This window comes from Oenanthe melanoleuca, chromosome 3 (assembly GCF_029582105.1).
Source record: "Oenanthe melanoleuca isolate GR-GAL-2019-014 chromosome 3, OMel1.0, whole genome shotgun sequence".
Lineage (NCBI taxonomy): Eukaryota > Metazoa > Chordata > Aves > Passeriformes > Muscicapidae > Oenanthe > Oenanthe melanoleuca.
In genome coordinates, this window is record NC_079336.1 from 107,949,690 (window position 1) to 108,021,778 (window position 72,089).

The 72,089-nt window shown below is 40.8% G+C and overlaps 2 long non-coding RNA genes across 7 annotated transcripts in view; one reads left to right on the forward strand and one right to left on the reverse strand.

Annotated features, from left to right (window-relative positions):
* The first annotated feature begins 5,846 nt into the window (after positions 1 to 5,846).
* Positions 5,847 to 55,319, forward strand: LOC130251694 (uncharacterized). 6 transcript variants are annotated; one of them, XR_008840204.1, is made up of 9 exons: positions 5,847 to 6,016; positions 44,148 to 44,345; positions 44,691 to 44,743; positions 45,956 to 46,052; positions 49,773 to 49,944; positions 50,187 to 51,118; positions 52,039 to 52,517; positions 52,957 to 53,044; positions 53,866 to 54,112. It is a non-coding gene; the product is annotated as an uncharacterized LOC130251694 (long non-coding RNA). The 6 variants fall into 6 exon arrangements; XR_008840203.1 differs by adding an exon at positions 54,682 to 55,319 and having other exon boundaries at positions 5,848 to 6,016; positions 52,039 to 53,044; positions 53,866 to 54,392; XR_008840205.1 differs by having other exon boundaries at positions 5,854 to 6,016; positions 50,187 to 50,319; positions 51,016 to 51,118; positions 52,039 to 53,044.
* A 15,129-nt stretch (positions 55,320 to 70,448) lies between these two features.
* Positions 70,449 to 72,089, reverse strand: part of LOC130251760 (uncharacterized) — a 5,177-nt gene continuing 3,536 nt past the window's right edge. The window contains exon 3 of the long non-coding RNA XR_008840230.1: positions 70,449 to 70,531. This is a non-coding gene — a long non-coding RNA (uncharacterized LOC130251760). The remainder of the gene's footprint in view (positions 70,532 to 72,089) is intronic.

Consider the following 72,089-nt stretch of genomic DNA (forward strand, 5'->3'; position numbering starts at 1 on the left):
GAACACCTTGACAGAGAGCACCTTTAGCCTCACAAGTCACATGTGACCATCATTTATTTGATAATCAATATGCTGGGTGACACTGCTAATGGTTTTGTGGGCCGAATCCAGCCCCACCTCCACTGGAGCCTTGGCAGGGGCTGGAACATGCAGCCTTTATTCCTGGTGCAAACCTGAGTGGGAGTTTGATTACTACTTTGGGTCAAGTGTCCAATTGGCCCAGGAGTTGTTTTTGGAGGAAAATAGAGTGATTTTTGACGATAATGAAATATTGGTAGCCTGAGTGGTACACACAGAATGGACAGGCATGATCATGGTCCAGTTTCTGTCCTGACCCCAAATGCCAGAAGTTCTTAAAACCCAAATGTAAATTCAGGCGCCTAAATACCAAAATACAACAGTAAAGCTGTGGAACCCATAGTGTCTTTTGAAATCTTTATTGTGCCTCTGTTGGACCCTGGGAGACCAATCACATCAGCCTTTTGGAAAATCATGTGCAATGCAAATTCCAGCCAGCCCAAGCCAAAGTCAAACTGCATGCTCAGCATAGAGATGATCATGACAACAGTTAGAAGAAAAAAACTTGCATAGTATCCACCAGTGAGGTTGGGTAACATGTTCAGTAAGATTTAAAAAAACACAAACAAACCTGGGAAAAACAAGCAGGAAAAAGACCCCACAAAAAATCCAGCAGGACAGTTTACAATCAATTTAAAGTATATTTAACACCTTTATTTTCTTCTTTTGGATTTACATGCTGGAGAAGATGCCAATGCAACAACATGTGAGTATCCTTTGGCTGGCACCTTTGTTTTGAAAATGATATAGTCTGATTGATTTTAGGTGGAGATTGCAAAAATGATAAACAGGGCAGGGACATAAAATGAGATATGACTCTCCAGTGCTAGGAAAATTTGGAATTATCACAGAGATTTCAAAACAAATAAAGTTTTAGCTTATTTACATATTTGCACAGCAAAACAAAAAAACACTAAAAGTAAAAAATTAAAAAAACAAAAGAAAAAAAATCAAATTGCATATAGGTCCCAGGGAGAGATGGGAACTTCTCTCAAATTCTTATATATTAGTAGGGTATAAAAAGGTGTCAGTTTGCAAAGTAACCATAGCAACATGTTTTCATGTGTTCTCGTTGAGAAGCCAAAAACCTTTGTGAGCAATAAATCAACCCATTTATATCTCTGAACTTAAGTATTTTATTGGTTACTGATTAACTTAACTATGCTGCCTGACAAATCTTCATAATAAAAAAGCCAACCAGCAAGCCCTCAAAAAAATCCTTCTAACTATGTTTAAAGGACTATCCCTGAAACATGCTCTACATTACAACAAATTTGGCAGTCAGCATGTGGTCATGTGCATGTTTCAACATGGATCTAAAACCCAGAAATCACAAGATGTAGAGTTATAAAAAGAGATCCCTCTGCAACTACTTTAAATAAATATATGCCTTGATATTTACCAGCAGCGTTGCTATGGGCAAAATAATTAGTAACTACTAATTAATGTAGTCTTTCTGAAGGAATATAGTGGGAAAATATCTGTGGAGTGTCAGTGCTACTCTTGCCTGTGCCAAAGTTGATAACAGCACAAAGGGAAATTGTGGGGTTTTAGACATTTACTCTGTGTGCATCCAATAGATTGTGTAAATGGGAATCCAATATCCTACTCATGTATAAATGTATATATGTCCTCAGGTCAGGATGTTGCTGGGAGGCTATTCTTATTTTCTTTGATTTTTTTGTTCAGGGCTTATGTGAGATTTTGGCTTCCACAGTAAGTCTACATTTAAATTAATTAATCTGTTGACAGTTAAACTGTACTAAGTAGCTTCGATATAAAAGATGATTCCCAGATTCTTTTCCATCCAACTTAAAAAAAAAAAAAAAAAAAAAAGAAAGAAAGAATTTGAGGAACTTTGTTCTAAACATCTGTCTGGGCAGATGTCAAAATGCAGAGTGTTGCTGCATTATACTGTGTGAGTATATGACACTATGTTATTACTCTTGACTTAAATATTCTGAGTGGATTTTATGATCTATTTAGAAGCAACCTTTGATGGGAGTGTAAACTCCTATCTTTTGTCATACAATAGGCACCTTCATGGAACTAGTTCTAGAGTAAATATTGAAAAATAACACAATGTTTTCTACTTCTTATTCACAGCACATGAATATTTATGCAGAGGGAATTACAGGTATGTGTCAGTGGAAAAGATTTGGCAGATTTTCTTTGAAAATGAATTTTGGTGAATAAACTCCTTTTGAAGTAAGATTGTTTTGTTCTGAATTGCTCTGGATAGAATCATAAGCTTCGAGCTGTACTTTAGCCAGCTGATTATAATCTAGTGCAATAATCTGCATTTCTTCAAGAAATGAGAGAGAGTGTCAAGGACATTACAAATCCAATAGTAATTTAGGGAATTAAGCTAGAATGAGACAATGCTTGTAACACTAATATTCCAGAAACATGTTGTTTAATTTTTCTTTCCAGATTGCATATATTAACCCATTTTATTAACCTGTCTATAACCTTGATTCAATAAACCATTCCTATTCAGTAGAGCTCTAAAGCATATGTTTGCCTTTAAACACATGCTTAAATCCCATTGACTTTTTAATGCTTAAAGTTAAGCATGTGCTTAGATGTTTTTGCTTGCCCTTGCAAAATAAAATTTTAAAACAAAGTATCCTAGGGAAAAAGAAAGAATAAAGGATAAAATTTTAAAAAGGTTGTAATAAGAAAACAACTCCTCAAACTGCTCATTTTCCACTGTACTCTCAAGAACACTCAAACTATTTTTAACTAATACCTGAAACAAACAGAAACAGTTTTCATGCCTTACTTTGGAGTGCGTTTGGACCTAAAGCCATGGAGATTCTCTGCCAAGACATGAACAATAGCAGGAATATCTCACTGTTTGCTTAATGAGCGATGAATGGAAAGTGTGAAGGTGAAAAGACAGATTCTGGATTTGAGAGTGACAAGGTGAGACTGCTTCTTTATCACACCTTTCTTTTTTTAAATCCAAACATCATTTTCAAAGCAGTAAAAAAAAAAAAAAAAATAAAAAAACCCACTGTGGCTGGGAATTGCTCCGTAGCTCTTGCAGCCAACTGATTTGAGTTTACTCCCATTGCTTGTTTCATGGGAAATGTCAGCTTGCTACAGAAAGTTTTAATTGGTTTATGAGTGATATATTCAAGCTGCTTATTTCCTAAAACATCTGTTTTTGTTTTAGTCCCCAATGTCAAATGGTTGGTGATATCCCAAGGTAGCACGCTGTTTCCAAGCCGTATTTCCTGGGGTATCTATCAATAAAAAGTCCCTTAAATTGAGCATAATGAAATTAGTACAAGGTAGTCAAGAAGTCTCCCCAATCAAGATATCAAAATGTCCCTCTGCACATTATTTTTTTTTTTCCATATTGTTTGTGATTGACTGCTTTTGGGGCTTGGAGGAAGAAAGCCATGAGAGTTATGGCTTATTTCATCTTCGCCCCCATGCCCCTAAATTCTTTGATGGCCTTGAGCAAGTCTAATTTGTATTGTTATAGAAATTGGAATTAAGCCAGGGAAAACACAAGTCTCATGCTGCACCTGATGGCAAAATCTAGTCATTTTTCTGCTTGGTGGACAGAGAGACTACAATTTTTTTAAGATCTATATGCTACATGTGACAACAGGAGTCCTAACATAAACAGGCAATTGTGAGAGCTAAAAATGAGCAAAACATTTGTAAGAGGTTTTCATCTGCATGCACACACCAAAAAAACCCCAACAAAACTCCTCAATTTTCCGCAATTTTCCACCACCCTCTGACTTGGTCCAGAAAAAGAAGGGATTTTTATAAAGCAGTTATTGCTCCCAATACTGGAATACATGCAGGAGTCTTCTCTTTGGATTACAGAAGAGAGTAGATTTGCAATATTTATCTAGTAGGTGGCCCAAAGCCCAATTTGCTCTATTTTCTTCCATCATTTATTGTGAATTTTGTTTTTAAGCTTTTGGGGGGAAAGGAATGTTTGAGGAATTGCTTTTTCCTTTATTAAAGAAAGCCAGTTTGAGGCAGAGACAGTCCAACTGAAATAAATCAAAACAAAGCCCACCTCAAGTCTAAATCAAATAAGTATTACCTTTCAAAATAAGCTCAAAAGCAAAAGACAGGGGAAAAGTTTGCAGATCAACTTTCTTACCAAACTCATTTGCACCCAAATGAAATGAAGTTATTAGGATAAAATTCTCAGCAGATTTGCACAGCACAGTAATAGCCTTTATGCTTGGAAATTTATGGGCCATGGACAGTTTATAAGAAACGATGTAGTTCATCAGAGAAACAGACTGATGGAGCACATGGGAGCATTCCGTGCAGGAAGTTGGGTTTTGGAATAATACTTACTTTGATAGAGTTGTTTTGTTAGCTAAGTAAAACAGTAGGGAAGCCAATGGCCACTTAGGCTTCAAACATAAATATATATTTATAAGTCACCCAGCTGCTTAATTGAGCTCTCTAGTGTTTTCCCTAAGTATATCTTATCCAAAAAAACAGTAATGCAGATAGTAACAACAGCACCCAAGACCTGCTATACGCTAAGTTCACTTAATTAGTCAGTAATAGTTAGGGGGGAAATGGAGCATTATTTTAGGGGCAGATTCTTGGAGGTTCCCAGAGTCTCTTCAGCCTGAGTAGTGGCTCAGGTTTGGACCAAATTGCTCTCTAGCAATTTCTTGCTGAAGAAGCAGCAGGATAGATGCCCTTATTGTACCTCTCTGTTCTCTCGGTGGCTTTTCCTCCATTGTCAGGGTACAGTGTAACTTGTGCGTGACTCGTGTAACCAAGTACTCACAACCCAGTTTGGAAAGATAAACGCTGGGGCTCCTGCCAGATGCTGGCTGTGTTTGCTGTGGAGGGGGAGGGAAGTACACGGGGCTTCAAAATGTTCTCCAAGAGAGGTTACACAGGGGATGGTTCATTAAATTTGAGCAAAGAACTGGAAAATAAGATTTCACACTTGTAGGCTTGAACAGCCTTGGCGAATTTGGGATTCCCCAGAAAACCTTGAGGAAATTTGGCAAGTTCTAGGGAGCTTCAGGAAATGCTGGAGGCATTTGCAAAGGTGTTTTATTCTTAGAGCAGATCTCCAAGGTGTGGTAGAGGAGGGTATGGCCTCCCACTTCATGCACCCTAGCCAGCTCTCAAAGCCCTTTCCGGCTGTCGGATACAAGGAAGGTGGATGGTGGGGTCTTGGGTTTGGCTTCAACAGTCCCACTGTCATAGCTCTTCTCAGATGTCTGTTTAATTGAGAGCAACAGCCTTAATCCATATCTCCTACTTTCCAGGTGAATATCCTAACTTGGAGAATATAGAGAGATTGAGTGGCTCTCAGTCTTTTCTAATGCAATTGTTTGTCTCTACAGGCAGTTTAATATCATTTACCAATTCTTTGATCTGTCCCAGATTTGAGCTTGAGGCTTGACCAGAGCCAGTCCTGAGCACTGAGTTTTCTCTCCCTCCCCAAACAGGAGTACTCACATCCTCTGAAATAGTCTAGGAAGTTTTAGGGAAGAGGACTTTAAGGAGAGAATAAGATTTAAATATTGTTCTTAAAGTTTGGGGCATCACAATCTGTAAAAAAACAAAAAAATGCTACTGGAGCACATCGAAACAAGGGCTCCAAAGATGGTGAAGAATCCGAAGGGGAAGCCACACAAGGAGCAGCTGAGGTCGATTGGTTAGCTCAGCTTGGAAAAGACAGGACTGAGGGGACACCTGACAACAATCTCCACTTTTCTCACAGGGCAAAGAGGAGGGGAAGACACTGATCCCTTTTCTGTGGTGACCAGTGACAGAAGCTGAGGGAATGGCACGAATGAGGTTTAGGTTGGATATTTGGAAGAGATTCTTCATCTGGGGGTGTTGGACACTGGAATAAGCTCCCCAGGGAAGTGGTCACAGCAACAAATCTGACAGTTCAAGAACATTTGGACGACGCTCTCAGGTACATGGTGGGAGTCTTTGCACCATCTGTACAGGACCAGGTATTGGACCTGGATGATTCTTGTGGGTCCCTTCCAATTCAGAATATTCTATGATGCTATAAATACTTCTCACAGAGACATGTCCAGTCTGGCCAGATTTAGGGGGGATCTGCTCCTATAGCTGGTGGTCATGTCTCCATTCTGCAAATTCACTACGATGCCTGATGGCTGGAAAAATGGTTTCAGCTGATTGTCCTTATTTCCTCTTTCTCCTCCCAGCTCTCAAGTGTATTTGTGTTCAAACCAGGGTTTGCTCCTTATCATGCTCACAGCCCATTTCCTCCTCCTGTTTTATAGGCAGTGAAGTCTAAATGGTGAATTAGTGACATCTTCATTATTATGGCAGTAGAGTGCAGTGCCATGCTAATGCTGTTCCCTGTAGTAGTGAGCAGAAGGAGAAACTAGGATGGGAGACATAATGATCGTATTCCAGAATAAATATCTGAAACGACAGGCAAAAATTGCTGTGCCACATCAAGGCTTTTCCTGTAGCTTTGTTTCACCAGCTGAAAACATCTTGGAGAACATTTGCTCACTTCAAGACTGCCCTCCTTTCCCAAGGTGCAGCTGAGTTTATGCATAGCTACTGAGCTACGTGGCTGGAAATAGAAATTGGTGCTTCAAAGAGCTTGGCTTGCTGAGGGGGTGGACTCAGGGGGAGGAGCTCCAGATTTATAAAGAGCTCTTCCACCATGGTTCACACCTTCGTTAGGAGAAATGCCACGAGTAAAACTGCCCCAGAGCTCACCAGAGAGTAGGAGCCAGATGCTGCAGGGATTTGCTGCTTTTCCTCTCTCATGTGAAGCAGGGGAAATCTTTCAGTATTGGGTTGCTTATTTTTTCTGGTGGCATTTGAATCACAAAGGACAGGGTGAGTGAGATCTTAAATAATGTGGTGGTTCAGGCAGCTTGAAGGTGTTGAAGAGAGCTGCGTGAAATCAGTTTACAGCATTTTAAAATGTGGTTTTGGCAAAGCAAAACTGGCAGGCTCATTTCCCATCCCACAAAAGTTCTTTTGAGCTCTGGATTTGTCCAAAGCCTGAACCTCTCTGTGGACATTAGACAAACCTTATTTCTGGAGTGAAACTGGGGAATTCGTCTGCTGTCCTCTCACTTTGCCCCCATTCCACAGACACACTGGTGTAGCTCCTGGAATGAGTGCTGAAGCCTGCCTCTGCATGTTTGCTCAAAAGGGATGTCCTTGCCATGCTTCACCCTCCAGCAGCCTGGGCCTGCCAGTGAGGAACTACAGTAGAGCTCTCTTGCTTCTTGATGCACTACCAAGTCCAAAAAAAGTAAAAATGCTGTGCCTGAACTCAGGGGAGTTTTTCCTTTGTAAAACGTGGGTCTCAGTTAGCTCTGGGACAGATAACATGCATCCTATAAGCTGTGCATCTGAAGGAATGACAAATGAAAAAAGCACTCTGATCCCAAATGGCTTGGTAAGTTGGAGGGGTACTGGCAGCTGGTAATAAGGCAGTATGGCTGAAGCACCTCCTGGCACCAGCACCATCCAGGGACAAACTACGAGTCCCTGCATCCACAGCACAACATCTATGCAGAGCTGACCCTCGGGCATGGTGTACAGAGACATCCACACTGTGTTTCTATCCTTGGCACTACATCACTGAGCAAACTGCATCCTGCCTAATTCTATAAATTTACCCTCATGCAGTCGTTTACTCGGTTATAATTTGAAGCCTACAGTTCTGACAATATGCAAGTTTACTTTTTAATTCAGAGTTAGAAGAATGTGCTTTATTCACTTTTCATCCACTTAGAATTTTATATTTTATTTTTTTTTTCAATTAGAGGTGTGATTTTAATTAAAAAATTAATATTGTGCACCTTGAAAAAAGCTTTAGTTTGTACTCAGAAGCACAAGAATAAAAGCCAAAAAATATGATAGAGAGAATACAATTGGTCACTTATAAGTAGGGAAACCTCTGTGTGATATCATCTACCCTTTTGTTTTGCAGCCCCAGGGTTTTATTTCAGGAGTGCTGTTCATTGCTAGGTGGGACATGCAAAGGTGCTAGAGCAGCTGGCAGTCTCCCCCTGCCACCCAGCTCTGGCAGGCAGCCCTCATAATGAATTTCCCAAATATTTTTCCTGTTCCTCAGGAATCAGAGACATGACAGAGGGTCTGGCAGTAGGACAGCTGGCAGAGCTCAAAGGTGGCAGAGCTTTTGTGGTGGCCATCTGACCCAAGGACGTGTTGCCTGGCTCTCTCAGCTGCTGTCCCAGCCTCCTGCTCTTCCTTCTCCTCATGTGACATGTCCTCTTCAACATAATCATCCTGCCTTTGGTGTGTCATGGCAACTGTGTCAGATGTTTTATTAGTACTTTTTTTCTTTTACCCTGCAACTGAACCCAGTCTCCTGGGAAATATGGACTGAGCCCAAAAAGCATTCATGTTCCTGCCAAATGTCATTTTTTGAACCTGTGAAGGAAAACAAGAAAGGCAAAAAAAAGGGTCATCGTGTTCTAGGTATGACCACATTTTGTGGCTTTCATGATGCTTATAATTTGGATATTTCTCAAGTAGATAGGAGCTGCTACAGAAGCAGCATTGCAGAAGTCATGGCATATGATGCTGGAGGAGACCTTGTGAGGTCACCAGGCACTGTTCTTTACCTATGCAAAAGTAGCCATTCTTGGAATAGACCAAAAAACCCAAAAGGACTGAAGGCTGCCTAGCATGGTGCTCTTTGGACTCCACCTCTATAAACTCAATCATTCACAAACATTGGGGGAAAATAAGCACATTTTTTATGTCTTCAAATGGTATTGTAATCTTTTGTCTATCATCGCCAGGTCCAGTAAAGGAAAAATATTTATCTCTCCTTATCGTGGTCTTTTTCAGTTTCACACTTGACACAGCTGCCATGGCGTGACCCAAGGTCCACCACTGCTTCAGCACTCAAGAAGACCATATTTGCTTTTAGCCATCCTGGCTGATTTTCTTGTGGATCCTGCTGTTTCCTGTGTGAGCTACTTGACACAAACCAATGCTTTCCCATCCCTGAACTCCATTCACTGGAGTTGGCTAGAGTTTTGCAGGAGGTATGGGATACATTTTTGTTTGCTTTTTTTTAATCTTTGGGATGTGGCAGCCTTAGGGGAAGCCCAGAATTTTCTCTCACCTCAGATCCTACAATGGCCTTCTGAGTGTATCCCACAACAGGTGGGCAATATGACAGACAATAGCAGAGGAATATCAGGTAAGTCAATAAATTCATGGCAGGCAGCATAACTTCCCAATGAAATTGCTAGTAGGCACTCCTGGCCCACTGTGTGAGAGAAACTGCAGCCCTCAGGTTGATGGCAGGCAAATTCTGCTCCTCTGCCAGGAGAGACTATTAAATACTGGATTGGCATGACTCACGTTTTCGGGAAGTGGGAGAACCGCAGGAATCAAAGCTCCTGGAGGTGGTTGACCGCTCCAGCAACAGTCATGTGCTGGAGATGAGTGAGGGAGGGAGGAAAAGTCACATTTTTTCAGTGAATCTAATTGCACTGAGAGGTGGCTGAAGGGGCCCTGCAGTGCATTTTGCAGGAGTTTACATAGTTCTGGATCCTCTGCCACTTAGAATGGAAAAAAGAAAGCCAATCTGTTTGATCAGGCCTCTCCCACTCGATATGTGTATTGGATTTTACATTAAAGCTTTTAACAGCTACGTACACATCTGAGCTGGAGCTATTGTTAGCCCATGTGATGGATTAAGATCAAGAATGTTAATGTTATCCAAAGGAACGCTTTTTAATGTATATTGTGATTGTATAAACAGGGTCACCAGAGCTAAATGGGATGTCAATGACCTATGAAGATCATAAAGTAAACAAAAGATCTTAAAATAAGCATGTAACCTGAACATGTCGGGGATTGTTGTATATCAAAGGCATTTGCTTATATAAAGTAAGGGAAAATTACTTACGAGTAATGTTATTTGCCACAAGTCTACCTCTTGCCTTCTCTACAAAGGAAACCTATCCGAAGGGACTGGGGTATGTCTCCATCTACCAGGAAGCACAGAGCAGAGCCTACAAGCATAATAAACATGCTTAAACCCCAGGGTGTAGCGATAAGCTGTCATTGCTGGTGAGCAGCAAGCTCCTCCAGCCCTCAGTGGAGGGGGAGGGAGGACAACACCAACAAACTGCTGCCAGGAGAGTTTCAGAGCCCTTGTGACATAGGCAGACCATGGCAGTCCATGAGACCAGCCAGCTGAGTGGGAATTAGCAGACATCAGATGGTTGGAAACAATGAGAAGAGAGTAGGAGCTTGTTATTTTCCCCCCTATCAGTCAATTAGCATTCCTCTTCTTGCTCCATATCATCGTGATTGAGAAATAGGGGCTTTTTTTGGTTTATTTTTGCTTACTGGATAGTCCCTAAATTATTGCTGGGAGTGGGGTGTGAATCCCTTCTTCAAATTGGAGGATTTGCCTGGAGAAGGGGGATTCTGGGGGTCTCACTATCCTGTCCTTAGTGCAGTTTGTCATCCCACCAAAGTGCAGAGCCTTTCATTTTGGTCATGGATTGGATCCCAGGCCATTCACTTAAGTCTTGACTTGATGATCCTGTGTCCCTTCCAACTCAGAATATTCTGATTCTGTGATTTGCCCTCACTGATTTTCATTGTATCACCTTCAAGCTGCTTCTGCAGTTTTGAGTTCTAACCCTGTCCATAAAGTCCCTCTCAGCCTTGTCTCTTTGCAAACTTAATGTGTTCTACCCCATTAGTTTGAGCACTAATAGAAATAAATGCCAGGGCTGGGACTGCTCCTGGAGAATGCTTCTTCCATAGCAACCAGGAGTTGTAGACAGCACCCTTCTGGAAATGGCCTTAAGAAATAGTCTTACACTTAACCCAAAATAGTTCTGTATTGACCATGTTTTCTTGACTTGCTTATGAGAATGTTGTAACAGTTTACTGAAGTTATATTGATCTTTCGGTACAAGCTGTTGTGATATCATGAGAGTATTCTCTAATGGTCTGATAATATTTGTTCTTGCCAATTCACATTTTGTTGTTATCTTCTAGGTTGTTTTCAGATGGTGTAGTTGTTCCAGATTTTTTTCCAAGCAGGTTAAATTACTGGTCTAGAGCACAATATCTCTTTAAAAATGAAAGCAATATAAAATAATAAAAAAATAAATGACTGAGAAACAAACCCCCAAAAGACCTTCCCTTGCCTCCCATAAGGCTTCAGATTAGCTTTTGGGACATGGGCACAACTAGTTCCTTGGTTACCAGAGGTGATTTTCTTGAAGACCACATGAGCTGGAAGCATCTAACTTATTCAAGCTTTCTGTGAGCTTGTTCTACTATGACTTCAGGCTGGCAGTTTGCCTATTTGCTTCTGGAATTATTTTTATGGGGCCCCAAGTTATGGTTAATCCCAACATAAAATGATGGAAAGCAGACTGGAAAACACAGGGAATTAATCAATGATTTTGTCTACCTGTTACTATTTTGCTGGCTCTGCAGAAATCTTGTTGGATAGGAGGGCTGGAAGTAAGACTCTATTTAATCCTTTAATTTCTGTCGTTGTCTGCCAGACACTGTGATATTTTATTGTCATACTGGATAACAGTGTGGATGAAATGGATCTTGGTAGCTGTTATAGGGAAGGTGTAAGTCCTTCTCCCCATATAGCTGGGCACTGGGACCAAGGGAGATGACTGCTCCCAGTTGCTGTCAATGAATTATCCCTTTGCCTGCAGCTCTGAACCCTTTACTATATGTACCCTACCTTGCAGTCCTGACAGGGATTAAGCTTGCAAATGACACCATGAGACAGCACAAGGCTGCCCCTTAGGAGTAAGAGACTGTGGAGTTACTCTTCCCTGTGCCTTGCTTCTTCTCCTCACATCTAGTAGACCTTTTCTGTGCCCTTCCTGTTTCCTGCCATCAGTGCTAGGAATCTGGGGTCTTAGTGCCCTAAAATGTTCAGGAAGGCCAATATCCAAGTGTTTTCCTGCCACTTCTGGGGTTTTACTGCCATCTTACCTTCACTGAACAGACACCCATGGGGCCTATGCCTCATGTCCCACAGCTCTCCCCAATGGGTAGGAAAGTGTGTCCATGGCAAAGGACGCCTGAGAACCAGGTTCTCTGCTCTCATGTGAGCATAAATCTTCTTCCAGCTTCTGGGAGAGAGTTACTGATGTTTAAAGTGATTGTTTTGGTTGCCAGCTGCCCAGCAGTATCCCTCATTGTTCCCATATTACTTATGTGGGTTTCTTTGCTTTGGTGTTATTTGGTTTTTAGTTTGTTTCAGAAAGAGTTAATTTCCATTTACCTTTGGGAATTTTCTGTTACCTCAAGAAGAACTGGAATATCAATGTTTTAGAAAAATGACATAGAGAAACATGGGCTTATTTCCTTGTCTACTGGAAAAAGAGTAGAGTTTGCAGGATTGACAGTCCTTTGCTTTTATGTTACCTATTAGATATGGGCATCTTTTGGTTTAGGGTAAATTTGGGAGAAAACTTCATCATAAAGTCACTCCAGGACAGGGCATATAGTTTTGATTTCCTACTTATATGGATATGTACTTGTATATGTACTAATGCACCACAAAGGAGTGAAAACAGCTCATATGCAAAATGATCCTTTCTACTTGAGCAAGCTCTTCCTAACATGCAGAAATTCAGCTGTTCTCCATCTCAGATATTACAATAGTAATCAGCAATTTAAAACTCTTTCAATGATTGTTAACCCAAAAGGTTTTGTTTGTTTGTTTATTGGCACTGACTAATGGTTATTATCAGCTTTGAATGACATTCAGCATTCATTTTGCAGCTCTGTCTGTTTTCAAATATTTGAGGATGTCCTTGTTAGGATGTTTTCAATGCAATTCTATTCACAGCAATTCCAAAGCACGCTCGCTGTATGTGATCAATTAATCACCGCTTGTAATCAAAATTTTTTCTTAACATGCAGAAACACAGACAGTAAATACGACTTAAAATGTCTTTGTTTTGTCAGGAAACGACCTCCCAATGCGCTTTAAAATATGTAAATAGGTTTGTGCTCTGTGATGAAGGATTGCTGTGTGGTTTGTCAAAGGAGACTTGTATGGAAGAGATGTAGTGACTAACATTTTGCATGACTTAATATTAGGGCTGGTGGCTGTGTGCTGTAACTTTGATCCACTTGTCTTTAGGGAGTCTGATAGTGAATGTGATGGCTACTGTCTTGAGTTCTTAGGACTGGAAACAGCAGGTTCCAGGTTCAAAAGGAATTACAGGTTTACTAAAGGAGGAGCCCAAAGAAACTTCTCAGCTGAATAAATTGCTTCACTTGATGGTAGAAATTTAACACATTTTTAAAACTGGTGCAAATGACTTTAGAGCAGAGCTAGTGAAGTTAAGCATCAAGCAACTTCAGGTGTTTCTGTCCCTTCAAGGTTGTTACTGCTGTTTTTGCATGATGTCTACACAGTCATTTTTCTTGAAAAAAACACTGACCTGGAGTAAACCAGCTTTTAAAACTGGAGGTGAATTTTGTGGTGAAGGTGAAGAACTGTTTGGGAGAGATTAGATTATTTCCTGTCTTTCCATTATAGGGTTTTTCCTGTTTGTTTGTCTGCATTATCTTCCAAAACATCTGGTGTTTGCTTCTGTTGAGACAACAGGATCTGCAGGTTAGATCCTGTGTGGTCTTGTCTTTTGAGAAAAAAGGGCATTTGGATAAGTTAAGTAGCTGGGAGACACAGAAAGGACTGGTCTTGAAGGGAGCTGAAGATGGATGAGCTCTCCTGATTCATGGACCCGTTCCCCTGTTACCTGATTTCTTTGACATGCTGGCAGTTGTCTTAGCTGGACTCTCGCTGAGAGACAGTCAGCACTGCACTCACAGCACCGCAGGAAAAATAAACCTGTTCAGACCAAGCAAAACACTTGGAAAAACATGCAGATGTCTTTTTTTAACTTTTTTAAAATTTTTTTTTGTGAGTTCTGAGTTGTGCTTCCTCTTACAGCTTTGCATACAAAGACCTTTTTGTGAAGGTTGTCGCCCTTTGCACTAGATTTGGCAATTTTCTTCTGACGCCAGTATCGTAGAGCAGGACAGAAGAAAGGACTGATGACAGGAGCCCATTAATTAAAACTAGGTACTGATTTAATCTTGGTCATTGTCTTGAAACCATGGCAATAGCAAAATGCCTTGGCCTCTTACTTTCTTCTCCACCTGATTACAACTAGAGAGGTCAGGATCTTCCCTGTGCTGCACCACCATCCAAAGCATTGAAACGGGAGTCTCAAGAGATCTGTGTAGACTTTCTGGGTTGTGCAGGCAGATTGATACCATCTGGAAGTCTGGTTGGGCAGAGGATTTGAAATCTGGACCTTGATACTGGCTTTTTTAATCTTCCATTTTTCTAAAGTAGTTTTTCAGTGGGAGTAAATGACTCTAATTGTATTGAAGAGCTTGACTAATTCACACCAGCTGAGGGACAGGCCCCTGAGGTCTGGGCTGGCCTCTTCTTTCTGAGTAATTTTAAAAAACCACCAACTTCTTGGATAATAGTGTAGAAATGGAAGGCTGCTTTGCATTCAGTTTGAGATGCAGCAGCTCCTTCTGGGAAGAATGTGTATATCCATGGTGGCTCTGGTAGAGAAGATGTTTCCTCTTAGGGAAATGGGCATCATTTGCCCTATTCCACTTCCATCCAGGAAAGGGATGATGAGGTGGTGGGTTGAGGCTCTAGCAGCACGTCTGATGGTCCTTGCTGAGATGGGCCAAGTAACTACAGAGGGAACAGGAAACAAAACAATGTGGTGGCTTGTAGACTCCAGGCTGTGAGCTGGGATGGCAGGGTGCTCTTCACTGATTGCGTATAATCTGCTTGCTGGGTATAGAACCCCCAAGTTGAAGGTGCTGAGGTTGGGAAGTACCCCACCTCTCTGATGTCCCAGCATGGTATTGGTGCAGCACACATACTTCATTCCCTCTTAGAAACATCTTGGAAATGGGCTTCTCTGTTCCAGGGTGAAGTCCTGGGCTTGTGAGCCTTAGGATTTCTGTGATCCAGCTGAATAAACTGTAGAAATATTTGCATAATTTTTGCACCTGAATACCCAGCACACTGGATTTTAACACTATCAGAGGAAAGAATGCTGTGGTTCAGATGTTAATACTGAACTGCATCTTTACTTTGGTCCTTTTTTCTTTATTCTGCTTTAGCTGTAGAATCCTTTAAAGGAGGAGGAAAAAGAAATATGCTGATTGTCAGTTTCTCAGATGATACTAAATAATCTTTCTGTTGAAAGAAGGAGATGATTCTAGGTAGCAGCACTGAAGCTTTATTGTTGAAGTCAAATCCTGCTTGTTGTTTTGGCCAAAGGAATAAAATATAAATATAAACAAATAGGGAAGCAGGAGAAGAGGGAAAATAGAAATTACAAAAGACAAGAAAACTCAGTTTCTGATGCTTAGTGGTCACTAGCTGCAAAATCAGTGGATGACATTTTTGCTTGTTGTGGGCTTTAGAGGAATCAGACCAAATGCTTAGGACATGTATATCCTGCTCCATTGTACCACCCTCTACCTGGGCTGTTGTCTCAGCTTGCTTTCCATCAAGGACTTGCAAGAGAGGATTTTCCATGGCTGAACAAGCTTGACCTTTATTAGGCAGAAGGTTAAGAGGAGAGAAAATGGAAGATAGAAGTGACAGACCTAGAGTGACTATTAATAGGAATTGAGGTTTACATCTCAGTTGCTGCTGAGGGATTCAATAGAATCTGATAATCCGTATATTCTTATCTGGAGCAGAGTTGCACTGACAGGTATGCTTCTTGTTTTCTTCCCCTCAGGTGGCTGGGTTGGCACATCTTTTAATATCTGCAGGCAGTGATATATGGCTGAGTACCAGCAGCAGAGATGGCAGGCTGCTCTGCAAAATTGCCATCCACAGAAGCTTTTGAGTTGTAAAGCACCTTTCGGTAATGCAATCTCCAAAAAGCTTGGAATTGTTCTAGCAGAGCTGGTCATAAAGCAAATCTCAGTTCATCCTAAGCTATGGGCTATTTTGTGATTGTTTTTGAGCTAGTTGGCCTCAGAGACTGCACAATTCTCTGGCGGTGATGATGCTTCTCATCACTGCCATTTGTATTTACATCTGGTCCTTGCTCATATACAGGCAACTCCCTCCTTGTGACCACCACTTTGATGTGGCTAAGATGGTCCTCTGACCTCACTGAATATTTTTCAACAACCATGTAGTTTCCTTCATGAAGCCCATCAAGTTGTCATTACTTACTTTGGTTTATTTTTGCAAATAATTTTTACATAGGATGTGTATGTGCTGAGGTGTCTGTCTGCTGCCTTTCACCTGCTTAGGACATGGAAAGACATTATTTTGAACTTCAGAACAGTCCTTCCTCTATATAAATATTTTACAAAGCTTGCAAATGTCTTTTGGGGTTAGGAATGATTTGTTCTGTCAATTCAAAATGTTACCTAATACCAATAAATGTTAATAAAGAACTTGTAGCTGGCATCATATACCAAAGCACTGTGCATTCATTAAAAATCACCTATGCAAGTGCAAGGCCAGCCAAAATAATCTCCTAATCAGTTATAAAAAGTCCACAGTACTTGTCAGGAGTTCAGTGTGGGGCAATAGCATTGAGAGTTGTGGTTTCTGGCTGAGGCACTTAATCTGTTGCACATGGAGACAAGCCAGAGTAAGAAAGTCCTCATTGGGACACAATCTTTCCTATGTTTAGGGTAAAGGAATGGGGATTTAAATTTGAAAGAACAGTAAGTCCTCAGCTAGTTGGTATTTTGGGTTTATTGCTGTTATAAAGGGAAGAGCATATGTCAGAGATCTACTGTTTTGTGGGGACAGTTCTGTGAGTGTTTTCCAAAATACCTGTCTCCTTCAGTATGCCAGAAGTCTCTCTGCATGTCACTTCTTATGTGAGTATAATGGCATGTGTGATTTGGCATTCATAAGGCTGCAGAAGTGATATTTGGGGTGTTACGTGTTTTTCTAAGGGCAGTCTTCCCACAGTGGCCACGTCTTCCCATGTGAGGTAAATCCTGACCTTGCCTGTTGAAATTGCCTCATGACTCTTGGCTGGTAGTGCAAAGCTTTCACAGTAAGCAACAAGCCACTCTATCTTCCATGCTCCACCTAAGTTAGTATTAAGACTTAATTTGTTATGTCTGGTGATTTAGGACTTTAAAGACCCCTTTGGCCAACCATCACTCGTAAGTATGTCATCTTTCTGTGCACTTAAATAGAAAAGGAGTTGAAGTGTCTCCAAAAAATATACTTTTGACTGGGGCTAGAAAGATTACATGGTCACTTTTCAGGCAGTTTTTAATATGAGATTAGATCAGGAAATACCAGAATGTGGTTCCTGAGGTGCTTTCTGTTATCAAAGGGGAACACACACTTCTCTAAATGCCCAATTGCTGTGATGATTTATTAACTGAGTAGTCTCTTTCCATCTCAGACTGGTAGATGTTTATGTCCAGTGTGACCATGTTCACTACTGTCTTGATGGAGCTCAGAAGTCCATGTGGCATGGTGGGACTGCAAATGGCTTATTGCAGAAAGCGTGCCAGACAGCAGGGGACAGTGCCTGGTGCCTTAGTGCCTCCAGAGCCAGTGCTCTTTAGGGTCTTGTCACGGTGTGACTTGGGTTTGCCAACCTTAATATATTTATTTTCTTTTAGAGACGGCACCCAGGAGTAGAGACAAGGCAGGCTTAAAACTTAGAAAGGTACAAGAAGAAATTTATTAATAACACACACAAAAAAAATAATATTCAGAATAAGATCCCTAGATTGTTCCCTCCTCCCCTTCATTCAACATTTCTTACCAACAAACATACGGAGAGCACTTCAGTCAGTGATACATTCAAATAATCAGTTCAGTTCACTTAAGAGAGAAAAGTCCCTTTTTGGTTCTGGCTTAGGGGGCGTCTTCACCTTCACAATCCACATTCGCCCGGGAAAATATTGCAGATTACGACTTTCCTCTCATTCTGTCACAGGCCTTCCAGAGCTGTGCAATGGCTTATGTTACACACATGGGGTATTACTTTTAAAGGCAGGCTGCTGAAAAAACAAGATTCTCTTCATCTCTATCACTATCAAATGTCTCTGTCCTTATTCCAGTCCCAGAACAGAGAGAAAGCTCCATTCCCCGAGGCAAAAAGTCATCTCTTTCTCTATTAAATGTCTCTGTTCACATTTCAGTTCCAGAACAGAGAGCTATATTTCCCCAAGGCAAAAACAAGGTCTTCTTCTCAACCATCCAAACCTCCCCCAGTATATTTCACAGTTTAAAGGAATTTTAGTGAAGTCACAATCCCCTTAGCCCACAAAAAAGGTTTTCAGCTACTTATAAGTTCGCATCTTTTCAATCTCTTCCCACCAGGAACTTTATCTTCATTGCGCTGACTTCTGTAGTCTCCAGGCTTTATTTCTTCTCATTCAGGAGAGCTTAGAAAAATCGAGGATCTTATCCAGGCATAAAGAAATTACAATTGTATCCAGATCATGAAGAACAACAGGGGCAGCTGGAGGCCTCTTCTCTCAGAACGAGGAGGGGAGGGGGGGAAGGGAGAGCTTTTGGTAGCTTCCCGATCCCCCCGCTTTTTCAGCCATGCCACGTGGAGAGGGGAGCTCTGGGCCGCGTGGAGCCATGTGGTCAGGGAACGGGGGGCCGGGACCATGCGGCCGGGCCGGGCCCCCCACCAAGCCGGGGCACCGGACCGGACTCCAGGCCGAGCCTAGAGCCGGGGCCGGAGACCCCGGCTGGGGACCACCACCCCCTGAGATTGGAAGCCGAAAGAGAGGCAGCAAACCTGATCCACTGTGATTTGTGAAAGCGAAATAACTTTTCATTGGTTTCCCGAGCTGTCCATCACCAAATCAGCTCTCTGATTGGTGGCAGCAGCCCACAGGGGAAGGCCCCAGAGATGGGAGAGCCCCTCCCACTGCCTAGCCTCATGGAGCCTGCTCTGAGGTGAATCCACCCCTCCCCCCAAGCATGTGAAACCAACACAGGTCTGCAGCAGCCTTGACCTTTGGAACATAGTGTTCCATGCTGTGGTTCAGACCCAGAAGGTCATCTGTCTTCAGCTCCTTTCTGCTTTTTTTTTCCCTTCCCTGTTTGTGTGTTCATGGGAGCTATGGGCTGGTGTTGTGTTTAGCTGTCATCACCATTCAGCCTAGGTCCCTCTTTGCAAAGACACCATGAGATGTGTGTTGGGAGTCCTGTTTTGGTGACGTGTCAGGTTGAACATGCCATGTGCCATGAGTGGTTTCACCCATGTGATACCAGTTTTCACACTGGCTATGGCCAACAGCACAGCTCTGCCATGTCTTGGAGATGCAGGAATTTGACTCATATTCCCAAGTGTGTGGTCCTGAAACTATGCATTTGAGCAAATGATGTTGGTTTGGCATTTTTAAAATGTATGCATGCCTACCCATCAGTTGAGGCAGTCTGAATGCTCCAGTTGTAGCTACTTTGGCTTTGCCAGTCTATAAATATTCATTGTACTTCTTTCCTTGCACTAATGAGAAGAAAACCCAAACAAGTATTTTAAAAATTATTGTCTTCAGGAGGGCAGTGCAATACTTAGACATAGGCATTCCCACAAACTAAGATGGGTTGAAGAAGGCTTAGCCCTTGGTTTATGAGGGAAAGGTCAAACGTGACATGTTCCCAGATGAAGGATTGTCAGGATTGCTTTGCCAAACCATGTTTCCAAAATTCTAGTTCTTTGTGCATCAGCACTGTATTTATTTTGGTTGTTGTTTAAAAGTGCTAGAATGAAACCTGCTGCCTCTGCTGTTTTACATGTTGAATGTAATAAAATATGTGGTTGGTATGACTGGATGCTGGCTTTTGTGCATCTGCTTATGTTTTGTTTTCGTTTTGTTGAGTTTTATACACTTTTCTCAGCAAAATAGGCTTGCAATATTTGTGTAGGTGTCCATCAGTGGCTTGTGGAAAGGATGCCTTGATCCTGGCTCTGGTTTTGATGGTGCATGGGTGGGACCACTTCTCCAAAGTCAACAGTTTAGTCACAGGTGCTGTGAATCCTTAAGATCCCCATGCTAGAGCACATGCACAAGAAGTTGGGAGTAGTTGTGTTGAAAAAACTCTCCTTTAAATGCAGACAGAAATGCTCCTTACTTATTCAGCAGCTCCTGCAATGTACTGTGGAATTAGTAGTCCCTAATATGATTGAACAAATGTAGCTGAGTTTAGAATATGCATCAATGTTGCTTGGACTTCCTCAAGTTGCTACGCAGAGAATATCTGCCACCCTCTTAACACTGATTCCACATCTCTTGCCTTACTCCTACTCTGGGCTTGGCAGACCAGAGCCAAACCATCACCACTCTCTTTAGGAAAGTTGCCCAAGCTTTCTGCAGGAAAAGTAAGAATGACCCGAATGGTTGTGTTACCGGACCAACACATAAAAAATCCATCAATGTGAAAGGAGTGCATAAAGGAGTGGAGTGGAGTGGAGGTGAGTGGAGTGGAGTGGAGTGGAGTGGAGTGGAGTGGAGTGGAGTGGAGTGGAGTGGAGTGGAGTGGAGTGGAGTGGAGTGGAGTGGAATGGAAGAGGTTTTTCCTGTAGCTTGTCACAGGCTTAGCTATGATGTGCTCATGGTGAGATCTCGCTCCCACTTCACTATTGACATACAGGGTTTTTTTGGCTAATCCTGCAATGTCACTGCACCGAGGTATGGTTTCGTATGCTCTGGTAACACTTCAGCCAGGTATCTCAGTACTACAGGACTTCTCAACTAAATTGAAATTATTTTGCAAGGCGATTGAGAATAAATACTCTGGACAACTGAACATGGTTGGTAATACAGAACATGTGATTTATTTTTTTAAAGGAACCGATACTGGAAAACGTTTCCACACTGACAAAAACAGAACAAATGTAGGTCAGTGTCTGAAGGAGATGAAAGAAGCCAAGTGTAATGAGAGCCTATTGTTTCATGCTGACATATGCAGGAAGCTTGTGGAGAAAGAACATCAAACTAAAATGTGAGGAAAAAAGAATAGAAGGCATGAAAATCATCATACTCAAGAAAACAAAGAGATCAGAAAGTTAAGGGGCATGCTAAGAAATCTGAACCGGGAGGCTAAATAAATGAGTTTCATATTTCCCCTTCTTCCTTCCCTTCAGTTCCGGGTTTCTCTCTTCCATTCGTCTGCTAGGTAGCAGCTCTTCTTCCTTCCAGGAATACTTTGATTTTTTTCCTTCCTCTCCTGCAGATGCCAGGGCCTAGAGAGATCCAGATGGCAAGCAGACCAGCAGAAAAGGGCCTCTTTACTATTTCATTTCTCATCTTCCTCTCAAGTCAAAAACACATGAAAGATCTATTGAAAAGAACAGACAAGCCTTATTTACTTTTTAATAAGTAAATTTAGTTTACGTATTTAACAGAAGTTAGTACACTGTTCAAACAGCTGGAATAAATATGAAGAAGCAATTTAGACTCTAATTCTTTACTTTGTTCACCAGTCTTACCCTGATTTTCTCGGACGTCAGAGGCATTTTTCTAACTTGGGCAATGGGCATTAAAAATTGGTCCTTCATGCTAATTATTTCTGCCACCCATTTTCATCTGGAAACATCTTTCACAGCTCTGGCCAGTCAGTGCCTTCCTTAAAATTTCAGTGGATCTAGGAGGCTTAAATCTGTTTTCATCTCTGTGTAGAGAAAAACTGATCCCTTACCCAGCATGGTTGAACTGGAATGCAACTGCTGCAAGAAGACATAGTTATGCCTTGTGTTTTTAAAGATGAGGCACTGGTGTATTTTTCTTTTTTTTTTCCCAACTATTTCCTTTTCATATAGCCTTTCCCACCTCTTGTAATAGAAAAATATATTTGTGGGAAACTGTCTGTCTGAATCCTATGATACCCCATAGACTTGAGTCTTGTCATCCAGGGGCTTACCCAAGAGGGTCTGCCCTGGTCAGTGTTCAAGTGTTCCCAGGATTATCCCTTCCCATACCCTCACTTAAACAGGATGGATACCAAATTTCCACTCTGTCCATACAATGAAGGAACTCCTATGGCAGTCTGATGGATGGTCTGTGTCTGTTCCTTGCAAGGGGAGAATTCACAGCACCATGAAATACGTTGTCTGATGAAAGGTGTTACAGGGCCATTGTTATTCATTAAAAGTTCAGTAGTTTGTGACAGTAAAATTGTGAGTCTTAGCAAAAACCAGAAAATCTCCTATCTGTCCTCCTTACAATATATAGACATGAAGCCCAGGTTTTTGTGGTTTTTTAGAGCACAGGGTGATGATGACTGTTTCACTTAGTGATACATTTGAATTGGTGATTTATGCAGCCTAACATTGACTTTAATTTAGCTCATGTTACTAGTATAGTAATTCAGTCCTTAATGAAGTGCATTTCATATGACATATTGAACATGGGATCTGACAATCAGTGGTTGAAAACCAGCCTAGGTTACATTTTCTTTTGTCATTGAATATGGGCTGACAGTTCATAAACTCACAGTGAGGCATGGAAACTGATCACTCTCTCTTAAGTGGTGCTGAAGACGAGAGATCTGTGCTAAAACAAACTTTCCTCATTCTTTTAAAGAAGAAGGCAAAAAACTTCCACATGAGCTGTGTTATGCATCTGAGAAAACTGACATTAATGTGTGTATATATACACACTCTTATTTAGTTCTCTCCTATGTGGGTATATAGAAAGAAGTGTTGTTAACAAAAAGATTCATGCCCTGACCTCTGCAAAACTTTGGATTGTGTAGTAGGTGAGTGAGAGAATTTGATCTACATGTTCCTGAGCAGGTAGATCTTGCTCTGAAGTAGTGTAAGTTACACTTAGATCAGCTCTTACAGAGGTTCAGGGCAAGGCTGTTGGGTAAGTGAAAAGCAGCACAGCCTGGCTGGTTTTGGGAGCAACTGGGGGGGTGTGGTGTGGGGGCCTTTCTGTGCATGCATTTAAAAGGAATCAACAGAACAGTTCTGAACAGAACTGTAAATATATAAATATTTTTTATATTTATGTTAAGAGATTTGTCCTTATTTCCCTATGGAGAAGAAAGCAAAAGTTTTGACTGCTTCCAAGAGGCAGCATTTAAAAATGAGAAAGCCTGTGCTGCAGCAGGCTAAGTCAAGTCTTGTTTTTTCTCTGTGCAAAAAGTTGACTTAAAGTAGTATGGCAAGTGCATTCTTTTTATGTGCAAGCCTGGTTCAGACATCTATGTCATCCACTCCTTTCGTTCTTCATTTTACAAAGCTGTAAAAGGATGCTTTTAGTATTTGAGTGTGAGAGTAGGGGAAAGAATGGAGGTAAGTAAAGAATGTCAGCTTCTGGGTTGCTTGAAAATGATATATTTTCCCTTTAAAAAAAAGGGAGTGGGGGGGGCAGAAAGGGCAGATGCTATGTCCCAGAGTGTTTTCTGGGAAAAGGAGGACAAATGAAAGGACAGGAATAAAAAAGTTGTAACAAGGGAGAGCTTGTCAGTCTCTTCTACAAGGGAGGAGTGTGGGAAAGATGCTAGTTTGGGTTAAAATAGCACTGCAACTGGACAGCCTGGGTTTTAACTCTGCCTAACATGAAATTATCCCAAACTTCCCCACCAGCTTGGATTTGAGGTAGCAGTACCCTGACCAGTAAACTGCAGGTCCAAGATTGCCTGGTGCCCTGGCACAGCAAAGTCAGGTGTAGGGGCAGGGCTGCTGGGCATAAGAAATAAAAGTGCTTTCATTTAAAATTCGCAATGTACTGCTCACTTTTGGGGCTTAGCCCAAGGAGCTCTTGATTTTATACTACTTTTTTTTTTTTTTCTTTGGGAGAGGGTGTTATTATGAGCAGCCTCAGTGCCCCTTGTCTAGGAAAGGAATAGGGTTGACATTAGGGAAAACAGGCAAAACTTATCACCTTGAACATGTTAGTGGAAAAAGGAATACTTTGACAAAAGAAACTCCCATATTAGAAAAATACAGTGAAGGATTCTCAATTTTCAGGCTTATATAAATTCTTGTTGAATATTCATTTGATCTTAAGCCTTCGGATTTATTTAATGCAGTATATTTGATATCTTGAAGCTTTTGTAACTCTGCCCTGAAAAGAATAGCAAGGGACAGGGATAGAGGATCCAATCGAAGATTATGAGATTTTATTTTAATATTGGGCATGACATGGATTTAGTTTTCCAGGAAGAAAATGCACTATCATACATCAGTATTAAAGTGCAAAATGGTCTAGTAGGTAATATCTGAAGTATTTCTGCATTACTAGCTAAATAGCTGATTGATCAAGGGAGGGATGTTTAATTTTTTTGTGGAGGACACAGCAATTAAGTAGAAACCAAATACTTCATGGAAGAAAATTAAAACAATCCTGGGAATAGACCACAAAATCCTAGGTTCCAGCACAGCCCAACACTATACAATTTCATATTTGATTTATTATGTTTTAGCCTGGGAGCTTCAAAAGTGTCTAAAAGTTTGATAGGCAAACCCCAGTGAGATTCTCCTGGCTCCTTTGAAAATGGTAGGAATTTTCTATTTACAGCATCACTAGTGATCAATGGAATTTTTGGGACAGTTCAAGAAATATTAAACAGGCTGAGTTTGCTCTTTATGAATTAGTCTGGTGTTTATTCAGCAGCTCATTTTTCATCGAAGCACAGTATTAAAATTTCACTTGTTTGTTATAGGGTTGTCACAATGAAATCTGTTTCCAAAAATATACATTTCCATCTTCTCGTACCCTTTTTTCTTGCTGTAGCTGAGGTTATGTCAACACTCCCTATGTAAACCCCCTCATTTCAAGGATTAGTAATGCTGGCATCATCATCCCAGACTCAAGAATAGCAAAAACATGAAATAACCTCTCTAGGATCATGTTTTGAAACAATTGTTTTCAGTGCCTTTGCCTTTTGTGTTAAGCATCCTTCTGTATACAACATAGTGGCATTCTGCTTCTGTTCTAAAGTTATAGTTAAAAGAAAGAAATTGTGTAGGCTCTCATATTTTCATGATATCATTAATACATTTGTGTCTCAAGTTTAAACTGGATGCCCAACTAAGACTTAAAAATCAGTCCCTGTTCAAGCTCATAACTTTTTCCGTGGTGTTGTTTGCCATGCATAACCATAGTAACATCACAAGGCTCTTGGATGGTGTACTCTTTGCACTTGTTGCCATCTTTTGGATCCTCCTATAATATATACATTTAAAACAAGTATACAGCTGTATATTTGCTTAATCTGCAAATGTTTTGGCATGTCCCACGGAAAAATAAGAGCTAAACCCTGCATGAGTCTTAAGAAGGCTGGTGTGGTGTTGTGGAGTTCATAATTCATTCCTCCTTCCCTATCTGCCTGGTTTCCCATCTTTGAATGGGCTAAGCTGTGGGACAAAGTGGATTGTCATTTGCTAAGCTCCCTTTTTTGTACCAGCTAAGAGGCTCAGAGAGAAGGTGTTAAGGCATGGCAGAGCTGCTGCAAGGTTCAGCTTCATAATGAATTTCTTGGACATTAGTATGTTTTTTATGTTCTGGAGAGCTCAAGACTGGTCTGTCCAGCATTCCCTGGGGTCACTGCATGTTACAGGTGACAAAATTGGTTAACAACACAGCTTTGTTTGGTTTACATGCAAAAATTGCACCTCAGTTTTCTCTCAATGGTAAAGCACTGCCCTTCCCTGGCTGCCAGAGGTAACTTGTCCTTGGCTGAAGGAAGTCTTCTACAGTCAGAGGTCCTGGTGTGTCTGTGTTCTTCATGCAGTCAATTACCCAGCTGGATTTTGTACAAAAATGGATTAAAAGAGGCTGGCATGGCGATAATTAGATAAATGATTTTTAATGCTTCTGTTGCCCTAATTTTCAAAAGGCTGGAATCACACCATTAGAGCAGCAAGAGCTGAGGTAAGGAACACCCAGTTCTTGCCCTTGTCTTGACAAGACTTCAGAGCCAACACAGGAAATTTTCATGACCTCACTGGTGATTGGGCCACCAGGTCTTTCCTCATCAGCTCCAGCTGAATATGATGGTGAGAGCATAAGATAAGAGAATAGACAGTTTTAAGATTTTTCACAAGACATTTTTAAAGGAAGAAGCAGCTGGTGATAGAGTGGGCACTGGTGACATGAGCAAGGCTTGAATAGAAGAGTAGTGAAGAAAAGAATGAAACTTTAGGCCAGAGGACAGCTGAGCCCACTAGACAGTCTTGGTCTTGGAAACACCTGACCGAAAACCTTGGGAGATGATGGAAACTGTTGGAAACTGCAGGTGAGGCCTCTTAAAATGCCAGACTTTCCTGGGAGTGTGGAAGCAGGAACAGCTGTTTTGAGACAAGATTGAAATGTGCAGTCATGTAACTGAAGGCTACTGTTGGAGGAAAATAACACCTTACCAAATACCTGGAGGCTCAGGAGATTTGCTGTCAAGGAGCCAGGCAGAGTCATACTTCATGATGGTGTGGACCTGCCTCTGTAGTCACAGGACTGAACCAGTCAGCTTGTACAAATATTCTTCTGAATGCCAGTTTGAAAACTAGTCTGGCTTTCAAACATTCCTGTTTCCTCTCCTTTCTTTCTTTATTATTGTTTTAAGTCCAAGATGTCATTTCTAGATGTTCTTGACTGATGCACATCCAGTGTTTTGCACGCTGTGCCTGGAGTCTCTGTGATTTTTGCATGACAACAGGATTACATTTATACAATTAATTAACATTTGCTTGACCACTTTTATCCAATTTCTTTCTCTAGCACATAAAAGAGAACCTGACATAAATTTCTCTTTCAAAACAATTGACTTAGCAACTGCTGACCTTCTGTTCTGTCACTCTGAGGATTGATTGGATATTGTTGAATTGTTTCATTCTGCAGTAATTAAACATAAAATTAATTATGCTAGTAACCTATTATTTCTTTGAACCAAGGACAAAGTCATTTTTTTTTTGCTTGGTTACTCTCTGAGTTTTAACATCAGACAGCAAAACCTTGCTGTTACAAACGAACTAAACAGTATAAAGGGAGCAATTTAATAACCAAAATAAAATATAAAGACTTCTAATTTCCGTATGGCTGGCCTATTGCATTAGGTTAATATAATTTGATCTATAAATCTTTTAAACCTTATGATTTTGTAATTTAAACATTTCCTGGATGGCTAATCATGCAGGGAAAGAATAATAATAATAGCCCCCCCTTCAACCTAAAACAAAACACGAGCCAAAAATATACCTCAAAAGTAGATTAAAAGATTAGATAGGAAGAGCGTTTGTCGAACACTTGGTGAGCCCTAGTATGTCTGAATACTTCTGGTGCTTGCTGCTTACACAAGTCTGTCTGCGTTCAGTCTGCTGCTGATGCAGAATTTCCTTTGTTATGATGAAAGTGTTGTTAGATGTTTACATTGCTGGTATTTGGTGTAGAAAGGAACATCAGAATGACAAGTTGATATTATCACAATGTATGTGCTCATAGACACCAAAATAGTATTTTGTGGTTTTCATTAGCATGGCCCATATTAATTTAATTAACATGATTGAAAGTTATACCATGCCATGAGGCAGACACCGAGCCCAGGTTTATTACTCCCCCATGGGCTGTAAAATGCTATGGCTGACAAAAGGGGTGCATGTTTGTACACGTGTGTGTTTCTAATTGCCAGTTCACCTGTGTGCTTTGCCCCAGAGCTGGTGGGGATAGTGTGGTGGTAACCAGACACAAGGCAGAATGTGAGAAAATAAAAATGGGTAACCATCAGTGGCAGGTGAGCTTTTCCCAGGGCCATGTGCCAAGGCCCCTGTGAGGGGTGGTTGTCCCCTTTCAGGGTTACCAGGAGCTTCCCAAAGCTCTGCCTCCATCACCAGCACAACCTGGGATGTCTTAGACTCCGTGTTGGAACACTGCAAGCAAACCCTTGATGTTTGTGATTACGAGCACGAATCCTGGAGACAGCCTCAAAGGTTGACTCTTCATATCCCTAATTCCAGTTGCCACCAGGAGGGCCATCAGTCAGGATCTGCTGCCACACAGGAAGAGGGACATCAAGGAAAATGCTCCTATGCCTTTGTCTTCTTGCTGTTTCAGGCAGCTGCCTGCTTTGCTTGTATTCAGAATCAGCTCTGATGAAGTCCTGTAACATCTCCAGGTTGCTCTGTGTATATCTCTTTCTTTGTTCCTCTCCTATTTCCTCTCAGAATGATTTTTGCTGGCAGCCAGCTTTTCATGTTGCTGGAATCTCTCTGAACTAGAGTGAAACTCCTGTGCTGTGACAAGGCATACGTCAAAGATGTGGGAATCTTGAGCATAAATGACTTTTTAATTGTATGACTCCACATAGCCCATTGCTGAAAGATGTGGTGGGCAGGAGAGAGCAATCCTTTACAGACCAAACACAGATACCAATATATGAGCCCTTTGTTCTTGCTCCCCTGCCCTGAGGCAAGCAATACACTCAGGTCTGTGGACATCAAGCCTAATTTGATCACACTTAGCCCAGTGAAACTATATTGACTTCAGTGGAGACACTGCTTTCCAGTGATATAAATGAGAGCTAACTAGTTCTTGAGGCCAGCAGCTATTACCACTTGGGTTAAGAGCTGCATGCAGCAGTGATGGCTGCCTGTTCGTCATCAGCTGAGAAATGTCTGCTTTGTGGGCATGCCTTTCAAGGCTCATTTGTCACCTTTGTGTGGAGGTATTTTGGCCAATGAGTTGTGTTTCAAGTGTATTAGCATTTCTGTGGGAATGGTTTGATTAAAGTCCTGCTGCTACCTCATAGTTCAAATGTGAAGTCTCACTACCCACAGGAGTATTGTGGAAACATTTCTGAAGGATTCTGTTTCCTAATAATCTGGGGTTTTCTCAAGACTTTGACCTGTGCTCACTCTGTGTGAGATCAGTCATCCCTGTCTGTACTAAAGGGTCCTTGGTCCTCCTCAGGCTCTGTTGGCTCCCATCCTTTCCAGTCCCTGAGCTCCATCCATGCAGATGCACATTGCTCCCTGCTTTTTAACCTTAAAGCTTTATTTGTTCAGGGTAGCCTCAGAGATGTTGTTACTCTATAACTCCCTATTTGTGAGTTTTCTATGAAAAAGCCTGTCCCAGAATCTGTGTCTGCTTGCAAACTCACCTCTATAATTTAATTCAATAGATCATATTCTCAAAGCTTTATCCTTACCAAGAGAACGGCAGGGCACTTTCTAGCATCCTTTCTGGACATAGGTATCAATTTTTTCAGCTTTCTGTATCCAACAAGGATCTTGAAGCCTCTTGAGATAGTTGAAACAATATTTTTTGGAGATGTGATAGATGAAGAAAATATTCTGCAGCTTTTGGATCTCCAGTCTCGAGAGCCAGACCTTATATTAAGAAAATATTTTACATGACAAACCTCTGCAACATGGGGCTGTGAAGTTCTACCTGTTGTTTTCCTAAATAGTATAGCCCAGATAGTGATAATTTTGATATATTTCAGCTTCTGGCTTTGGCATCTTGAAGGGTATAACCCTGATGATGTCTTCTGTAGCCAACCAGCAGGGTATAGAGAGCTGAACATTGTGCATTCTTGTGCCCACCTGCCCTGCACACTCTGTTCCACACCAGTCTGCTCCAGCTGTGCATAAACAGCTCAGCAGTGAGTTATGTGTTCCAGCTGACAATTGCTGATTACAAACCTGGAATTATTTTTCATGGCCAGACTTTCTGAAGCTGCTCTTGGTGTCTTACTTGATGATGGGAGGAACAAAACATGTTAGAAGTTTTCTCACAGGGAATTGCTTGCAGCTCCTTATGAAGCCCTTATGGCTTTTAGGATAAAAGTCCTGACTCTGGGACTGACCTGGCCCTGATTAGAGGGAGAAGCAAAGCTTTAACCAAGGTACGCACATTGCTGAGGTCAGAAATGGAGGAGAATGAGATACAAAATAATTTTTAGGAAATATAGATCAAAGTAGGTTTGTACCACTGACTAAAGGGACAAGGCAAGTAAAACTAACACAGGACAAAAGTGGTAGGAGAGCAGTAGTAGCAGGAGAAGGATGAGTGCTTGCCGAGTGAGCACATAGTGATTTCTATGATTTTTCTAGCAGAAATTGGGAATTGATTTTTGTTGTTATTGGACAAATGATTGCAGGAAAATATTGGTTAGGATGACAGCTGAGTTTTATGTCAGAATGATGACTATACATAAACATTGAGATTGAATCATCTGGTGCTTAGACTTTATTGTGCCACGTTACAGCTGCGCAACCCTCTTCATATCAGGGGTTTCTCTTTCTTGCTTTCTAGACTGAGTTTGCTTGCTTGTACTGATGGGAATGTTGAAGGTTGTTTCTTCTAGCCTGACCTCTGGACCACTCAGGCAAGCAGCTGCTGCATCCTTCCTCATGGTTCTTGATAGAAAAGCTCATGTTGCATTTTACCACACGTTTATGGAGATGAGAAACTATGCCAGTTTAATTCTCCTCTTGCTTTGTATTTAGTTTCTTACTGATAGTAGAAACTTTGGGAAGGAACAATTACTTGGGGAGATCTGCTCTGGGAACAATGCACCTGAGGTTCCCTCTGATAATGGGTGGCTCCAGGAAAAGTTAGCTCCAAATCAAACTGTGATGTCAATGGTGCTCCATAGTGGACAAAAAGAGACTTCAGTGTTACCATGTGGCGTTGATGTTTTCAGATTAAGATGGGAGGATTAAGGAATTTTACTCAGCAATTTGAGATGCTTTGTTAAGAATGAGGAGATTTGAGCTGCTTTGTTCTCAAACCACATGTTAGTGAGAAAGCAAACAGGCACTTAATCCTGACAGACAGCAGAACTTGACATCAGTTTGTCCCTGGAGAGCTGACCAGGAGTTCCCCATGCCCAGCTAAAATGGTAATTTCTTCTTTTTTTAGGATTTAAGATTCTTGTGTGAATCTTCACACTCAGGGCTGCACACCTCCATATACTGTGCCTAACCACTGTCAGAGCCTTATGCTCACCAAGACAGGATAGCATTTAAAACCCCACACAGGAGGTGACAAAATGGTTACTGAATAGGGCTAAAATATGTTCTAACTTAAGGTCATGTCTTTAGTCTTAAACAGGACCATGCCAAGAAAAAAAAGGAGCTGATAATTTTCCTGTTTGGGACATTGGCTGGTTTCCTGTAGCAATAAAAATATAGCAGTCGACATATAGACAGCTGAGTATATACACACTTGTACAGTACCCTCTGACACAAATGTTAATGTCTTATATATAGATCTTCGAGGTTCTTTTAAACATCTAGTTACATTTTGAGGTCATGTCCTCAGAGGTCATTGATGTAAGCGTATTTGTAGAAAGAAACAAACAGCTCATTGAATTTGGTTTCCCATTTTAACATACATCAGTGAAATTAAATACGCGACGTTAGAATGTCTGGCAAGAAACCCATTTTCTGATGTAATAAAATTTGACTTTTCCCCTCTGTGTTTATGTCATAGCTAATACACAAAGATAAAGTGCATATACTATACTCTGCATATTTACTGAACTTTGGCAAGTCACTAAGAGTCAGTACTCAAATTAAATAAGAACCACCCGATTTATAAAACACCCTTCTAAACTAATCTTATTATATTAGAAAGGAACTCCAGGTTGATACCAAGCCAATCAATAACTCATGCTTCCCACTGTTCAGCAAATATCAACTATCCCTTTCTAATCTTTGTGTTTTGTCACCATCGCAAACCTGTTGTGAAAAGCTGCCCTCATGTATTACTTAAATAAACAGTGCAAATGCACCCAAACAAGATTAATCTCTGTACATGCTTATTTTCTCTGCAGGCACTGAGTATCAAAGCATCTTAGTTTTGTAAAGGGATCTACTCCAGGTAATTAGATTAATCTTCCAATTTGTTTATCCTTTATTTGTAGCTGGCATTGCTTTTTTTTTTTTTTTTTTTTTTTTTGCATTATTCTGCTGTCATGTACTAGCCTATACACACCAATTTAAGTGAAAAGATTTCTTTCACTCGGAGAGTAGAGTTGGCCTTTGTTAAAATGTTTCTAAAAGATCTCCCATCTTCCTCCCCAAACTGCATTTGTATGGGAATAATCCATAACTTGTACAGGGCTGATTTAAATTCTTTTTGCTCTTCCAGATTTCCAGAGAGGAGTAGGGAGGAAAAAAAAAAAAAGTTAATTTTAGGGGGCTAGGAGGCTTGGAAGTGGCTCGGAGGCAAAGGAAAACTTGATCTTCTTTTTAAATTATCATATGAAATTTAAATTGTTAATATATAATTTCAAGAGTCTTATTGGTATCACCATTTATTCCTTGTAAACAGCATGGGAAACCTGGCAGTGTTGTAGCAGGATCTGAATAAGAGAATAGCAATTTACTAATTCCCTTTTAAAGGCTAATAGAGTTCCCAAGCAAAGCTTTGGCACCCTGCTTGATTCAGTTGCTTCATGCTTCTATGAAGGTTTATTGACTATATAAGGATCAAATAAGGGGTAAGCTGAAATCAGAAACACAGTATTCATTCATTTAACTCTGCTATAATAGAGTAAATTCAGGGTGACTCAAGGGACATAATGTCTTGTAAAACATATGTACTTAATATAAGGGTCATAAAATTTATTAAATTAAAAGCTAGGTTAAAAATAGGAAGAAAATTTATGCTGCTGTCTAAATGAGCAATAATTTCCCTTTGGCCTTTCCCTTTTCACCTAATATGGGTTCTAGGTTTTGTTGGTTTTTTGTTTTTTGGGTTTTTTTAATAGTCAACTGGTAAAATCTTCACTGTTCACATGTGAATACAAGTCACTCTACCAGGTGAACTGGTATGTTAAACAAAGAAGAAGAGGAGTGGCCAGCTGGGAGGATTTATTGCATCATGGTTGACCATATTTGAAAATCTGTAGGTATCCATTTATTATTTTGGAAGGAAGAGTCACTTTCTCCAGGCCAACAGAGCACAATGGACAAAAGTTTGTTTTGGCCTTAAGGCCGAGAAAATCATAAATTTCATTTTATATCTCCACAAAGATGCCCCATTGCTGGTGGGATGTCAACCAGAAGCCTCTTTCCTTAGTGATTCAGTCATGGGTTGTATAAGAAGATCCTCTTGTGTGAATGTTGCAGGGTTACTTGAAGAAATGCTCCAGGGACTGTGAGACACCGAGAATCCCCTCCTGTCCTTGACAGATGTATCAGCAGAACCAAAGTGCTCAGATGAACTCAATGTAATTATCCTGCAGTCCTGCAGAATGACAGCAGAATTTAGCTCCTTCGATCAAGACAACCATTTTCTATTAGAGATGTTGGGGAGGTGGGGTGGAAATAAAGCCTTGTGACCTAAATCCTCCTCTCTAACCCCTAAGAAATCACAGGGATTCTGGCCATCCTTGACTCATGACACTGGCCAGACCATTTGTAACTGAGAGCTCTGCAACGTTTGCTCAATGGCATAAGTTGTTAAGGAAGGCTGTGAAAAGCCTGTGTGTACTAGAAGGCCACCCCTTCCCCATGTGTTTTTACACCACAGGATAACACAACCAGCCTCAATTCCCATCCCCTGCATGCTATGAAGGCTTTTTTTTTTTTTTTTTTTTTTTTTTTTTTTTTTTTTTTTTTTTTTTTTTAATGCTGTTTAAACACTTCTGCGCCCAAATCTGTCACCCGTGACCTCATTAAGTTGCATTTAATCACACAGAGATGCCCATCAGGCCTAACCCCATCATTTCCTGAGGAATTTTCCCCTGATTTACTTAATAGCTCTCAAACACTAAGCGGGAGACCTCCGGGTGCTGTTCCCTGTGCATGTTGGGTTACTGGCATTCATACTGTGTTTTAAATAAACACTGTTTTGCAGGCACACTTGTTTTGAAAAATAAACTTCTGGGCAGAAAGAGCTAGTTCACATCAGAGCCAGATTGGTAGCGATTTGGCTCTCCCCAGCAGATTGGAAGAGGTCAGGCTTTTGGTTTTGGGGGGATGGGTAGGGAGGAAGAAGTCACCATTTCTTAAATAGCACCTAGCATTTCACCACCCCCCAGGGAGAAGAAAAGCCTGAAACCAAAGTGGTGGCTTTTTACAGGGGTGCTTTGGGAAGAGGGTATGGTAGCAGCCCTGCAGTGTGACCCCAAAGGGCATCTCATTCTCCTTCTCCAGGGAGTGTAACATCACCCCTGTCTTCAGCTGGACGCATGTTGGTCCACAGCCTTCATCCTCATGCTGAAAGGCTTTTGGAAGGATAAAGACCACTGCCCTTATCCTGCCTATCCTGCCAGCTTAGTTACCTATTCCCCTGCCCATAACCATGAAGAATAAGGGAGGATTAGGATCTCCTGGGCAAGAGTATTCTGTGTGATTAAAAACTCCCTAACCTGAGGGCATTTTCTGGGAGGCAAAACTAGGAAGGTTCATTGCATGTGTCCTCTCTTTCTTCTGGGACTCTTGATGTGGTTATCACAAATCCTTAGACAGTGGGAGCAAAAAGACCCCTTTGACTACAAGTCCTACAGTGTATTAACCAAGGATGGACCTGGGCAGTGGTGGCAGCTTGCCGGGACACCAGTGGGGCAGGAAACCACAAGGTTATTGCACTGATCCTGAGCTGGATCTGGTCAACTTGAGGTGGAGATGCCCAGCCAGGAGGGAAATTGAGGAAAGCTGCAAAGTGATGGTTAAAAAATGGTTGTCTAAGAAGTGTGAGATGAAGATATGAAGATCCTTCATGCTCAGTATGATTTTGTGCATGCATAAATGTATATGTATATGTATATGTATATGTATATGTATATGTATATGTATATGTATATGTATATGTGTGTGTGTATATATATATATATATATATATATATATATATGTATGTATATATATATATGTGTGTGTATGTGTGTGTGTGTGTGTGTGTGTGTGTGTGTGCACTTGTTTGCTGCCCAATGGTTTGCTACCATTTAGGGGAAGGAAAAGTGAAACAGAAATTAGGAGGTTCTTCCATAAAAGACACCAGGCTTGATAGCATGGTATGCAGCCAGTGGAATTAATGCAGGTATTTTACAGCAGGAAATATTTACCCTATGCAGTACTATACATATTATGTGGCCTTCCTCTGATAGAGCTCAGTTTGATCACCAGCTCCAAGCAGTACCTTGTCCTGACATTTGTGCAAGGTGTATTTTAGAGCTGACCTTTCTGTCCCGCTGATAGGATCACAGTGTATTCAACATCACCATGTTTGGGCCTATTTCTTTCTTTTTTCTCCACTACAGAGCTGAGCCACTGTGGAGGATATATAGGAGCCCTCCCCTACCTCTCATATCATTGTCTTCTCTTAAATTAACAAGATAATTTGCTAGGTGAATGAGAAGAACAACATTCAGTTATTTTCTTTGGTTGTTCTTAAAAGCCAGCATTGTCTAAAATTGCTACTAAAGTCATGTCCATGCTGCTGTGTCTCGGGAGGAAGTTTGGAGTGGCTGGTGAAACCAGGTGGATGGCATCGGTGCCTTTATGCTTTTCAGATCAGAGGCATCATGTCAAAACAAGGTGTTCAAACTTCTGAAAAGACAATCCTTTGAAAGCTCTGGGGCTAGGCTACAATGCAAATCATTTGTCCATGGGAAGGGTCACCAATTAATTAGCAGTTTTATTTAAAAAGATTTCAACTGGCAGCCCTTCTGAAATTTAAGCACATTGTTCATGGTGTAATTATAGATGAAATATTAGAGAAGTGGACTAATTACACACAATGCACTTGAGCCCAATTAAAATAGCATCTGCAGTGAACGTAGGGGTATTCTCTTTCGCTAATAAGAAATACTTTCTTAACAACAGAAAATAAAATAGCTAAATTGGATATGCAGTTGAGATTATAAATATCCTATTAGCATATAAAATGAGGATTAACCTTATTTAATCACTGCTTCCTTGATCATCAAAAGTCATGTTTCACCTCTATAATGTAGCTGCATCCTCTTTGAAGGAAAAAAAAAAGCAGCATATTAATAAATTTGGCTAATTAGGTGCTTTTTCTCATCTGCTCAATGGAGCTGGTGGAGCAAACTGACTGCCCCTAAGCACTTGGCTCTTTCACATCTTAAAGTTTAAGCTTATTTCTAATAGACATCTATTGATGAAGATGCAGGGTTTAAGCAGGTTTGTATGCGGGGTTCTGGCCTGTATGGCCTGTATGGGTAATCATACCAAGGAGGACTTTGAGCTGTGAAGCTGTTGAGGAGGTGAAAAAAGATGGGGATAAAGAAAAGGACTTAAATCACAAGTTTTCTCCTGTGCAAAAAAAAGTTCTGCCTTAAACATCAGCGTGTGAGGGCCCATTTTAATTTCATTTACTCTGGAGGTTGGAGCAAGTTGTTTTCCTGCGGGTGTGTGACCGGCGGTGTCCCTGGGAGCCAGCTGGCGCTCCAGGAGCGGCGCTCCCGGCGCAGCGGGACAGGCTGCCCGCCAGCTGGCGGCTTGGCTGCGCGAGAGCTGGGCATGGGGGCCAGCCAGGGCAGAGTCCGACTCCCAGCCTTTCTCTAAATATTCAGCTGATCCCGCGTGCACAAAAGGAGACAAGCTCTGAGCAAGAAGAGGGCTTTGAATCCATTGTTTTGGAATATTTCCCAAAAATTTTTTTCGGAATATTTCCGTGTCCTGTAGGGAATGAGTCCTGTGGTAGTACTGCTTGTAATATCTGAGGTTTGCTTGGCAGTTTTCAGAGTTGGCCTTATTTACAGAGCTGCTCTGCCTCTGCCTCCATCAAAGCATCCTTCCGTTGGTTCTGTGCATGGTGGAAAATTGTAGTAAAGCAATGGTGGGGCAGCAACAATCCCATGAAATATGGGCATAGTTTGATCTAACCCCGTGCAGCTCTGCTCCCTGGTTGTGTACTGTTTCCATTAGTGCCTGTGTGTTCTCCTGGCATGAGGGCTAGTGGCTGATAGCTTGCAGAAGCTGAGTTTTAAATGTGCCTGTTGACATATTCCCAGAGGAAAGGCTTGAGTAATACCATCCTCGTTGGGCTGGAGCAGGGCCCTGCAGCACCGATGGCATGCATTTGAGTGCTGGTAACTGTAATATGGGCTTGTGGCCCCTTGGCTAAAGGTGAATGTTACCCCCTGCGATTTGCCTTATTCCCAGGGACCATTTCAGCTTTTGTTTCATTGTGGGTGTTCAGTTTTGATCTACTAAGTGTGGACCCAAACCCAACCAAAATGAGGCCAAGTCTAGTCTCTTGAAATGCTTGATTGATATGCTTGATACTTCAATATCTAAAATGAATATAGTGATTTTCTCTGCATTAGCAATGGTGAAAAAGAGAGGAGGGACATAGAAATTCCCATATTTAATTGCAGCTTCTCTTCTGTGATTTGTCTCCACCAAGCTACGCCGAAGCATCGGCTGCCTCTGTCCTGTCCCTAGGCAGAAGTGTGAATTTTCCCCTTGCTTCCACAAATACTAGTCAAGTGCACCGAGGGATGGTGGTTTTATTTATCGTATTCAAGGAGCTACAATTGGATGTTTCACAATAAACTAGGCTCAGCCTGTGATTTACAGTAATGGGGAAGAGCACTCTGCTGGCATGGCCCTGTGTTGCCAAGTCTTGTGATGGTTGCAATGATTTTTCCTTACTGCCACAGAGCCTGGAGCAAAGTGTTCATAAGCATTTCAGCTTGCTTTTTTTCCTTTTTTTTTTTTTTTTTTTTTTTTTTTTTTTTTTTTTTCCTGGTAGTGGCAATGGAAGGCTTTGTTTTCTTGTATTAAGAGCAGCCTTCCATCCCTTAGGGCAGAACAAAAGAGCTTGGAAGCATGTTCTCAGTGTCTTCACAAAGACTCAAAAACCAGTATGATTTTTTTTTTTAAAGGAACTCCCAGTTTGTTTTCCCACGATTGGTTTAAGTCACTCTGGCATGAGTTCTTATCCTTTCTTGCCTGATTCATGGAGACTGGAGAAGGGCAGCAGTAGCAGAAGCAGCAGCAGCAACCTCCACAGGGCAGGAGGTGGGGTGACTACCAACTCAGGTCTGCAGGGCAGTTTGGAGCTAATAGGGTAGACATACATCTTTTGTTGCTGCTGTTCCTGTCTTTAAATCTCATTATTACTTATACTTTTAGGGTTTATGCCCATTTTTTATCTAACCTGGTAGGAGAGGGCTAAAGGAACCTGAAGTGTAGCTCAAAATATTGAAATCAATCTTGTGGTGGTCTTATTTCAGTTATTTTCAAAACTCTCACTTCCAGCCACTCCTGGCTGTGGCACAGGCCACTCTCTCATTTGTAGCCTGCCACTTTCCCCCTCCTCTTCTTTTGGTGCTAGAAATCACATTCAACTAAACCCTTCAGAGAAACACAGGAGGCAAATTGAAAGTGACTGGGAATAAAATAGACTTTGCCATGCGGGGGGATTTGAGGTGTTATACTGTAGGGGAGGGCTGTGGGTGAAGTGACTGAATCCAGAAACATATGGAGAATGGAAAGGTCTGTGGGTGATCGTAACATCAAAAACATGAAATGAAGTCAGCTGCCGTGGTAGAGATGCAAGTTCAGGGACTCTGCTGCAAAGAAATTAAGGAAAATACAAGTGGGAATTAGAAACAATTTTCTGGCTTTCATGGCTATTCATATGGCAAGAAGCCTCTCTTTGGACTCTAGTTTTAAATTGTTTGTGGTTTTTTCACTGATGCTATAGCCTTAAATCATGGTACTATTCCTGAGTATAGAAAAGATAACTTGGGGACTCTAGTTTCAGTGACAGGACAATTAAACACTACTTTCAATGTAGCTGTAGCCAAAATCCTGTCTTTTTTTCCTCCCATCCTGAGCACTGGTTCATTAGGCAAACCCAACATTAACAGCAGCTTCTTGCCTTGCCAGGTGGGCCAAATAGTTAAACCAAAACAAAGCTGGCAGTTGACTTTTATCCACTTACATCAAATTAGGGTAACTCTCGGCTCTTCGTGTGTTCTTACTCGCTGTAAAGAAAGAGAATTTGGGAAATCTAAAATCTCCGAGTGCCACAGAAATGTTAGATTTGGGTCCGATTCCCTTCGAAGAGATTATTCATCTCGTTTCCCATTTAGTCATCAAAAATGAAGTGATCCAATTTCCAGAACCGCTTGTCAGCCAGCAGCTCCCTTTGAGATTTTTTCCTGCATGCTCAGACCCTGGAGCAAGAAGACCTACTGTCCCTTCTGTGGTGCAGAGGAGAAACATTTTGGCCAGGTCATTAAGATGCTTTAAATGGGCTTAGAAGTAATTTACAACCCTAGCTATGGCCGCCATGATTGGTTGTCACATCTCATCATCCCCTCCAGATCTTCAGGGGGGTTTACACAGCAATTCAGCTTCAGCATGGAGTTGCTACATTATGGGTGAAGGGTCCTGTTACGACACTGGATTGTTTTACTGGGGAAAGCAGAAACCAAGATGCTTCAGTGGGAGGAGGGAGAAATAGGTCTTTCCAAAGAAGATCAAAGGAGGCAAGAGGAGAGGACTGATTTTCGGCGAGAGATGCAGGCTCGTCTCACTGCCTCTGTACTATAATTCAAGGCTTGTTTCCAAGACCCATCGCACAATTTTTCCCATAACAGGATGGAGAGGAGTGTGGGGAGGAGGACTTGGTTAAATTGTAAATTAGTATTTCTTCAAGTGCTCCGAGGAAGTATGTTCTTTCCCCATAGAGCCTATACATTATTTTCATGTAGTTACAGGGCCTCACATTTCCTGGAACTATCAACCAGACCTTAATTCTCCTCACACGACATCCCCTTAAAATTGTGAAGCTCTCTTAATCAACCTTTGTATCAGCAGCAAATTTGCAGTATGACCTAATTTGAAAGATGTCTTGAAGTGCTGACTCAAAGGGTTGGTGAATAAAAGCCAGTCATTGCCGCTGTGACACTAATGTGATGCAAAACAAAATCGAGTTGCATCAGCCGAACATTAGTTTGCAAAAAATGTTAGTGATTGAAGCCACTTGCTGGTCATCTTTTATTTATACTTATGAAATTTATACTTCTTGGGGTCTGAAATGGCTCTAAAACAAACTTCTGAAGGAGAAGCACGAAGAGACTCTTAAATGGTGAAAAATCCCAGTCCGATCTATACATCTAAGCTGCATCATTTGCACTTCATAATCTCCTCTCTTTTATAGAGCAGGAGGTAGACACATTATTTTAGAACTTTTATTAAAATATTTATGCAGCAACAGATGAAAATTCTCATCCTAATATGTCTCTTTGCTTTTTTCGATTGCGTTCCAAGTCTTTATCTTTTTTTTCCTTCTCTAATTGAAACGCAGACGATACTCCTTCATTCTCCGGATAAGTAACTGTCTCAAAATGACTAGCAGTTACTTTGGGACTCAAAGAAATAAAAAGGAAAGAAGGGATTTGGGCCAGAAAGTTTATGGGGGAAAAAAATCATCCCTCACAAAGCAAGAAAACCCTATTTCACCATAGCATTATTTAATGTCTCCAAAAGGAAAAAGTGAGTATAAATTATTGAAGGTTTTTTTGTTGTGATTTTACGGGGCTATTGTTGCAAATTTATTTTTTTTTTAATTTTCCCCCCTTTTAGCTTCTCTTTTTCATGCTTTCTTAAGGAAGCTTATTTGAGCTAGAACAACCTGGTGAGTTTCTTTATTGGTTTGTCAAATATTAGCAGCTAATTTACACTTTGAAGGGTTACCGAAGAATCAGGGGTCTAGGGATGAATCAACTCAGTAGAGCTATTTTCCCCTGCACTTTTAAAAAAAATATTTTACTTTTAAATTGAAATATCAATAATGCAAATCATCTAACATGTGCTGATAAAATGTCTATGACTTCCCACTGAAGTATCTGAAAACCAGATACATACAGACACACAGAACAAGGGAGACAGGCCATTAATTTAAAATTTAGAGGAACAATAAGTTTTTGATAGCAATGGGTTACTGTGCTAATGATTATTTAACTCGCTTCATGTAGGGTTAAGTGTGTATGGCTATGTAAAGTGCAGCGCCTTATTGAAGCGAGAAAATTTTCCCTCTGAAATCTTATATTCAAAGCCGGGGGAGGAAAGCAGCTGGATTATAAAAAACAGTTACTATATGATGGCAAATTTTGAGCATTTGTGAAGCAGAAGCCACCACAGTTACAGAAGTAAATTTTGCTACTCTAGGTTAAGAACGCCGAACAGCCATACAAAAAACCAAAATATTTCTGAGTTTCCTCTCTGCTTCTTCTTAGAAGTTATTTTAGTATGGCTGTATTTATTGATGGGTGCAAGAAGGGAGCATGGCTGCATGTTTTACCTTGCTGGTTATTCTCCTAATCATTCTTATCCTTTCTCTTTATTTGCCCTCATTTTCTATTTCTTTTTAAATTTTCTTTTCTTTTACTTATTCTCAAAGTGGGTATTACCACAATAAGATAGTGTGGGATCTGGGGTTTGCTTGTATCTTTTTGAGACTGAAGATCATCTTGCTACAGACATATATTTCAATACTGTACATATTATGCAAGAAAACTCTGATCATTCTTTTTCAATGCCACTTCTAAGTTAAAAAAAAAGCTAAAACTAGCAATAAATGTTTGATAGCCTGTAAATTATTTACAGACTTTTTTTACTCCTGCACTTTTCAAGTACAGTATGTTTGTGCTTTTTATGTTGTTTATTTTGTCTTTCTAAAGGGGTTGCACTTGCTAACCTCCCAATTTTGGGTTGTTTATCCTTTATGTGTCAGACTTCTTGAGAGTGCTGCCATTTGTGAGTATTTTGTATCCTTCAGCCCTCCTAGGAAGTTGTAGATAGGAATGCTTGAAACCCTCCTCCAATAGTTTCCTATATGAAGAGGATGGCAAAATAACAGCTAATGATCTGGAAGTTAGCTGGAATTCAGAGATAAATACTAAACATAATACATCTATATACCTATATATATATATATATTTAAAAGAGGTTTTTTTCCCTAAAAAGAAGCAAAAAAAAAAAAAAAAAAAAAAAAAAAAGAGCAATGAAAATTTATGACCTTAACATTCCTTCAGGGTCAAGCAATTTATCAAATTCTCTCACTTTCTGGTTTCAATTACACAGCTATTGTGGAAGGAACTTATTTTAGCAGGTTCATTTGCCTCAGTAGGGAATACAGGACTTTGGCCTAATGCTTCACCTTTAGTGCAGGCCATTTGAGCCTTAGAACAAATACCAATCATCACTCTTAGGAAAAAAAAAAAAAGTAAAAAAAAAATCTGCATCGGTATGGCCTATTGGAATGGGGTTTCTGTCAAGGTAAACGGTTGTCGGCAATGACTGTGGTAGAGTGGCGATAAATCCCATTTTATTGCTGAAAAATTCCAGCTTCTCTCCATGCCTGACAGCTCCCCACATTCTCGTACCCATTTGGGCAATTTCTGTACTATGTCCATCTGGTTCTTATTACCTCTCAACCTGCCAGTGTCTGATCCAGAAAAAGTGCAGGTCAAAAACTGGGGAAAGAAACCAAGGTGATGGACAAAACAGAAAGAGAGTGATTGAGAGACCAAGTCATGCTTCCTGTTCCTCCCTCCCCAGCCAAGAAAATATGGGTCTGAATGGTATAAACAAATTTAAGGGAGGTTATTATCTTAATTATGAGGTTGTTGTCAATGTCCTTAAAATACCAGATTTAATAAGTATTAATCCATATGCTTCAGGCTTTGGTATTGCCACCAAATATTTGCCCAGGACACTGATGACATCTGCCTAAGTGAAACCTTTCTGGAGAAATGGGAAAAGCCAAGACTTCAAATACTTAAATCTAGGAGTCCTGGTGTGACCATTTCATCTTCAGCCTTTTTCACTGTGTTCTTGGCATTAAGGAGAGCGAGGCTTACCTCGAAAAGTTCATTTGGGGGTTGCAAATTGTTTTAGGAGGGCATCAAAAGTATAATTAAAGTGCAATTTGAAAAAAAAACCCAACCCAAAGTAAAAGTTAAGCTAGCTTCTTGACAGAAAATTGAAAAGAAAGGAAAGTCTTTATTTCCATGCAAGTTTTGTGAATACTGCTGAACTCAGACAATAAGTAGAGGGAAAATGGATAACTTTAAAAAATTTAAAAATCAAACAAATTAGCCCACAACAACTGAACTGTCAATAAGTCAAAACAAAAACCCATGGGAGCACTTGGTCTTCTCCCAATTAAAACTATTTTGTGTGGCATTTTTCAAGGACCCCCTAGTGCTATCAGGAGACATGCCCTGATCCACTATCAATCTCTTCCTTCAAGAGAGCCCAACAAATTTAATTGCAATTTCTGTATTTATTCTACCTGAAAAAAAACTAATTTCCCACCCAAAATGTTGCTCACTGTACCTTTTTTCCCTGTAGATCATCACTACTCATGTCCAGTAGTCTCACATTAGCTTACATAGCCTCTTCCTGCATTCCCTGAAGATGCAAGGGAAATTTAACCCAACTTTTTGGAGCTAAAAAGTCCAAAAAAACCTGACTGAATTCTAAACAGCAGAAATTTCAGAGTGTGCTCTACCATCTGCTCAGTGGTACCTGGGGAGGAGGGCTTTTGAGCATCCCACACTGGGTGTCTCATATAAGGTAGGAATTGCTGAAAGAAGTAATGGTATGATCTGGCAAAAAAGAGCTGGAAACTGTGGGAGATATTAGGAATGATGTCCCCAAGGCTTGTACAAAACTTTTGGCTCTCAGAAGCTCAAGATGTGGCTCTAAAAGTGAAACAAGACACAGGGGTATGGTTTTCAGAGGAGCTGGAGGAAGCTGCTACCATTGAACAAGGAGATAGGACAGAGAATGAGTAGGAAGGAAAAGGAGGGGAGAGCTCAAGGGCTTGCTCCAGAATGGGTGACCTAAAAACACCATGTGCAAAATGTGACATCCAGCTCATCACCTTGTCCTTGCAACTTCTCCCTCTGATGCTGGTGCATCCATAGGAACTTGGAGGAGATTGCTTTGGTGGGAAAAGTCTTCCTCTCTGTTACCTTTTGGTGTCAGTAATGGCACTGAGAAATCTGACTGCCTATGCTTAGGGTTTGCTTGCATTTGTCATGGATTATAATTAGATTTTTTTTTTTAAGTATTATTTTCTGTGTGTCTTTTTCTTTGTTCAGTTGTGGGGGCATTGCTATGCAGATTTAGATGCCAAAATATAAGAGTGTGGTTTCAGATATCTATAAAATCTTGGCTTGAAGAACCGCTCAGCCACACTGCTTGATTTGCCTGTGAACCCTTTGAATACAAAAGAAGCTGATAAGAGGGAAAGCCCCAACTTCTACAATGAAAATATGTCAGCATGAAAATGGTTAATGGTGAGTATTATAGCTTCAAAAGAGCCCATTGGCTACCCCTAAAGGATGCCCTGCAATTGTTAAACTCATCAGATGCAACTACCCTTCCTCAGCTAGCCCTTACATTTGTCTGGCTAACAGTAAAAAAATACTACAATAAATCGGTAACATATGTTGCCAGACAAGAATAAGTGATATAAATAAAGAGTCAAGAGACATAGCCCCTCAAGAAAAATGTGTAAAGATTTAAACTTCCAATGTATTAGTTAAGCTAGGAACATTTTAGGAGGAACTTGAAAGTGGTGTACTGTTTGTTTATATCATTCCTTCTCTTTTTTTTCTCCCTCTCTTTTTTCTTCTCGTCAGATTGCATTTTAAATCAAAATGTTCTCCATGACTGACTGCTTTGCAGCACTAGGGTAAGTCCCATTTTTCCACAGCTTAAACAAAAAATATGCCTAAGAAATCTATGCTAGAAAGGCATTTGGCTGGGTTTTGGTTTAGTAAATAAGTACAATATTGTTGGGAAGATATCCCTCCTCCCCTTTTTTTTCCTTCTTTTTCTTGTATTTTTTTTCTGAATCCAAATATCGAAAGCTGTGTATGTGCAAACATAGCTAATATCAAGAAAGCCTATTCACTGTAAAGGTTACAACTCTCCAAACTAGTAATACATTAACAGCTGCAGCATTAAAAAAGAAAATACAAACCCAAATATGCTTTGAGACCTGGCTGGATGTTTTATTTATCTTTTACTTTTATTGAGACATCCTCTGAAAAATGGCATAAAATAAATAGTTTTACAAAGCAACAACATAATCAATCTCTAAATGAGAAGATAAATCAAGGATTTCATTAACTGCTGGTAGCCAGTTTAAATTGTAGTCTTGTCCATAATGTCTATCTATCTATGTATGTCCAAGTTATATTAAAAACCTTTAAATGGCTTTGTAATATCAGCTACATCTAGCTATTATAATAATTAATGATACTGTTTTATAAATCAATATATGTATTCTTGATAAATTCATATCCAGTTAATGGTGTAATTTAAATAAAAAATTAATGTAATAAAGGACATACTGGAATAGGCAGGAAATCTTTAAAGGTTAAGAGGCAAATTTGTCTAAATTCTTTTCTTTGTACCTATTTTTTGAGAAAGCCTCCTTTGAAATGCAGCTGATAGCAGGCTGGCTCTTCGGATCGCGCTCTCGCCATTAGTTTTGTTTTAACAGCACCCGGTGAGTTTTTGCAGCCAGAGAAAAAGGGAAAGCCCCTTCAGCAGCAGGAATGCTTTCCTTCCTGGTTTCTCGTCCTGCTGCAAAACTGCAAACAAAAACAAAAACAAAACAAAAAGAAAGATAGTTAAAAAAAAAACCCAAAAAACAAACCACCACTCCAGCATTTGGCCAGAAGCAGAAATGGTAAAAATGCTCTTTTTTTACCATTCTCTAAAGATTCCATATTGGTATTATTACAAAAATATTTTTCTTGTTCTATATGTTGTCATTAAAAAAGGTGAAATATGAACATTTTGTTCCAGGAATGAAGTGCTTTCAGAGGAGCCTGGAAACCCTGCAGACTGTTCAGTGTAATAAAAAACTGTTCATTATCTTTTGTTTTAAATACAGTTAATCCTGTTTATTCAGCAAACACATTTAAGAGCAACTTTGAGGGAAAAAAAACAAAACAGAAAAAGCTGGAAATTGCCTTTTTCTATCTGCAGTGGTAAGAAACCGTGGCTCTGTTCCTTTGCTTTTATTTATAGTCAGTAACCACAAAATGTATCTCTAACAATAACAGGATTTTAATAGGCAATATTAATTGTTCTTCCCTTAACTTTTGATCTGAAATGTTTCAAACAAAAGCCCGTTGCCAATTTATATGCTGAATTTGTTTGAAGAATATCTTTCTGAAATGATGCAAAACATTACACTTTGTCATTCAGACTGACATGGGACAGAAATGTCATTTTAATCCATATAGTGATTTTTTTTTTTTTGTTTTCTTTTGCGGGGGGGGCAGTTTTCTTCTCAACACTGCTCTTTAGAGCAGCAGTGATCTGCGCAGTTTCTTTTGACACTGATGGGTATTTCAAGCCCCTTATGCTGAGGGGAGGGAGAAAAAGGAATTTGCTGCCAGTCACAGCGGCGATGCATCTCCATAAGCCATCGCTTATTTGCTAAAAGTTTAAATTTCAAATGAGCTTGAAATGTAAAGGTGGGCTTTTTGATACTGGGACTGTGTTTAGGAATGGAGAGAAAAAATAGAGGGAAGACAATTATGCTTATATGCTAAAGACTATCAGGATATTGGTAATACAGCCATTTAAAATGTATTTTGTTTTTTGATGCAGCCAGGAGCAGGAGATTCACAACCATATCTGCGGTGCTTAATTTAAGCTTTATAGAAAAAACATCAAACAGCTTACAGTAACATGCCAAAATACATTGCACATTTTAAATATCTTCAGTTGGAAATGCATGTTATATTTTTTACCCTCCCCTTCTGGGATCACTAACATGCCTCTCCCCAGACAAAGCAAGGACAAGTTCCATCTTTAAAAATTATCTGCCTTACAGATCACATTCTCAGGCATGTTCCTCTCTTTTTATTACCACGGATAACCTCTTAACGCTGTAACAATTTTATACTTGTTAAGTGGACATCTTCCCTATATTTAACTGCAAACAAAGCGACTTCATTTTGGGGGTTGGGAGGAAGGAGAAATGCTTTGGGATGATTAGAAACATAAGTTTCTATCTTCTGTCACACCAGCCTATCAATTATTCACAACCCTACTAAATTTAGATGTCTGTTCCTAAAACATTGTTTGCACTCGTTCCCTGGGAAGATGGAGGCAGCTGATAATTTGGCTAAATTATGCGTTTGAGCCCAATGGTTACAAATGAAAGAGTTGAATTCGGCAGATTTATTTGCCACTGATGAAAATTCTTGGTAGCAGGAATTCAGACCTCCTCTTTCAGGGAGCAAATCAAGGGGTGAGGTGGTGCCCACAGGTATTTATGTGGACCAAACCTCATTGTTGCAGCAAATAATGTGATGCATCAGTGACTCGGTGGGAGGTTTTACTGATCAATTAGGGACTGGCTACTGGGGGCGCAGGGCCTAAAGCAGCCCCTGAGGTGCTTTGAGCCCCAGGTAGTCATTACCTGAGTGTAAAGACCAATAAAGGGGCAGTGATTTCTATTACAGGATATGTGAAGGATGCGGGGTGGATGACTCTGGATCAGGCAGGGTGTAACGTGCTCATCCCAAACACACACTTTGAGCATCCCTGATGCATGAAGGTGTAAAATATCTCCCTTTTCCAGCAGCGTTGGGGTGTGATTGGCAGCAAGTCTCCACCGAGTGTGGGCGTCCTCCCGTGCACACCAGTCACAGGACACGAAGGGGGAGTTTTTGTAATTGATTTTATTTTTTTTATATAAATAGATAGGCTCTGACAAATAACACCACCTCTTCATGAAGCTCCTTCGCAGCAGCGAACAGACCTCTGCTGGGTTTATCAGTGGCAGAACCTCCTTTCCTAAAGGAAATAATATTTTTGGTGAAGATAATTTGGCTGATATTGCAATAGCTTAGGGGACAAAAAAGCTGCAGATGCTGTAGCAGGAGCAGAGCTGCTTCCAACACTGATTGCTGCAAAGGGTGTGTTTCAGAGGGCCAGGCATGAGAGCAAGAGGAGAGCTGAAAGAAATGCTGTTGACTGTGAAAAATAACATAATAAATAATCAAATAAAATCAAATCCATGCAACAGAAACACCACCCTTTCTCTTGCAACGACAGTTGGTAATTGCCAAAACACAGACAGCCTTAGGCTAAAAAAACCCAAAACAAACTCACCAAAAAATCCATAAAGAATTTATTTAATTTATATTTAGAAACCAAAATGTTTCAGGCAAACAGCATGCAAATTGCACAAGCCCTTGTGTCGTTCCCCCCCCACCCCATGCTGACTCTTAAGTTACACTGCTAAGGAACATAACCCCATTTTTACAATTCTGGCAGAAAGGCAGGTGAGTGGCAAAGGGGAGGGAAAAACCCAACCCCCAAAAAACCCAAAACAAAGGACGTGTGAGGGCTTTCATTTATTTTGATAATCCTCCTCCTGCTCCACAGCATTTTGCTGTCTTTGTCAAAGTGAATGACAACAATTTGGCCAACTCTCTCTGAGCTGCACTCAACAGTGACAGGCAAATTATCAGAGGCCCTGCACTCCTTATTATCAGAGGAGAAGTCATCAGGAGGACGTGCGGAGGATCCCTCTCCCCTGTCACTATTTGTCAGTGGGACAAGGGCCACTGCTATGGGTAGCTGACAGGTAATTTCAACAATAACAATTACTCCTATTACTGGTGTCATAAACAATTCGCCCAAGGCATGACAATAGCAAAGCTTTATAATTCAATGCCATATAAATAAATGCCAGCAGGTAACAAGTAATTTAGCTCCAATCAGGCCTTGGCCCTGGCATTAATATTGTTATTGCAAGAAAATGGAAAATTGAAAAAATTCAATATGTTAATGAATTAAGAGGGGTTCAAAGGCTAAGGGAGGGGAAACATGATCCAGAATGGGGGGAAGGAAGAAAACAAAAACAAAAGATATAAAATCATGCTCTCAGAACCAGCACAAATATGTGTTCATACAACCTTATAACTAGTTTTTGATATAAAACATGGTCTTGCTATGCTGTTTTTCAGGTTAGGGCAAAAGGCATGCAGGAACCTGAACCCCACCCCTTGCCTCCACCTGCCACACTGCAAATGACATGCATGAAAAAATAAACTTTATTTAATGGTTTTAATAAAAACAGAATAATATTTGAAATTTCATGCAAGACATAGATTTAACAAAGATTAAAGGTTTATTTACAACTCCATTGCCTTATTGTCCACTTCTTGCATGCTTTAATCTTTTTTAAACAAGCTCTGTTAAATCATTGATTCTCTATTTATCAAGAAGAAGGATTTTATTGCACTTTTTCTCTCCCCAAATGCCCTTCATAGGCAACACTCTCTCTTACAAAAACGATGATCAGCAGCAAGCAAGCTAAAGACCAATATCTTCAAGTCCAACTTCTTGATCAACCCAATTTGCAATTTTACTATTTGTCCAGCAAGACAATGTGGCATCAGGCTGACAGCAGTAAAAGAATTTGAAAATCTCTAATTAGGAGAGCTGCGGAGCAATTAACGCATGTCAAATTTCACTTCATCAAGTGCCACTCTAATTTTCCCACTAAAAATTAATGGACTTTTTTTTGGTGTGTGTGTCTATGTCTGTGTCTCTGTGTGTGTGTGTGTGTGTCCCCTCAAGGCAATGTTGATTCAAATCTGCTCAAGATGCAGCGTTGCACAGCTAAGCATCTTCTTGATTACAACCCGACACACTTCTAACTGCTTTCATTCTCACTGCCACAGATACTTTGTCAACAGTCAAATTACGCCATGCTGATAACAATGCATAATGGTCTCCCTCAAAGGAGGCTCCTGTCATGGAGCAGCCTTTCATAAAAACCCACTGGTTTCTTCTCTGGGAAATAGATCTGGATGAAAGGAATTAAGCTTTTGTGGTTTCAGCCATAGTTGCAATGTAATTTTCTTTTTCTTTTCCCATTTCTTCTTCCCCTCATGCTATAATTTATTTATTTTTGTACTCACCTGAAATTACGACAGGGAACTGCTTGAAGAGTGATACAGAATGGAAAATATTTATAGTCACTGTTTATACAGGCTTTGCTTTAACCACTTTGCTCCAAGACATGTTCAAGAGCAACATCCTCCTTCCAGTACCACTAATTTCTTTTTTTTTTTTTTCCCTTTTTCTTTCTAAAGGTGCAGGGCAGCATCCCGCAGCCTTTGCATAAGCACAAGTCCCACTGACGTCAATGGGAGTTTTTCCGGGGCGAGGGCTGAGCGCCTTGGCCCGCTGCTATAAACACGTTGGGACTTTCTCTTTTAATGGATGGTATTTAGATTCTGTGTGGGGCTTGTTTAACACTCAAACATCGCAGGGCACACAAGACAAATTGTCTTTTTGTCAGAGCTGCATGAGGGCAGGAGAGAAGCACTGCGCTATCACAGGCAGTTTTTACCTTCCACTCACTGCTTCCTGATCCCCATCTCCCTTTTCCTGGGAGATCAATAACGGCAAAAGTCAGAGGGTGTCATGGGGCAGGATTTCCAACAAGCAGAAGTGAAATTAATAAGAATAACATGCTTCAGAGATACTAATATTTTTTGCCTGTAGAGCTGAAATGTAGCTGCCTGCTCCCTTGGAGAGAAGGGTTAGCACCCACAGCCCCGTCTATAACTGGGCTTATTGCTGCCAACCACCCCAATGGCACGGGTAGGGTACATAACCCTTGGTGTGTGCATGTCTGTTTACACTACAAAACAAAGCCAAAATCACACATCACCTTTAATCTGAGCCATCTTTCCATCAATATCTTATTTCTTGCCCCAGATAAATGACTGATGTTGCAATGCCTGGTAACATGGCAACTCATTCTAATAATTTTCTATATCCTCTCCAATGATATTCACCCCCACCCCGGAAGATATTAACATTTTGCAATTAACTCTCTCTGGCATACTAAGAAATGTGAAATTCAGGGTATTTGGCTCCTGAATTCTGGATGTTCCTCTCTTTGTGTCCACCTAGGATGGAGAAATGAGACTTCTAATGACATAGCCCAGTGCAGACACAGTCCTTGAGCATCCCCAGACCAACGGCATGGCAGCCACTGGGCATGCAGGTTACATGTGTAAGTGCATTTCTTTCTTTTTTCTATGTACTTCCCTAAACTTAATTTTTTTTTTTTTTTTTGCTAAATAAAGCAGCAATTATATACTTTGTCTCAACAACCTCTCCTTTTTTCATAAGCAGATGCCCACCCCCCCACCCAAAAAAAATGCTACCATAAAAACAATAGGCAAGGCCATAATTTAAAGAGAGAAAAATGTGATTATATAACACATCCTGCAGTAATCAATTTTACCTCCAATATCTGCTTTTGTTTTCAAAATGCTAAATAAACAATACATAATGCATCCCTCATCAGCCAAAACCATGAGGGCTCTGTGCTCAAATAACAGGAAACATATTCAATTTTCCTAACAGAAGACAGTTCATTAAGCTGTGCCACATCAAATAAAACTTTAATTTCTCCAGCATCAGAGTCGCAATGAAAGCAATTGAGGAAGATGAGCCATATGGTACTTCTATCAGCAAACACATATTGCTCATTCCCCCAAAGTTTTCTAATTCTGCTCCCCAGACCTGTGTAATATAGATAATGTGCTCTGAGCGCAGCAACCATGAGCTATCTGGTGTACACTTCTAATACTGTATTTAATGGGAAATAATGAATCATAAAAGCCTGCAGAAGACGGCTTTTGCTAACCTAAATCTCAGCTGTAATTTCATTGTTCTGTGCCTAAGATGCTGTTTGCCCTTTTCAAACAGCAGCAGTTGAACATAATTATGCTGCTACAAACCTAGGCTGCAAAAAGAAAGCCTTCCTAATAGAACCAAGTTTTTATTAACCCTTGAAATCCTGAGCTTGGGGCAACTGCAAGCAGAGAGCTGCCTGTCAGGTTTTAGGGTTCATTAAAGCACATGTACACGTATATCTTGATTTCCAGTGTGCAGCCCCTCAAATTAAATTGATGATTCCCCCATCAGGCCAAAAATGCAACAGGAGAAGGCTGTGAAAAATTAGGAAATCTTCTTGACATCGGGAAATCCGATGCTTGTCTGCTCTAACATCTGTAAGTGCCAAAGAAAGAGGGGGATTTTTTCCTTAAAGGTAAGTCTATTTTTCTTCTTCTTACTAGATATAAAAATTGTGGTTAGTGTCTGGAGTAAAGGGCCCTCTAAAGTTTATAGTGTTTACCCTCCGTTTATAAATCCATAATGATCTATTTAATGATATCATAAGGTTAAAAGTTAAACAGCACTGTATTTTCTCTGCCTTTTTCTCCTCTGCCTTTTGGAAAGGCAGGTTTGCCTATCTCCGAGAGACGATCGGTCGGGGTTATTTTCTGAAGGAAAAATATAGGTAAAAATCCTTCACACAGAAGGATTCATAACAGCAAGGACGAGAAGATAAAGGTATTATTTTGACATGATGACCCCTGGAAAATATCTTTGACTCATCCCAAGTAAGCCTCTTTCTTTCCTTCCTCCACCCTCTCCCCCTCCCCTCAAAATGCGGGGCTAATTTAAAACATTTTCTAGATATGCTACTTATACATATTGAAAACATATTTTAGTGACTGTGTTTGTTTTGGCAATATATAAACCAAAAAAAACCCCCAATTAAATTAAAAAGAGCGATTTTAAAAGTTAGAGATTGCCTTTTAAAAGCTTATTAAAATCAGCATGTTAGATGTCTGTCTTTGAATTAGCTCCGAGGCTTGATTGCTTTCATTAAAACTGCCTGTTTGGGTGCTGCTTGGTGAATGTTCAAGTCTGGATTTTTTCCCCTCTTATCCCCCCCCCAGCCCTGAGCTGCTTCTTACTACTTGTCAACTTGGATTTTCCCTCCAAATTTGAAAGCGAAACTTTTTTTTTTTTTTTTTTTTTTTGGTTTTTTTTGAGATGCAACAGCCACCCCCACCCTGCCTTCCCCTTTGCAAAATATCACGACCAAAATCACCAGTAATTTGAGTCAGAGAGAGACCAACAGGTAATATATATACACTAATATATATATATATATATATATATATATATATATATATATATATATATGTATATATATATTGCTTAAAAAAAGACACACCCAAAATACCCATCATGACCAAACCAGCACCCCCAAAAAACCCACCCCAAGCCACCAAAAAACTCCAAGCTATCACATTGCTCATAGCCCATGAATGCCTTAAAAACAAATGTTTAAACAGGTTTTCTTTTTTTTTTTGAAGCGGCAGAAAACCTCTGCATGCTCCAATGGGTTACAATAACAATGCTCTATTGCAATGTAAAACAAGCTGGAGGAGAAAAAGGTGCTTTTTGTTACCATTTTATCAAAGCTGTTCATCTTCTAGCTGCAGGCAGCATTTTGCTGGAATTGCAGATATTTCTCTGTCCGGGCTCCTTTGTTTGTGCATCTCATTTGCATATATTTATCTCCAGCTGAGGGTGCTTTCAGCTCATTAAGGCCTCCCCTCGCATTATTTCATAAGCCAGCTGCTAGGAGGGATTTCACCTGTGGTGACTGAGAAAAGAGGGGTGAAAAAACCAAATTCTTCATTAAAAAAAAAAAAAAGAAAACAAAAAAACCAACAACCAAGGAAATCTTCTGACTCTCTTCCCCTATAAATGGGCACCATTTGTGTTAAACAGCCTCTTGTCATGATAGATGCCTCCTGGGGTCAGGGGGGAAAGTTGATTTGAAGGTCAGCAGTAAAACAACAGACAAACCAGACGCCAAACTGGTTCTTTAGCTGTCGGTGGGAGCAGTGGTACAACCAGGTCTTGAACCTTTTTCAACCTCTAATAAAACAGGGGAAGAATCTGAAGTGGAGCAACCAGGCCCCAGAGGAAAAAAAACCAGCCCACAAATAATATCAATATCGAGCAGCAATGGGAAGCAACGGGGCAGCTCTCAGCGTTACGGGCACTCTGCTATTGTTTCAAGAGCTGGGGAATTAATTCCACTTATTTATTTAAGGCGTGTCAACTCGCTGCCTAAACCTGTTTCGATGTCAAGATGAATAAAACTTTTATGGCTCATAAAATAGAGCCATTCATCTCCATGGTCTTTGTGGTGTCTGGGTTGTTGGGGGTTTTTTCCCCCCTTTCCTCCTGGTAGGCTGAGCTGGGCCAAAATCTCTGTATCCCATCGCTACCAACTCACTCACAGGAGAAAAGAAAATTTGGACCGGGCATCTCAAGCTAAACTTCTGGGTTTGATTAGAAATTGTAAATGTTAATTCATCATAGTCTTGTGCAAACCCCCCCATCTCCTCTATTTCCCCAGCCTAAAACCTACAATGAATTTACATCATCTATATGGAGCTTTGTACCAACAGGTAATAAAATACAATAAAGCTTGCTTTTTATCAGGACACACGCACAAAAAATCCCATTAATTATTGTTCATGACTACTCTAAACCAAATGTTCAAATAGTAGTTGGAAATGATGCATAAAATCTCAGCATGTTCTGATAGGTTATAGAGTCAGTGGTTTATTGCAATGTAAAACAAGCCACAGGAAGAGAGGGTGGTTTTGTTTACCATTTTCATCAACGCTGTTCATCATGTTGATATGCTATATTGTGACCCTTACATACGTTGCATTTCATATATTTATTTTCCAGGTTGTTGTCTCTTTTGCTTCTCTGAGAAGTTGAGTAAATGCTCTGGCCCCTTTCAAGTATTTTCTCATCTGCACTGAATTTCCACTGACAAACCAACTGATAGACACAGACCTAAGAAACATTTATTATCATCGTGTAAGAGTTTTTTTTTATTTAATCTGAGGCAATTAGTTACTGAATAAACAAAGACTAAGTAATTTACCTCCTCAAAAGGTAATCAGACTTGAAAAGTGCTGTTTGGTTCTACCCAAGAAAAGCACAACTTTATTAAAATTATTTGGAGATTCACTTTCATTTCTTCCCTTTTGCCTTGGAAAACATTTTATAACAACCCAATAACTTTCCTTTTCTCCCCATGCCAAACCTGGGGCCTCTGTTGGTTGTTGCTGTCCTTTTCCCCCACCTTCCCTAAATCTTTAACCCTGCTTCTCATTTTTCTTTGCCTCTAATCTAATCACTAATTCCTTGGCTTGGCCAAATAGTTAAAAATGTTAAGTGCTGCTCACAATTCCTGCTGCCTCCCCCACGTATCTGTCTCTGTTTATGGAACAGGCCCTGGTTTCCTCCTGCTCTTGTTCAGCTGTAGGTCTGCAGGTCAGGAGACTGTAAATACACACAGTGCTGCCCCAACCCATAAATCTGAGCAAAGGGCAGCCTTATATATTCAGATAAGGGATGTAAGGGAAAGGCAGGGATGGTGGGGGGGGGGGGGCAGGGGGGTGGGCAGGAAGAGAAAAAAAAATGCAAGAAGAGAACCAGGAGACTCTGTGGTGAAGGAGGTTCTTGGCCAAACCCCGAACCCTGCTACCTTGCAGGATGTTCCAGCCAGAGATGAATCCAAAATATTCACCCTTCTTCCAACCCCGCCTTACAAAAAACATTTTATTACCTTTGAGACAAAGAAATTTAACACGGGATTTCAATGGCTTTCTCTCCTCCAGATCTTTGTTGGTCTATTTCCCGTCTTCCCCCCCCTCTATTTTATTTCCTGCACCTCTGAAGCTTTCAAGGGAACGGTCCCCCTGTTATTGCTTCTCAGTTCCAAGGTCTTAGAATAAATAACATTGTTATTACTCACTTCACCAATTTCCAAGAAGAAATATTGCTGCAGCAAATGCAAGCAGCACTAATATTTGCAAAGTGATAAATGGATTGTTACATACCTTCCCGTCTGTGTGGCCTCCAGCCATCCTCCGGCCGGCTACATCCCTCCTCGGGGCGGGAGGGAGGCTGCCTTTGAACTTAGCAGGGTCCAGACACTTAGTGCCTTGCACCAGAGCCTGCCCCAAGCCCCCTCCCTCTCTCTCTGATGGAGAGATAATTTTTAATGGACCATGCCAGAGATGGTACCAGGACTGGGGGAGAGCAGGAGCCACGTACCAGGACCAAGCAGCCAAGTGAAGATGGTTTTGGCACACGAACAGTGTGTGGTGGGTTTTGTTAGAGCTGGGTGCTGCAGGGAGAAGGGTGAGAGACTTGGGATGTCCCCAGGAGAACACTACTGCTGCACCGCCCTCCCTGGCTCCTGCTCTGGTGTGGGTACCACATCCCCAGTGCCACAATGAGAGCCACCTGCACTTCTCCAGCTTCCAGTGATGTGAAAAGGGGACGGAAAAAGGGGTGCAGAGGAGAAAAAATACTTTTCAAGCTCCCCCCACTCCGCCCCCAAAATGTCCCCAGTGCCTGAATGGGAACTGCAGTGGATACCTGAGATACCAGGGATACAGATGCTCAGTGGGGTGAAAACTGGAAATATATATTTCCAAACACCACCATCTTCATTGCTCATTAACTTTCATTAATTCACATGAAATTTTCTGCAAACTTTCTTAACCAAAGCTGGGGTTAAGGAGGTGCTAAGGCAGGGACCAGTCTCCTGGTCTCCCCATCCCAAATCCGGTTGCTCACCATGTAATTTCCAAGCTTAAAAAGAGATGGCAATTGGAAAATTCACATGGAATAATTAAAGACCAATATAATTTTGGATTTCTTTTTTTCAGCAGCAATTTATATTTAGCTCTGAGACATGATTTGGGCTCCTTGATTTTATTAAAGAGAAATCTCCAAATCAAATTATTCCTGGGCTGCAAGTCATGCTGAAAAAAATCTCCACTCTGAATTTGGGGTAATTAGAAACAAACCAGCTCATTTTCCTTATGACCCACAAAGAGTAAGTTGCTGACATTTCTTAGACTGAGTCTGTTGCATTTCCCTGTCGTGACTCTCAGGATAGGGGCTGGGAGGGTTTGGTTGGATGACCTGAATTCCTTGATGTGATAAACACCCCCCATTAGGTTATTCAGGCACCAAAGCTGATGTAAAAGCTTGTTCTTCGTGGGCAGAGCAAAACTAAGCTGCTCCAGAAGCATCATCCCCAGTCCACTACTACTGGTATGGCACTGCCTCTGTGGCTGGGGCACCACGAGGAGAAGGAGTGAGAGCACCCTTCCTCATGTGCCCTCCCTGGGCTTTTCTCCTTGCACAGCCTCTTCCCTTCTGAAGAGGTTGTCAGAAGCCTGAGGAGATGCTTACAGATGTGTACAAGTCTCATGTGGAGGATGAACACAGCAGTACCAGCATCCATGTGGTGGTGGCTTGAGGCGTGAGGAGGTGAAGAGCGAGTGCAAATGTTTCAGCAGCCTGGGGTGGAAGTGTTGGCGTGGTGTGGCAGTGCTGGCATGTGAATACTGTGCCTAAGGGGAGAGGGAAGGTGAGAGGTTGAAAGACTCAAGCTATTTATTAGGACGCTTTTTCCTAAGGGATACCTTGATCCATAAAAGAATGAACAAAGTTCAAGGATTGTAGGAAGAAAATTATTCAGAAACTGTGAACAGAGGTATGAAAGGGTCAATCAGAAGAGAGGACAAAATACATCTGACATCTTTTCTTACTGACCAAGGTAAATACCATTTTTTTTTTTTTTTTTTTTTTTTTTTTTTTTTTTTTTGGTAAGAGGAGAAATATTGAAAGCAAGGTCGCAATGTTACAGGTAAGACTAGAAATTCCTTTGGGATGGGCTCTCATGCAAAATATATACACTTCACTAGTAACAAAAACCAGATAGCCTGTATAGGTTTTTAATAAAAGAATTAATAGAATCATGGAATTAAATAATCATTAAGGCTGGAAAAAACCTCCAAGATCATCTAGTCCAACCTTTACACAAACCATTCATAACTCTCTCGTAAACATATATGTGTATATGTTTATGCAGCTGTAAATAGGTATGTGACTGTGTACATATATAAGGGCACGCTGTAATAAAAACTCAGCGTGTATCAAATGAAAAAAAAATGAGCTGCAAAATTATTTAAAGAAAAAAAGTGATGAAAGTGGGTGAGAGCTGGCACAGCAGCATGGTGAGTAGTTATCCCACTGCTTGGAAACATCCAGAAACCTTCTTAAACATTTATCAGCGCCTTTCTTAGCTTTAGGAGAAGGGCTGGAATCCCAAAACCATGATTCTTCAGGATATTCCTGTCAGGCAGGAAACCTTGTGAGAGCAGCATTGCTTGTTCTCTGTTCTGCTTCCAGCCCCAGAAAACACACAGATAAGAAGAAAAATCAAAATAATTGAATATATACAAGACACCCATATTTGTATAAACAACAAGCTTTGAAAAGGACATAAAGAATCAGGTCTTAATTTTTTATAATTTCTTTTTCTTAAACTAAAAGAAAAAAAAAAAAAAAAAAAAAAAAAAAAAAAAAAGAAAAAAAGAAAAAGTCAGGCAGTTCTTATTTTATCCAGACCAGTTCATAAATCCCAAGTCATAAATCCACATGATATCCCGGGCTGCTGGATTTTGCATTTGGAGCTCTGAAAGACTGATAGCTGAAAGATTTATAAAATCCCAGGTAGCCAGAGTGCTCCCTATTGGCTCCACATCTGAGAGGTCCCTGCATCCTGCTTAGCCCAGAAAGCTGGATGTATGCGATATATTGTGTTCAAGAAGCAGCACACCCCCACCCTGCTCTTTTCAGATGTGATGAAGGCTAAAAATTTGATCCTTTGAGGTGGATGGGCCCTGTTTGGGGACTTTTCTGCACAGACATGGGGACAGCCACAAGCTGGGGTTGCCCAAAGGCTGCTGCCACCTTCTGCAAAATTACACCATAGTTTGTGTCATAGATGCATTATTTACCTTGTGTTGTAGACCTGACCATAAACCACAGAATTGTTTCAGCTGCTTTGAATACACACTTAATTTTGTTCCTTGTAATATCATTGAGTAGGAGTAACTGTTCAGTAAGAACAGAGAATCATCACTAGGCTAAAGATGGTGATACTTAGAGGTGAGCATGACCAGCCCCTTGACAAAAAAATGGTACCTGAGATGCCTCAGATAAAGTACAGGTTACAAACAAAGCAGCAAGCCCAAAGAGCGCTGAAAGACGATGATATGAGGTTTATCTCATCAGTTCAGATGTTACCATGTGTATTGGGGTGAAGGTTCCTCAAAATAGATCCTCTGAACACTGATTTGTGCTATTTGTCTGTACACACAGGATGCTGAAAAGGTGTTTAAAACCTTCCTTCCCTTACTTTCCTCTATTCTTCCTCAATAGCCTTATTCGAACCTAATACTTTCCTCCAGACTTGTAATGACAGACATTTTTAATATGCTTCTGTTGAATTAATAAAAAGATTTTAAAAATCCCTCTTCTGCAGTTACAAGATTTGTTTTATAGCTGTAACTAACATCATTGTTACTGAGAAATTAAATGATTTGCTTTATGTTTCATATATTTTTATTAATGAGTCTGAGTATATTGAAGTTCATGAGGAAAATCCCCCTTCACCCTCCTGAAGAATGATGTGGAATCAACCTCAGCTCTGCCTGTTTGGAGTTTTATTAGAAGCAAATTGTCCAGATAAACTTAGATCATTTTTGTTGTTGTTTGTCTGACTTTATTAGTGGAAATTAAGCATTGCAATGGTTTATGCTCCCTGTGTGCTGTGAGCATCTCTGCCTTTGATCAGCCACCTGAAACGAGCACCTTCAGTGGCTTGGCTTGCACACCACAGAGCTACTTCTTCCCCATCCAAATCCCCGCCTTCACTAGAAACACTACTCATTTAAGAGACCAAACTAAACCAGACACAGACCAAAGCATTTATACGAGGACTAAGACAAACTCATGTTTGGAGAGGTTTTTCTTCATTATTCTTGAAATCTCAAGTTTTCCCAAGCCTATTGGGGTCTCTCACAGGGTATTCCCCTCTTCCCAAGCAGAACATATTTCTTTCTAAACCTCGAACTCCTGTGGACTCTATTTATGCCATATTTCATTATTTCTTCCTGCTTCCTTAACCTTTATTTCTCTTTTAGCTGGGTTTGAGACATCCTGAACTCACAGGTCCTGAATGCAACATCATGACCAGGAATGGGGCTGCCAACTCTATCCACCTGGGCTGTGGGTGCACCATTACCTAATTCACCCTGGCTCTACAGGTCAGGTGGCCCTGTCGTGCTTCAGGAGGGTGAATTTGCTATGTTTTGCCTCTTTGGCATTTCTAGCACCTCTGACAATGGCATATGGTGGTCCATAGACACTGATTTTGAGAGCTTCGCTTCTGTGAATATGCCCAGGTCCCCTGATTTTATAATCTTAAAATGATCAGATGGGATTTGCTGGTTGCTCATCAAGAAGATTGGGCTGAAATGAATCCCCTGGTGGAGAACTACCAGAGCAGGGTGAAGGGCAAACACTCACTTGTGTCTATTGATCATCTCCTTCAGTCTGCATTACACTTGTGGTGCCTTTGGAAGAAGGAGGTTTTTTTCTCTTTCTGACAATAGATTTGGGTTACAGAACCTCATCAAATATTATGTTTTGCAATTTTAAATGTGCAAGTCATCCTAAAGTATTCTTTTATTAAAAACATCTACAGAAGCTCTTTTCTTGTAATTCTTCTAACAATTTCACTAATTAGAAATGCTATACAAGGACTGGTATTGAACTATAGAAATGAAAGGTCAATACATGAACAACACTTCATTTGTAAATAATACAGCTCTGTAATCAATTATCTAATTTTCACAGAAGACATATTAATCTACAAGCAAAGAATGGAGACATTTAGAGGATATACAGAGGGGATCTTTGAATGTTAAATGTTCTTCAGCATGAGCTACTAAAGAGTGAAAACATAGCATACAACACTGACACTCCAGGGAGAGTCTTTAGGTCAAGTGATTTGTACCTTTGAAATAGTTCTCCATAGCACTGTAAAGCTCTCTGTTGGTATCAGGGAGGTAGGTTAGAGCTATTTAGGATGTTAGTTGTAGGAGGGAAAATTCTGCAAAAATTAGAAAAGGTAATTTGCAAAGAAAATCTATGTGTCTATTTTAACAGACGGATCAGCCCTCTTTGCACTGCTATTTGCTTTCTGTCAGCACTGTGAAGTGAGTTTTCTTACACCTAATGTTCCATAGAACCAGGCTGCTGGATGGCAGGTTGGAGATGAGTCCCAATTATGGAAGAAGGTGTGTGGCCAAGTGCCCTTGATACCCCAGGCACGGGCCAGGAAATGCTGCTCCAGGTAATGCCACATCCCCCTAAAATCCATGCGGGATTGTTTCCTCTTCCATGGGGTACAGTGAGAATCCACATAAGGTTTTAAAAATGTAACAGTTTCTGGGTGTTGGAAATCCTGTGTATGACTTCTAAACATCATTAGGGAAAATTACAAGAAGATCCATTCCCTGACATAAAAACAGCTTAGGCTTTCCATCAAACGGAAAGGAGAGGCTCTCACCACCTCTGTTGGAGCTGGGTCACCTTGTATGCTTGTGTACTGAATTTGACAACACAGAGGCAGTAGAAAAGCAGAGGATGAATATAACTTCATTTTCACTTTCCCTGTTTCATTTGTCTGTTTGCATTGGATTTGCAGTACATCCATCCCATGCTTGCCCCTGATTTCCAGCTTTAAAATTTCTATCAAATATATGTTGGGACTTAGCGGGAAAACATCTCACCCCACCATCCCTAACTCTCCCCATACCCAGTTCTCATCATTCTGTTGATTTAATCCCATCCTCAGCCTTGCTGTCCTCTGTCCATGGCTGTGTGGGAGGAGCAATGAGTGGGATGATAAGAATACCCCCCACCAATGTGAGCCCTCTTCCTCCCATTTCCTTTGTCACAGTTCCCTCTTCCCTCCTCCCACACTTCCTGCTGGCTAAATACGTTGACTAGGCCAGGAGTAAGAGGCAAAAAAAAAAAAAAAAAAAAAAAAAAAAAAAAAAAAAAAAAAAAAAAAAAAAAAGGAAAGAAAAGAAAAGAAAGAGAGATTGGAATTGTTTTCAGCAGATTTCACAAGCCAAAGTTGACCTGGTAAGGGTAGAAGTTGGGGAGAAGATGCACTCTGGCATCAGTGTGACGTAAGGTTGACTCTAATGTTTTGCCTCACTCCCCTCTGTACTCTTTCCACAAACAGAAATACACACCTGTCACATGCTGATTAAGCAAGGCACTATCCCAGCTCCCTCACAGATCACCAGGGTGGACCAGAGCGAAGAGCCAAGACCAGCAACACCACCAGGGTGAAGGGGGAGAGGGCAAGCCAGGGATTTAGGGAGGCTTGATCCCCCTCTCTCCACTTGGCTGATACCAAGGTTAAACAACAAAGTCCTCATTAAACCTCTTCTGGCTTGTGCAGCTGGTTATGGAATTGGTGCTGCCAAAGGAATGGTAATTAGCAAGGTGGCAAGGCAGGAGCCTGTCTGCCTCACAATGGATATTGCAGTGAAGTATGAAGATTTCCTCTTTAAGAACAAAACTTAGGTTAGGATGGAAAAAAACAAAACACCCCAAATCCTAAATATTTCCTGGTTCGCTCACCCCCATGGGTTTTGTGCACTCTGTAGCTACTTGACCTGCAAGGCTGTTCAAAGATCTCTACAAGTCTCCGTGCCAAAATAAATGTTACTTTACCATCTAGTAAGCAGAAGAATGAAAACTGTAAGATGTGTGATTGAGAACAAAAAAAGGTCCAAACAGGAAAACCTCTTTCTTCTGTTTTAAAAGTCCTAGATGATCAAGGCTTCTCTGTTCACTCTGATTTAATCAGTTTGCAGATACCCAAACACACATCCAGCCGTGGAAAGTGCTCTCCCTTTGATTCCAAGAAAATCCTTTCTAATTCTCTTTAAATTTTCCAGGGCTTTTTGAAATGATTGCTATCAATGCCAACCAAATGCTTAAGATCTTTTTTTTTTTTTTTTTTTTTTTGCCTGTCTGCAGCCCAGTTACAGCTGTACATGGAAAAAGTATCCAGAAAATAGATCTGGTTTGCTTTAGCTTTTATGCCATATAGAGCTAGACACTTTAACCTTCTTTACATTTACTTAGCTGCTTTAATATGATTTCTGTAACCCCTATGCTTTCTTTTTTCCATATAACTTATTAAATATTTATAATACAGTAGCCCATACACATCACATAGGTTGGACTTCTATTACAATAGGCTTGACATAGCTATCTAGTAAATCATAAGTCATGTTCCTCCTAAAAGTTAAAAACCAGTATTTTTCAGCTGAGCTTGGACTGAATTGATGAGGAATCAGCTCAAAAAAAGTTAAGATGGTTAAAACAATAGATAGGCTTGTTTAACCAGAAAATAATAGATCTCCTAAAGCACTGGATCTGCAATGCTTACCCCAGGTAGGAGGACCAGGACATGAGAAACATGCTTGGGATCCAGTGCAGCAGCTATGGGTACTGGTGATTGCTTATGCAGGCATGATCAGCAGCTCTTACATGTTGAAATGCCATGAGAATGCAGCTGCTTATTCTATCACTGCTTCTCCACTCCCTCCCTCCCCTTGCCAAGCCATGGCTATACGTGATTTCTCCCCAGCATGAGCCTGCATCCCTTGCTACTGCACTGACACCTCATGCACCCCATTCCAGTACGGTGTGGGGTGCCCAGCTCTGAAAAACGCCTGCCTGGCTCAGTCATATCATGGTGGTGCCTCAAGGGTAAGATCTCTAGCACACGGACTCTTCTGTCCTCAGGTAGGTTTGGACAGATGTGCACTGGGTTCCCAAGTTTAGACAGAAATACCTCTTTCAGGCTTCCTTCTCAAAGGGAACATTTTTTGCAGCTAATATTCCTTCATGCACTGTCTGTTATCCCATCACTAAAGTGCAGCTTTCCTACAACTGGGGATGAAATACACTCCCTACTGTGCAACGCTTCCTTCGTCCAGCTCGGGAGCAGGAACCGGGTGGCTGGGTCTGAGGGTCGCCCGCCTTCCTCCAGATAAACTTTCTATGGAATGAAAAATGGACACTTGTGTTTCAGCAGGCATTGGCCATTTGAAAACTTTTCAGGACTTTTCTGTGTTGGAGCTGCCTAGAAAGGCTTCTGACCAGATTGCCATATTGATGGGTGGCAAATGGTTTAATGCCCGCAACACTGCTGCTCCTGCGTCACCACCCTCCCCTTCCATGACAGGCCAGCCATCCTGCAGGGATGGATTCACTTTAGGGTGGTCCTTCACAGGTTTTTGCACTTTCTCCAGCTCAATGCTGCAGCTTTCTCCAGTCACTCGCAGCATTTATGTTCCCAACCAACCAGGTACAGGCAACAAAATATGCATGGAAACAAGGGCATGTTTGTTTTGTCTTCCTTATTCAAAAGCTTCCACTGGAAGCATTTAGAAGAAAATAAAATGTGTATTCTGCTTCAGCTGGAAAGTTTTATTTCTTTGTTGAAAATATTTTCAGCATATTTGACTTCTTTCCTCTTTCTTCTCACATTCCACAGCACTTGGAGTGCTAGGATGGCAGACACTCATGAGGCTGCTGCTTCTTCCACTGCCATTCCTCCACTCAGTCCATCCCCTTGCTAAGCATGTGAGATTTATCCCAAACATGAACTTGTATCCCTTGCTGCTGCTCTGATGCCTCACACACCCCATCCCAGTACAATGTGAGAGACATAGCTCTGAATAAAACCCCTCTGGAATAAATTTTTTTTAACTTCTTAATTTTTTAAACTCCTGTTCCTCTCCTTCCCCATTCTCCTTCCTTTTCTCTAGGTCTTTTAATTTTACCTTGCCTTTCCCACTTTGAAAAACCATATTGAAAATATAAAATAGTATATTCACCTCTTCTTGAAGTGTGGCTTCAAAAATAAAAACAAGAATAATTGAAAAATATGATGGAACACTTTATTTGGGAGGAAGGTAGGAGGAATTCTTCTTTTTCTCATCTTGGAAATTCTCTCTGAGATGTTGGGTTGGGTTTTTATTTCACTTACGCCACACAACATAAAGAAATTGCAGACCATGGTCCAGCTCCCCACAGTTTTGCTTTGGACTGTCCAAACACTGCCCACAAACAGACCACAAGAGTACAAGACATTTATGCCCAAGGGATTTAACACAGTATTGATCCACCTGTTATTTGCAGGTGGAGTTGTTCAGGTAAGAAATATATGCAGTTGCAAAAAAGAGGAGGTAGGCAGACTGGAGTGGGGGAAAATAAATTATGATCTTTACCAAGAATGACAACAAAAACAACAATAACAAAAAGCAACAAAGAATACTCATCAACAGCACATCAAGGTGAAATGGCACCAGACAAGTCTACTCTCCTGGAAGATTGTCTTTCAGGCAAGATTTCTATTGAAGTTAAAGCTGAAATCTGCCTGTTTTGTCCAAGTCATATAAGATTTTTATATAGGAAGTTGCCTCTAACTGTGCCTCAGGTGGCCCTGTGGTGTCAGTGAGTTGACAAAGGTCTTCAGAGTGCAGAATCAGAGGCTAGGATGTGCCATAGAGGAGGTAGGTGGGTATCTTGAACAATGAGCATGATGCCCTTGGAGGAGCAAGAAAGACCTTCTGTTGACTTCAGCACACTTGCTCCAGCCGTGAACAGTGCTGCTTCATGTAATCAGCAATGGGACAATACAACAGAAATAAGTCTTTTTTGAAAGCCAAGCAGAGCATCGTGATTCTCCTCCCTCCCCACCCCGCCCCTTACCCCCGCTGGGCATGAAAAGGTACTACCCAGGCACCAATTTCCCAGAGCTGTCTTTCTTCACTTGTAACAAATACACTGGGTTTTTTTTGGGTTTTTTTTGTTTGTTTTTTTTTTTCACTCATTTAAAACCAGTACTTCAACAGAAAAATCACGAGCTCAAGTTACAAGTAACAAGACAGTAAAAACCAGCCCCTTCCAGTCTTACAGGTTAAGAAATACTTGTTGACACACTCATGTCCCACACATGAACCTTGCTCATGTTTTGCACCATCCAAATGCCATATGTGAAGCTCTACTGTCTGTTTTCCTCTCTCTTTTCCTCCTTTCCTGCTTCTTTAAAATAATTTTGTCTGGTTTGAGGAAGAGGGAAGATGGGTAATCTTCCACTGAAATATCCATTGACCATCTTGACAGTAGACTTTCCTGCCAGACTCATGACCCCTCATATCCCATGGGATTGAAACCAATGTGAATATTTGGACCATATTTGTCTCCAGCTTTTGCTGCTACAGGTCATGAATGTGTTACCCTGCTCAGAGGCAATATATGGCACACGCTTGAACCTGACTGGAGAACACATTTCTATGGCATAATACACAAGGAATAAACAGGTAGTCTCTGTTTTCTGAACCTTCAGGAGAGGCAGCTCCTATGAACTGAATATTTCTTTATTTCCACACACCAATCTCCCCTTGCTTTCATTCTACCAAAGAACTTGTCTATCTTATGCATCCACATCCCTTGCAAAAAAAAGGTTAATGAGAAAGGGTCTATGTGGGTAATACATAACTCCTTTAAAATTTATCATATCTGGGGTTAAAAAAATAAAAGATCCTTTTTTTTCCCCTTCTAAAAAGGGATTTTATATCCAAAGACACAAAGGTAATACTCTTTGCATTGCAGCTATAATATTTTTCTTTTTTTACCCAACAATGGTGAAAAGATGTGATTTTTACATGCAAATAGAAAGAAAAAACCTGAACACACCATGGGAACATGCTTAAGAAGTTGATTTATGTTTCATACTGAGCCTTACACCTGCAGTTCAAGCAAAACTCAACTTTGCCGCCCCACAGAGTCTAGTTTATTAGGTATCAAGGAGTCACAAGAAGCCATGTAATTAAAACTGTAATTAACTGGAAAAGGAAAGTGCCACCTGAGTTTTGAAAGGCTGTCAATTTTCTTTCCATTACAGCTTTCCTTCTGCTTCTTTTGTCTATAGGGTGCGTTTTACCCTCATCTTGATAAAGAAAAACAAATTTGGGGTTTTTCTTCCTCTTTTTATTAACTAAAGAAGCCACAAAATTCTCTTATGTATTTACTATTGGGAAAAAATTGAGTCACTCGGTTTTGAGATCGGATGCAGGTTTCTCTCAGCAGCATTTGCAGCTGTGTTTGCCAACAGGTGTCAAGTGTGGTCCAGGCAGAAAAAAAGCCCTGAAATGTCCTACTGGCACAGGGTTAGCTGGGTTCAAAGCCTATTTTAACAAAACACAATCAATGCCCTTTAGAAAGGGGATCTGCGGTGCCTTGTTAAGATGCACGACCTCGCTGCAGCGGGCTAGCCAAGCACCAGGCGTCCCTGGATCCAGCACGTCGCTCCGAAGGCTGCCGCATCCCGACAGAGACCACCGCGGGATTTCTGCGGGCAGGGCAAGGCCACACGCAGCAAGACAAAACACGCCTGGGAGAAATATGAGGTGACGTGAGGAACTTTGTCAACCAGAGAATTCAAAAGTGAAAAGGGGCCCAATCCCAATCCCCTGGCCAAAAAAAGTAAATCTCCCAAAGATTTGGATGAGATGTACAGCCAGTATTCCCTCTGCCTCATTCCCTCTGCCTTTATTCCCATCAGAAGTAAAGTCCTGGGGAATTAGAAAAAAGTACTGGAATAAAAAGATAATTATTCGATAAAATTAAAAAAGAAAATACTTAGATAAACTTGAAAGAAAGTCACAGTAAAACATAGTTGAAGAGTAATTACCTAAAAGAGTAAAATGATGAGAACAAAGATAGGATCTATCCTAAGGGTCATTACAAGAGAGATTTATGAATATATAGAAAATTTTTCAGAGGAGATGTTTGTCTTAGACTGGTGAAAGGGGTGACTGACATTCTTCATTCTCCATTTAACAGGTGACAATAGACCATCAAGTGAAATACCAGTCTTGAAAAGAGAAATTACTATTGTAAAAACAATTTTGCCTTGGTGCCATTCTGATAGGCTTAGGGTTTTCACTCCTAACCTTAATTATTTGTATCCTCTCCCCTTCTGAAATAGCCCCAGCTTGCAAGGCAAAGGTCTTGGGACCCTCTGGTTTTGAAGGCAGATCTCAATCAGCACTAATTTAGGAAAGTGAGCTGGAGGTACCTGCAGCAGATGACACACAGGGCTCAGCCTCTTATTCAGCTTCAAGTCAGCAGGGGCACCCCCTGACCATCTGTGGTCTATAAATTACAGTAACACCGGCACACACTGCTTGTAAATCATGAAAGAACAGACTTTACCTTATGACACATTACATGAAACCTGTTGGATATTCCAATAAACTCCCATAAAGCATCCGATATAAACTCTGGTTTATATTTCTTCGTGAGGCAGGAGAAAAAGCTGGGCTTTTCTGCACTTTCAAAAATTATGGGTGAAATGAAGATGTGGTCTGAGCTATATCATGTGTTTATGCACCATGTTTTCTTACAAAAGATATTTCCTCCTCTCTGCCATAAATATTCCACTTTCCAAGAGTGCATCAGCCTTGAGGTGACCAGAGTTGCCATTCTCCACAAAAAAAGAAGCCACTACTCATTTGAAAAATGCAATTTTATGTGAGCCTGCATGACTTATCCTCCATCCTTGCTCCACCAAGCACAGATTATTAGCAGGAGAGGCTCACCCATGTCCTTTCCTTTTGGAGGAGCAAGAAGATCCAACCCATGGTCTCAAGTCTTTGGATATCTCTTACTTGACATGATGTAGCCTATGACTGCAAGGAGATATTATGAGCAGGTGTTTTGACACATGGTTGTGTCTTCCTGCAGGACGTGGCTGGTTGGGACCACAGACACTCTGCTGAGAAATCTGGCACTTGACTTCAAACTTTCTCCCAAGACCTGACAAAGGACTGCTTTTGAGAATTATATCAGCAAGCCCTGCATTTAGCCTGTCGTCTAGGGAAAAAATAATCAGTAAAATAAATTATTCCAAATTTGGGGCATAGGCCAAGTGAACACTGATAAATGTTGTTTGACCAGCTTTTTTGCTGACCATGAACAACTGTGGTCTCTAATGTAGATGGCCTGCAAGGCTGTGTCACAACTTCTTGGCAAGTTCCTTAGTTGAAGCTGAAATCCCTGCCCTTCTCAGGAGGCAGTGGATACACACTTAAATTCATAGGGTGACTGCAATCAAACTGGTCAGATATTCCCCCCTCATGGAGACAGTCAACCAGGGCAACTATATCTGCCTCTCCCAGTGGCAATGGGATGAGCTCAACTGCCTGTAGACACGAGAGAATCCACATCTACAATAGCAATCCAAGAGAAACTACCCTCCCCTGCTCCTTCACTTGTGAGCATGGAGTTAATTTTAATGCTCATACCAGGACCACCAGCATTGCATGATCCCAGCATTACCCAGCAAGGCTGCACCTGACTGTAACATTTTGAACAGTCTCGAGAGCAATTTTCAACTGACCAGAAGTGTAAATTTGTAGCATTTATTGAATCTAGGTCTGGTCTGTCTAGTTAGTTTATTTTCAGAAAAATTGGTGAATAAAATAAAGTTGACTTGTAAATCTATTTTAATCAGAAAAAAACCCACTTCTATTTGAATGCTACATTAAATTTTCCTGGAGGAAAAAAGAGTTTAATATAGAAATATAATTAATCTTTATCAGCACAGAGAAGCACTCCATGATTTTCAGTTAGGGAGTTGGTACTTTGTAAACTTTTAAATTTAGAAGTTATGTATAAGGAGCATTTTTCTAGTGCTTTTCCATCCAGCAAGTGAACCAAAACCCCACAGTGAGGCAGTGGAAAGCCCTAAATCAGGTTTGGGCATCATGGCAGTGAGGCTGTACTGGGCTCATCCATAAAGACCCCCCCACTGAGTGTTCCCGACCATGAGCCTCCTTCTTTACCTTTCCACTGCCTTCTCCATCAGTCCCTTTCTGTGCACTCTGACAAGAAGAAGTGATAGTGCTATTGCTGGTTTTTAACAAGATTTGGAAAGCATTCAAGTGCCTGACTAAGTGGTTGGAAACAAGGAAGCAGAAGGATGTTTTGGCATCCTGCAATGTGTGCATGAAGAGCACAGACACAAACACATTGAATGCACATACTGTAAAACACGATAACAAGGAAAGTACAAACTAATAAAAGCCTATTAAAACATCATGGAGGGTATTGCTGTTCGCCTGCATGCCGACATATTTAAAAAACAAATATTTCATGTGAATGTGCAATTCAAACATGACTGATCACAGATATAACTTTCAGCAACATTTAAATGCATAATGCCATCCTGTAATTAATGTAGCCTATCCTAAAATTTGAGGGATTTATTGATACTGGCAGAGAGATTTGCAAATAACTTGGGGAAATTCATGACATACCTTTTGTCTCAAGGGATTTTATTCTTTTTTTTTTCCTTTTTTCCCCCCAGCAACCATCAATAATTTCATTCAGAGCCCTTACCATGTGACGACAAATGCTGTTGGAAATCCTCAGCAGAAAGTTTGAAGAAAGTACCAGCAAGGAGAAAGAGCCTCATTGTGTTTTTATTTGTTTTGTTCTCTTTCACTTACAGTGAAATATATACAAATATGTCCAAGGGGATTGCTTTAGAGGTCTGCAATAAAAAAAGAAAAAATAAAAAAAAAATAAGAAAAAGCAGGCCATAGGTATAGAAAGCTGCAGAAAGATTTTATAGAAGTTTTCCAGGAAAATCTATAGCCATCCCATTAGTTCCTGCCTGAGCACAAGGCAGGACCCAGCCCTGGAATCTTATCTGTTGGTATGACCAGACACACACGTATGGAGATAATAAACCTCCAAGAGACAAGCTAACATAGCTGGGCGGAAACATGTTTGCATAAAGTCCCTTAGTGGAGGAATGTAGGTGTCAACATTCTCACCTTGGGAAAGGTGTTGGTTTGAGGGATTGACAAGGAATAAGAGATGAATCCCAATACTGTGCCATGTGTTCCTCATGTTCTACAATCACTGCAACTGCAAAACTTGGCTATGACCCTACCGACATGTATTTAAAATTTATGCAATGACAAGGAGATATCCCATCATTTTTCTAGAGAGGTTTTCAAGACCTGAGGTCTGCACAGTGCCAGCACACAGTCACAGCCTCCAAAGTATCAGATGGCTGGCTATTCTGCTGTGACCAAGCTGCATCTAAGTAGGTTAGTGGAGCGATCTGGCACATGTTCCCCCATGCCAGATCTTACATTTCTCCATGGTTTCTCTCAATATTTTAAATAATTTCTTATGTGGAACTATTTTATTATCAGGCGGTATTTTTGCCTGTGAATGTTCATACACAGACTCATAGGGTTAAACATGGTAAGGTAAAAGAATAACATTTATTTTAGGAAATTGTTCAGGATTTTGTTGTTGTTGTTTGTTTTGTTTTGTTTTGCTTTTTTAAAAAAACCTTTTTTTTTCCTTATATTTTTTTCCTAGGGCGTAAATTTGTGGTACTCCTTTTACATGACACACAAATCAGTCATTTTGCACAAAAAAAAAAGCCAGCAATACCTGGGAAAGTACACCAAAATGTGCTTCTCTGTCACTTGTTTCATTGATTTGAATGCACTAGGTACATTTCAAACAGAAAGCAGAGACATGCTGAGGTATGAATATTCAAATATTGGGGGGAGCCCAAGCCACCTCCACAGCTTCTCCAGCCCTTCCACCTGCTTCCCACTGTACTTCATTGAGTGGCCTGGTTTCTTCACACTTTACTCTGCCAAATCATCAAATGTTTCCAATAAAGCAGTGTCTCCTGCTCAACGTCCACCAGCCCCCACTCCAGTTAACTGGGGCTTCGTTTTTGTAGGGAAAAAAAGCACCATTTTGTGCTTTCTACTGCATTTAGGGAGAGAGAAGGTAGGTGTCAGCCAAATGGAATATGGCACTTTTCCCCTCCAAGATTGAGGAGGAAGAATTTGTGACTCAGGAACATAAAAGCTTCTCACTGACTCTTGTCTGGCTCTGGTGAGGGTGGGATGGCCAACCAAAATGGGCATCCCTCTTCCTATGAGTGGCAGGAGGGCTCCTGGCTGCCCTGGGAGATGAGAGAGCTGTGCTGACACTGAGGTTGGGAAGGGTTTATCCCACCAGCAACGAGTTCCCTCCAAAAATGGACATGGGAAGCTCTCAGGGGAAGAATCACG